Source organism: Ovis aries, chromosome 18 (genome assembly GCF_016772045.2).
Source record: "Ovis aries strain OAR_USU_Benz2616 breed Rambouillet chromosome 18, ARS-UI_Ramb_v3.0, whole genome shotgun sequence".
In the NCBI taxonomy this organism is placed as follows: Eukaryota; Metazoa; Chordata; class Mammalia; order Artiodactyla; family Bovidae; genus Ovis; species Ovis aries.
Window position 1 is genome coordinate 54,608,200 of NC_056071.1, and position 72,089 is coordinate 54,680,288.

General features: G+C 40.0%; 2 protein-coding genes across 7 annotated transcripts; one reads left to right on the forward strand and one right to left on the reverse strand.

Moving 5' to 3' along the window:
* Positions 1-4,048: 4,048 nt before the first annotated feature.
* Positions 4,049-15,213, reverse strand: NDUFB1 (NADH:ubiquinone oxidoreductase subunit B1). 2 transcript variants are annotated; one of them, XM_004017953.5, is made up of 3 exons: positions 15,124-15,213; positions 5,064-5,208; positions 4,049-4,156 (listed from the first exon to the last, which is right to left on the reverse strand). In XM_004017953.5, the coding sequence occupies exons 2-3, from the start codon at positions 5,201-5,203 to the stop codon at positions 4,120-4,122; spliced, it is 177 nt and encodes a 58-aa protein (XP_004018002.1). In that variant the 5' UTR covers positions 5,204-5,208; positions 15,124-15,213; the 3' UTR covers positions 4,049-4,119. The 2 variants fall into 2 exon arrangements, with proteins under 2 accessions (XP_004018002.1, XP_042091321.1); XM_042235387.2 differs by having other exon boundaries at positions 14,930-15,213.
* Positions 15,214-15,449: 236 nt separating this feature from the next.
* Positions 15,450-49,777, forward strand: CPSF2 (cleavage and polyadenylation specific factor 2). Of its 5 annotated transcripts, none has more exons than XM_042235386.2 (17): positions 15,450-16,194; positions 16,280-16,504; positions 18,938-18,999; positions 23,988-24,169; positions 25,250-25,409; positions 25,501-25,606; positions 26,750-26,879; positions 29,068-29,183; positions 30,317-30,504; positions 31,168-31,458; positions 39,985-40,085; positions 40,432-40,632; positions 42,952-43,104; positions 43,799-44,024; positions 44,436-44,735; positions 45,918-46,052; positions 46,443-49,777. In XM_042235386.2, exons 4-17 carry the CDS (start codon positions 24,021-24,023, stop codon positions 46,533-46,535), a joined length of 2,349 nt encoding a protein of 782 aa, XP_042091320.1. In that variant the 5' UTR covers positions 15,450-16,194; positions 16,280-16,504; positions 18,938-18,999; positions 23,988-24,020; the 3' UTR covers positions 46,536-49,777. The 5 variants fall into 5 exon arrangements, with proteins under 5 accessions (XP_042091320.1, XP_042091318.1, XP_042091319.1 ...); XM_042235384.2 differs by having other exon boundaries at positions 15,450-15,612; XM_042235385.2 differs by having other exon boundaries at positions 15,450-15,612; positions 16,417-16,504.
* Positions 49,778-72,089: the final 22,312 nt, after the last annotated feature.

Consider the following 72,089-nt stretch of genomic DNA (forward strand, 5'->3'; position numbering starts at 1 on the left):
ATGCCTTCCTGTTGCTGGTTTAAAAAGTTCTTTGTGATCCAGACCAAATACGTATCTGGTTTTATCTCCCAGAATTCCCTCTGCTCCAGTCACACCAGCTTCCCTTGACTTCTGGAAATCCTCTGAGGAAAAGTCCTTTGTGCCATCACTATACCTGGCACCTGCCTGTGGGGCCCTAAATGGGAAACCTTAAGAGATGGGTTAGCTTTGCGGTGGGAAACAAAGATGGCGCCTGGTGGAAGAGATAGGGGCGTGGTCTATGTTAGTTTTTGATTGGCTCTCTTGATTTCTGTGCACGTGGACAGCACGTGATCACCATAGACTCCTGTTATAATGAAGGCACATGACGATCTGACCTTTACCGAGATTGGTGCAACTATGGCATATTGAGATTTGACCTTTAACGTGATTGGTGCAACTATGGCACATGACGATTTGACCTTTAAAGTGATTGGTGCAACTATAGAAAGTGCCTCCCAAAACCCCCCTGCTTGCCTATATAAACCAAGAGTTTGTGGCAATAAAGCGCAACTGCTTAGATGGAACCCCCGTGGTATCTGATTGTCTCTCACTCGCCGAGGAGCTGGGTTGGCGGACGGCAGGCTCACCTCTCCTCGGGACCCCTAGGCTTTGCTGAGGGAAGTTCCACTGCCTCTCTCTTTCTATGGAGCACCCCCTGCACCTGCCTACTTTAAACTCTCATTACAACATACTGGACTAGTTTATATGCTACTGAACTATCATCTTTTGAAGGTCAGAGTCTTACTCTTTATATCAGGGTTGGTGCAAGTAGTGAATAAATGCAAGGATTTTGGGGGGGCACAAAGTATTACAAGAGTTCAGTAGGAAGATGAGAGGTTACTGAGTTAAATCGAGAAAGAGTTCCTGGAGACAGAGGAGATGGAACAGACGTACTTCCAGGAAATATCTGTCACCTTGGATAGCTCAACTTTTCTCTAAATCTACTTCATTGAAATCAAGTAAACAAGTGAGATTGCACAAGGATAAGTCTTCTTGAGCACAGACTCTTTTAAACTGGCCTATATTTTGTTCCCCCAACCAAATAGTTTAACAGAATTTTTAATGTGTGGCATTTTAATATGTATGTATCAGCATAAATGTCCTGAGTTCTGAAAAGAATGTGACAAGACTATCATTTCATTGTTATTTCACTTCCCCTGAATCCAATCTTACCAAAAACAAAATTTGCTTTCCAAAAAGAGGTAGTTGGATATAACAGATGACGTGTGTGTATACAGAGAAGCCATAAGCACAATCATGACTACAAACATACTGTACCTATTTCCTCATGTCCATACATAATCCTTTTCTCCAGCTCCTTCCTGGAGCCCACTCACTCCCTGGCAGCCACTGACCTGCTTTGTTATTCTAGATTAGTCTGCAGTTTCTAACATTATGTATAAATGTGTATATCAATAGACCATTGCTTTTTATTGCAGAGTAGTATTCCATTAATACAATTTACTCCTTTGTTGATGGGCATTTGGGTTCTCTGTAATTTTTGGCTTTTACAAATAGAGCTGCTATGAACATTTGTGTAGACATCTCTGTGTGGATATATGCTTTCTTTTGGCATGTATGCATTTCTTCTGGGTAAATACCTCAGAGAAGAATCGCTGGATCAGATGGTAGGTGTGTTTATCTTGAAACTGCTCCACTGTTTTCTAAAGTGGTACAACTCCTAGCGGTTTTACATTTTCCATTCCTGCCAGCAGTGTGAGTTCCAGTTGCTCCACACCCTTGCAAACCCTTGATAAGATCAGTCTCATTAATTTTAACCATTCTTGGAGAAGGAAATGGCAATCCACTCCAGTACTGTTGCCTGGAAAATCCCATGGACAGAGGAGCCTGGTACGCTACAGTCTCTGGGGTCGCAAAGAGTCGGACACGACTGAGTGACTTCACTTCACTTTAGCAGATGTGCAGTGATTTCTTGCTGTGGTTTTCATTTGCATTTCCCTAATGACTACTGATTTTGAGCATCTTTTCACATGCATATCTGCCATTTTCATATCCCTTTTTCAGTGAAGTACCTGTTTAAAATCTTTTGCTTTTTAAAAATTTGGTTATCTTATTATCGAGTTCTTTACATACTCTTGGAGAATGGCACCCTACTGCAGTACTCTTGCCTGGAAAATCCCATGGATGGAGGAGCCTGGTGGGCTGCAGTCCATGGGGTTGCTAAGAGTTGGACACGACTGAGCGACTTCACTTTCACTTTTCACTTTCATGCACTGGAGAAGGAAATGGCAACCCACTCCAGTGTTCTTGCCTGGAGAATCCCAGGGACAGTGGAGCCTAGTGGGCTGCCATCTATGGGGTCGCACAGAGTCCGACATGACTGAAGTGACTTAGCAGCTTACATGTTCTAGATATAACTTCTTGTGTGTTTTGCAAATAGTTTCTCATCTGTGGCTGCATTTCCACTATCTTGTGTTTTCTTTTAAATTGAAGGGTAATTACTTTGCAGTATTGCATTGGTTTCTACTAAACATCATGAATCAGCCATAGGTTTACCCATGTCCCCTCCCACCTGAACATCACTTTCACCTCTCTAGGTTGTTATTGAGCCCCGGTTTGAGTTCCCTGAGTCATACAGCAAATTCCATTGGCTATTTTACATAAGGTAATGTATGTTTCCATGTTACTACCTCCATACCTCCCACCCTTTCCTTCTCCCTTTAAGTGCCTTTAAAAATTTTTTTTTGCCACACTGCATGGCATGTGGGGGTCCTAGTTCACTGACTAGGGTCTGAACCCATGTCTCCTGCATTGGAATCACAGAATCTTGTCAGGCAAGTGTATGCTCCTCCGTTCTGTCTGGTCACAACAAAGATTTGGAGTGATGGACATTTAAGCCCTTGGTTTGTCACAGCTCTCAGGTCTTGCACAGACCATGTTATAGCTCTTAGACAAATCAGTGTTACATACAGCTCCATGCTACAGCTCTATTTTATTCAGAAGATAGCAAGAGAATCCATCCTAAGGCGCAAGGGCATGCCGACCCAAAGACATGAAGAGAAGAGTGGGGGAGTGCGGCAACGCGTGGGGCGGGGGGTGGGGGAGAGAGAGAGCAGGCTTTGGCTCCTCTTTCATGTTTTTTCCCTCCCCCTGGGCCTGCCTTATGTAAACTGGGCTAGCCAGGAGTGCTGTTTGTTCTACCTGAGGTCCTCACTCAGGTCCTCGGACCTTCCTTTGTTCTATTTTTGCAGGCTTTTCTCTTCCTTGTCTTTTCAGTTCAGTCGCTCAGTCATGTCCGACTCTTTGCGACCCCATGAATCGCAGCACACCAGGCCTCCCTGTCCATCACCAACTCCCGGACTTCACTCAGACTTATGTCCATCGAGTCCGTGATGCCATCCAGCCATCTCATCCTCGGTCATCCCCTTCTTCTCCTGCCCCCAGTCCCTCCCAGCATCAGAGTCTTTTCCAATGAGTCCAGCTCTTCTCATGAGGTGGCCAAAGTACTGGAGTTTCAGCCTCAGCATCATTCCTTCCTTCCAAAGAAATCCCAGGGTCGATCTCCTTGTAGTCCAAGGAACTCTCAAGAGTCTTCTCCAACACCAGAGTTCAAAAGCACCAATTCTTTGGCGCTCAGCCTTCTTCACAGTCCAACTCTCACATCCTTGTCTTTTAGCCACCGCCATTTTGGACTCATGTTTCCTATTCTAACTACCTAACAAACTTAACTACTAAACCCCCAGCAAAGTCCCTGAATAGTGTCTTTTCAAGAGCAAGTTTTAAATTTTGATAAAGTATGTCTTGGTTTTAAAAACTGGCGCATGCTTTATACGTTATATTTAAGAATCTTTGCTAACCCCAAGGTCACTAAAATTTTTGGTTATTGATTTTTAGCAAATAAAATCCTACCATATTCTTTTTAGAGATCCTATGAAGCACAAGGTTTGAAAAAAATTTCTGAGTAGTTGGGCTATGATTCAGTGACTATTTTTTAATCACTACGTCTGTTATCGAAATGGGAGAGATTATTTCAGCCCAAAAAGGATCACACTTGAAATTCTTCATATTAAATAATGAGTGTTTTTATTTCTCTTATAATTTAAAAAACGTGAACATTCTGTAATTTAGCTGTAGCCATTACTTCCAGGTGACTTCTTCATTAGGTTTCAATTCCCTGCATAGAAAGACAAAAAAAAGGAGAAGCAAAAGTGTAAAGAAAACTTTTATGAAAGGAATAAAAGGGAAAGTCATGAGAATATGAATTTGGTGTTTTATATTGTATTAAACCGACCCATTCAAAAATTATTAGATTGAGAATATTCATTCTATTCTATTGTAATTTTAAACGTTTTACCACCTCTTCAATTTCATTTTTCCAGATTAAACAACTGTAATTTCTTTTCTAACAACTGTAATTTCTCATTAGTCTATAGGAAAGCAATTATCCTCTCAGTGACTTCATTTAATGTTTTAGACCCTTTGTAGCTCATTTCATCTGTCTCGAAATCCCTAACTATGAATCTCCTCTATACACCTCCTGTGGCTGCTGCTCGATTCTCTTGTCCTGTGAGCTTCCTCCTTCCCAGCATCACAGCCAGTGGCACATACCCTGTCTTGCTAACTCTAACTCTGCTGCCAAGTAAGCCATCACCAGAGACACAATGGGACAAGGCGGCTGCCAGTTGCCATTTGATCACCCAACCATCCTGCCTAAAGCTCTTGAGGAGTGTTGCTTAGGCCAGTGCCTCAAGCCATTAGTGCTGTTGATTTCAGCTACATCATGGACTAAGTAAGATAGTATATGATAATGTATGTTAAAGCTGCATACAGAATAGGCTTTGATGAGATGGTATAAAACTGTTTCTACATTAAAATGTACCTTGAAATAAAAGACTTTCAAAGATCTGAAACAGCCTGTTCAGAAACTAAAGACTTGTTTACACTGCAAAAGTAATCATACTGTTTTATGTAAGGGCTTTGGAGGAGCAGGAATTACCCCTTCTGTTTATTTTTGGCACAAATGACATTAAGAAGATACTTCCAAAAGCTGACTGTTGGTTTAAAAAAATACAAAAACTAACCTTTTATATAACAGACTCTTGTTCCGGAAGGCAGCTAGTTTTTCATCATTCTTCCTGTCTAGATAATATCCAAAGACAAATCCCACAGGGACAAGTACATGTATCCAGTGGTCACGCACAACCTGAAGTAAGTTCATCATGAATGCTATAAAAAACAAAAAACCCTGAAATATAGCCACTTTTAAAATATCTTTCAAATCACACCTGAAACAGGAAAATAGCTCTAAATATAGGAGATAGATCTTAAAAGCATAATAAGCCTCTTCAGAATGTAGTATATTACTTAAAAATCTACTTAATGAAGATTACATAGGTGACAATGAGTATGAAAATTACCCTGCACTAAAGTCAGTTTATTAATTTTCAAGTCCCACCAGTGATCTGATATATCACAGGAATCAAGAGAGTATTAAAAAATTCAACCTGCAAAAGCTGAGTATTTTCACCCTTCTAGAGAATTCCAGAGCGAGAAGAAGAGAAGGCAGTGGCACCCCACTCTAGTACTCTTGCCTGAGGAATCCCATGGACGGAGGAGCCCGGTGGGCTTCAGTTCATGGAGTCGCTAAGAGTCAGACACGACTGAGCGACTTCACTTTGACTTTTCACTTTCATGCATTGGAGAAGGAAATGGCACCCCACTCCAGTCCTCTTGCCTGAGGAATCCCATGGACGGGGGAGCCTGGTAGGCTTCAGTTCATGGAGTCGCTAAGAGTCAGACACGACTGAGCGACTTCACTTTGGTTTTTCACTTTCATGCATTGGAGAAGGAAATGGCAACCCACTCCGGTGTTCTTGCTTGGAGAATCCCAGGGATGGGGGAGCCTGGTGGGCTGCCGTCTATGGGGTCGCACAGAGTTGGACACGACAGAAGTGACTTAGAAGCAGCAGCAGAGAATCCCAGGGATGGGGGAGCCTGGTGGGCTGCCGTCTATGAGGTTGCACGGAGTCGGACACAACTGAAGCGACTTAGCAGCAGCAGCAGCTGATTTAAAACTTTTACACATGTAAAAATTTTTAGATTTTAGCATAGCTCACAATGTTAAAACTGATATAACAATAATATTGTCAGAAGCAGAATTTTTTAAAGCTATGATTATTGAAAACTATTTTTTAAAACTGATTTTAGAAAGGAAATGAAAACATGAGAAATTTTTTTAAGAACCATCCTGAATAATGTCACAGTAGATCTAAATATTGAATAACTCTACAAAAGATGCGGAGAGAAGGGACCTTACACTTGTAGAATGACTACTAGGCATCAGAGCCATGACAATGTATAACATGAAAAATTATTACTCTTATTTTACAGATAACAAAACAGTTTAACCCAAATAGGTATTACATATAAAGCTGGAATTCAAACACAGGTTCATCCCAAAGGCCTGCTGCCGCCGCCAAGTCACTTCAGTCGTGTCCGACTCTGTGCAACCCCATAGACAGCAGCCCACCAGGCTCCCCCGTCCCTGGTATTCTCCAGGCAAGAACACTGAAGTGGGTTGCTATTTCCTTCTCCAATGCATGAAAGTGAAAAGTCAAAGTGAAGCCGCTTAGCCGTTTAGCAATCCCATGGACTGCAGCCCACCAGGCTCCTCTATCCATGGGATTTTCTAGGCAAGAGTACTGGAGTGGGGTGCCATCTCCTTCTTCGTCCCAAAGGCCTAGATCCTCCTATTATATTGAAATGCCTCTCATAGAGACCCGTCCCCAAATTGACATTGATATTTATGGTACTTAAGACTTATTAAGTTTTTAAGAGTTTCCAGGGCTCCCTGGTGGTCTAGTGGTTAAGAATCTGCTTGCCAATGCAGGGTACACGGGTTCGATCTCTGGTTTGGGAAAACCCCACATGCTGCAGAGAGACTAAGCCTGTGCGCTGTAACTGAGCCCATGTGTTGCAACTACTGAAGCCTGTGAGCCAAGGGCCTGTGCTCTGCGACGAGAAGCCACCACAAGGAGCAGCCTGTATACCGCAATGGAGTAGCCTCTGCTTGCCACAACCAGAGAAAGCCCACATGCACAACAAAGGCCCAGTTTAAAAAATAGTGTTTAAAGAGTTTCCAAAAGGCAGAAGAGGATGACACCTTTATAGAAAAACTAGAAGTCATCACATGGAAAATGAATCTGCACTAATTCAACGGAAACATAGCTGAATCATCAATTTTCTGTAAAAATTTGGATCTAAAGATGAAATACATATGTATGCACATGAATCTATAATGAATAAATGCTATATAATGTCTGAGAAGACATGGCAACATCCCAGAAAGAGAATACATTACTGCTAATAAAAGGGCTTAGCTATGTTTGGGAAGAAGCTGTGCTTTCTTATCTTAGCACTCAACTGTGCTAGGATTATGTAGACTGGATTCCTGCCTCTCCTAAGAAACTGGTTCTCACACACATTCTAATTATTTCTCAAAGTCTACTCACTAGAGGCACTGAGTTAGGAAACAGACATGAAGTTAAAAGTCACACAACTATTATACACTGCTTTCATAGAGTATAGTATTACACACAGCAGATTCCAGTCTGAGTATCAGAGATCTAAGCCAACACTACCTTGTTCCTAGAAGGCGGTGGTTTTCTTAGCATTGTACCTCCCCTAAGTAACATTATTTGCATTCAGATCTTTAAGACCTATTTAATAAAACACTCAGGAACTTTTTGTGATTCTGATCAAGTTAGCCACTTGTTTTTTATAAACTTGAGCCAGTCAAGTATGGGAATAACAATGTGTGCCTTAATCAAATTACGTAACCTGGAAAGCACTAACCTACAAAATACTAGACAATATAGATCTCTAGAGAAGTCCTATATTGTGGAGAAGTGGAGAAGGAAATGGCAACCCACTCCAGTGTTCTTGCCTGGAGAATCCCAGGGACGGCAGAGCCTGGTGGGCTGCCACCTATGGGGCTGCAGAGTCGGACACGACCGAAGTGACTTAGCAGCAGAGAAGTCCAGGGATCATCTGTTCTTCCACCTGTCGTAAGTTTCTTAAGAGGTGTCAATTTTAACCCTCAGCACAGCTGACTGTTAGATAACCGTACCAACACTGACTGGACAGACAGGAATTTGAGCAAACTCCAGGAGATAGTGGCTTCCCTTGTGGCTCAGATGGTAAAGAATCTGCCTACAGTGTGAGAGACCTGGGTTTGATCCCTGGGTTAGGAAGATCTCCTGGAGAAGGGAGAGTGAAGAGGAGCTAAAGAGTCTCTTAATGAAAGTGAAAGAGCAGAGTGAAAAAGTTGGCTTAAAATTCAGCATTCAGAAAACTTAGATCACGGCACCTGTTCCCATCACTTCATGGCAAATAGATGGGGAAACAATGGAAACAGTGACAGACTTTATTTTCTTGGGCTCCAAAATCAGTCACCGCAGATGGTGACTGCAGCCATGAAATTAAAAGATGCTTACTCCCTGGAAGACAAGCTATGACCAACCTAGACAGCATATTAAAAGGCAGAGACATTACTTTGCTGACAAAGGTCCATCTAGTCAAAGCTATGGTTTTCCAGCAGTCATGTATGGCTGTGAGAGCTGGACCATAAAGGCGGCCGAGCACCTAAGAATTGATACTTTTGAACTGTGGTGTTGGAGAAGAATCTTGAGTCCCTTGGACTGCAAGGAAATACAACCAGTCAATCCTAAAGGAAATCAATCCTGAATACTAACTGGAAGGACTGATGCTGAAGCTGAAACTTTGGCCACCTGATGTGAAGAACTAACTCACTGGAAAAGACCCTGATGCTGGGAAAGACTGAAGGTGGGAGAAGGGGACGACAGAGGATGAGATGGTTGGATGGCATCACCGACTCAATGGACGTGGGTTTGAGCAAGCTCTGGAAGTTGGTGAGGACAGGGAAGCCTGGTGGGTTGCAGGCCATGGCGTCACAAAGAGTCAGACACGACTCAACGACTCAACAACCAGGAGATAGCCAAGGACAGGGAACCCTCGTATGCTGCAGCCCAGGGCGTTGGAAAGAGTCGGATACAACTTAGCGACTGAACAAGAACACAACACTGAACCAAAAAAAAAATTAATTGCTGACTCTTGGTCCAAGACTTTAGCCCACGGCCACCTGTGGGCTAATAAGCCATTACTGTTTGCACTCTTCTAACAGGGCCAGCAATGGCACCCCACTCCAGTACTCTTGCCTGGAGAATCCCATGGACGGAGGAGCCTGGTGGGCTGCAGTCCATGGGGTCACTAAGAGTCGGACACGACTGAGCGACTTCACTTTGACTTTTCACTTTCATGCATTGGAGAAGGAAATGGCAACCCACTCCAGTGTTCTTGCCTGGAGAATCCCAGGGACGGGGGAGCCTGGTGGGCTGCTGTCTATGGGGTTGCACAGAGTTGGACACGACTGAAGTGACTTAGCAGCAGTAGCAGCAACAGGGCCAGCAGGTATTTCTGTCTGCCGTTTGACAGAATGTGGTCCACTGGAGAAGGGAATGGCAAGCCACTTCAGTATTCTTGCCTTGAGAACCCCATGAACAGTATGAAAAGGCAAAATGATAGGATACCAAAAGAAGAACTCCCCAGGTCATTAGGTGCCCAATATGCTACTGGAGATCAGTGGAGAAATAACTCCAGAAAGAATGAAGGGATGGAGCCAAAGCAAAAACAATACCCAGTTGTGGATGTGACTGGTGATAGAAGCAAGATCCGATGCTGTAAAGAGCAATATTGCATAGGAACCTGGAATGTCAGGTCCATGAATCAAGGCAAATTTGAAGTGGTCAAACAAGAGATGGCAAGGGTGAACGTCGACATTCTAGGAATCAGCGAACTAAAATGGACTGGAATGAGTGAATTTAACTCAGATGACCATTATATCTACTACTGCGGGCAGGAATCCCTCAGAAGAAATGGAGTAGCCATCATGGTCAACAAAAGAGTCCGAAATGCAGTACTTGGATGCAATCTCAAAAATGACGGAATGATCTCTGTTCATTTCCAAGGCAAACCATTCAATATCACAGTAATCCAAGCCTATGCCCCAACCAGTAATGCTGAAGAAGCTGAAGTTGAACGGTTTTATGAAGACCTACAAGACCTTTTAGAACTAACACCCAAAAAAGATATCCTTTTCATTATAGGGGACTGGAATGCAAAAGTAGGAAGTCAAGAAACACCTGGAGTAACAGGCAAATTTGGCCTTGGAATGCGGAATGAAGCAGGGCAAAGACTAATAGAGTTTTGCCAAGAAAATGCACTGGTCATAGCAAACACCCTCTTCCAACAACACAAGAGAAGACTCTACACATGGACATCACCAGATGGTCAACACCAAAATCAGATTGACTATATTCTTTGCAGCCAAAGATGGAGAAGCTCTATATAGTCAACAAAAACAAGACCAGGAGCTGACTGTGGCTCAGATCATGAACTCCTTATTACCAAATTCAGACTTACATTGAAGAAAGTAGGGAAAATCGCTAGACCATTCAGGTATGACCTAACTCAAATCCCCTATGATTACACAGTGGAAGTGAGAAATAGACTTAAGGGACTAGATCTGATAGATAGAGTGCCTGATGAACTATGGAATGAGGTTCGTGACATTGTACAGGAGACAGGGATCAAGACCATCCCCATGGAAAAGAAATGCAAAAAAGCAAAATGGCTGTCTGGGAGGCCTTACAAATAGCTGTGAAAAGAAGAGAGGCGAAAAGCAAAGGAGAAAAGGAAAGATATAAGCATCTGAATGCAGAGTTCCAAAGAATAGCAAGAAGAGCTAAGAAAGCCTTCTTCAGCTATCAATGCAAAGAAATAGAGGAAAACAACAGAATGGGAAAGACTAGGGATCTCTTCAAGAAAATTAGAGATACCAAGGGAACATTTCATGCAAAGATGGGCACAATAAAGGACAGAAATGGTATGGACCTAACAGAACCAGAAGATATTAAGAAGTGGTGGCAAGAATACACGGGAAGAACTGAACAAAAAAGATCCTCACGACCCAGATAATCATGATGATGTGATCACTAATCTAGAGCCAGACATCTTAGAATGTGAAGTCAAGTGGGCCTTAGAAAGCATCACTACGAACAAAGCTAGTGGAGGTGATGGAATTCCAGTTGAGCTGTTTTAAATCCTGAAAGATGATGCTGTGAAAGTGCTGCACTCAATATGTCAGCAAATTTGGAAAACTCAGCAGTGGGCACAGGACTGGAAAAGGTCAGTTTTCATTCAACCCCAAAGAAAGGCAATGACAAAGAATGCTCAAACTACTGCACAACTGCACTCATCTCACATGTTAGTAAAGTAATGCTCAAAATTCTCCAAGCCAGGCTTCAGCAATACGTGAACTGTTAACTCCCTGATGTTCAAGCTGGTTTTAGAAAAGGCAGAGGAACCAAAGATCAAATTGCCAACATCCGCTGGATCATGGAAAAAGCAAGAGAGTTCCAGAAAAACTTCTATTTCTGCTTTATTGACTATGCCAAAGCCTTTGACTGTGTGGATCACAATAAACTGTGGAAAATTCTGAAAGAAAGGAGAATACCAGACCACCTGGCCTGCCTCTTGAGAAATCTGTATGCAGGTCAGGAAGCAACAGTTAGAACTGGACATGGAACAACAGACTGGTTCCAAATAGGAAAAGGAGTACATCAAAGCTGTATATTGTCACCCTGCTTATTTAACTGATATGCAGAGTACATCATGAGAAACGCTGGACTGGAAGAAACACAAGCTGGAATCGAGATTGCCGGGAGAAATATCAATAACCTCAGATATGCAGATGACACCACCCTTATGGCAGAAAGTGAAGAGGAACTAAAAAGCCTCTTGATGAAAGTGAAAGAGGAGAGTGAAAAAGTTGGCTTAAAGCTCAACATTCAGAAAACGAAGATCATGGCATCCGGTCCCATTACTTCATGGCAAATAGATGGGGAAACAGTAGAAACAGTGTCAGACTTTATTTTTGGGGGTTCCAGAATCACTGCAGATGGTGATTGCAGCCATGAAATTAAAAGACGCTTACTCCTTGGAAGAAAAGTTATGACCAACCTAGATAGTATATTCAAAAGCAGAGACATTACTTTGCTGACTAAGGTCCGTCTAGTCAAGGCTATGGTTTTTCTGTGGTCGTGTATGGATGTGAGAGTTGGACTGTGAAGAAGGCTGAGCACCAAAGAATTGATGCTTTTGAACTGTGGTGTTGGAGAAGACTCTTGAGAGTCCTTTGGACTGCAAGGAGATCCAACCAGTCCATTCTAGAGGAGATCAACCCTGGGATTTCTTTGGAAGGAATGATGCTAAAGCTGAAACTCCAGTACTTTGGCCACCTCATGAGAAGAGTTGACTCACTGGAAAAGACTCTGATGCTGGGAGGGATTGGGGGCAGGAGGAAAAGGCAACGACTGAGGATGAGATGGCTGGATGGCATCACAGACTCGATGGACGTGAGTCTGAGTGAAGTCCAGGAGTTGGTGATGGACAGCGAGGCCTGGTGTGCTACGATTCATGGGGTCGCAGAGTCGGACACGACTGAGGGACTGAACTGAACTTACTCTGATAAGAAAAGATAACCACGCCCCACGGGCTCTTGCTTAATACAGATTCTCAAAGAGACTCTACAGATAAGGCAGTAGGAATGACAGATAAAAGGATTCTTTACACTTAGAACCCAGAGTCGGAGTCAATCACCATGATGGATTTCCCTGATTGCTCAGTTGGTAAAGAATCCACCTGCAATGCAGGAGACCCTGGTTCCATTCCTGGGTTGGAAAGATCCCCTGGAGAAGGGAAAGGCTACCCACTCCAGTATTCTGGACAATTTCATGGACTGTAAAATCCATGGGGTTGAAGAGTTGGACATGACTGAGAAACTTTCACTTTCACTATGATGGAAGCTATTTCCATCCCTGAGAGAAGAATGGCAAATCCTTCTCCCAGAGGCATTTCATATTACAACTGAAGAATCTACTACTACATAATGGGCTTTGGGACCAGTGAAATGGAACGTAAAATTTGTCCTGCATATGTCACTGCAAGTGGATGACCTGGAAAGACAAAGACTGATGAACATAAAAAGTGAGCTAGATGTCTGGAAGAAACCAACATCATTTTGTAAAGCAATTATCCTTCCGTTAAAAAATAAACAATTTTTTTAAAGAAAGTGAGCTAGAATGATCCCCTTGAGAAGGGATAGGAGGAGTGTAGACAGGTTCATGGTCACAGGCCCAAGACCATAAGATGGCTCTATTTGATGGACGGAGGGCAGGAAGCATCTGGGACAGTCTCTAATGAGACAAGTCTACTGCTGCTGCTAAGTCGTTTCAGTTGTGTCCGATTCTGTGTGACCCCACAGACAGCAGCCCACCAGGCTCCCCCCGTTCCTGGGATTCTCCAGGCAAGAACACTGGACTGGGTTGCCATTTCCCTCTCCAATGCGTTAAAGTGAAGTCGCTCAGTCGAGTCCGATTGTTAGTGACCCCATGGACTGCAGCCTACTGGGTGCCTCCGTCCATGGGATTTTCCAGGCAAGAGTACTGGAGTGGGTCCATTGCCATTGCCTTTTCCGAATGAGACAAGTCTAGGTATGGATAAAGAGTGACATCCACACGGGTGCCCTCAAGGGCACTGTACATATTACTAGTGTCTTCTTTATATGAAGACTCAAGAAAAATTTTGCTTCTACTTCAGAACTGAGAGTAGCTATGGTATTCCTGAAAGAAAGGAAAAAAAAAAAACCTAAATGGTTTTTAATCTTCTGAACTCAGGTTATTTTGGTATCCTCTGATACCAAAATTATCCAAAATTTTCTCCCTACTTTTAGAAATAAAAGCTGACTTTTAGAGCATTCTCTGTCAAGCATGGTTCTTAACTGCTTTTCATAATGCCCAATCCATGTAATCCTTACGTTACTATATATGCATTAACTAATGCCATGTCCCCAGTGAAGCAGGAATACTTTTTTCAGATGAGGAAGTCCAGGGACAATCAAGTTGTCTAAGGTCACAGAAGCAGTAAGTGCCAGAACTGGGATTAATACCCAGACAGTCTGGTTCCTTGGTCCATGCTCTTTATTCATGCTTTTCTGTCTTTTGCAGTAAGTATAAAGGTCAATGTGTATATTAATCTTACTCTTGGCTTATCTTATTTTTCCTACTGAAAGCATAACTTGAGATATGACAAGTTTCATTCCAAACCACTGCAATAAAGCGAATATAAAGTAAGTCAGAATTTTTTGGTTTCCCAGTGCATATAAAGGTTGCCATATACCTTCAGTTTGTAAAAAGTGCATTATCTGTGAAGCACGATAAAATATTTGCATTATTACCTTTTCTTCAACCCAATTTTTCCCGCTTAACATCTATAAAGAAAATTGTATATGGTATGATTTTGTTGAGTCCTCCTAAATCCACACCGGAAAAACATGGATGGTTAGACATTAGTCCTTACAGCAATTTATGTGTATTGATCCCAAGTGTCGACTTAACCTATAAAAAAATCAGTTCTGGATGCAAGGAGAAACTGAACTCTTTGAGGTCCGGAACCTCGATTGAATGACATGTACACTCTAAAAATCAAGAACAAGTATTACTTTCTTAAAAACTACATTTAAAAAAAGGGTGTATTTGGGGGCTTGGCGGCTCAGGAGGGTTTGAGACTTAAAAGAGAGTAAGGTTAGTTTCCAATCCTGAATAACGAGGAAGACAGAACTCTGAAACTTGGACGAATCGGAAATGCTCGCGGAGAAGCTGCCCCTTCCAGGCTGTATAGCCCGGGAGCTGTGATCCCGGCCGGTTTCCCCTCCGGTCCCATAACATCTAAAGATGTTTTCCATTTAGGACAACCTCAGAATACCCTTCCTCAAAAGCGCCAGGCGGGAAGCATGAGCGCAGCCTCCCACCTTAAAGTCCGCTCCTTTCCTTTCTCGGTCTCCTTCGCCCAGAAGTCTCAGGAAGCCGTCCCAGTCCCGAGGAGGCCCAGACCAGCCCAACCCCGGTGCACACGCCGCCGCCGAGCCCTTTCCTAGAGGTGCACCCTCCCCGCCTGCACAACGGCGAGAGTCCCCGCTTCGACTGCCCTGGACCCGAGACCCACCTGCGGCCTCTGAGCCAACAACGACCCCGCGACCAAGGACAGCGGCGAGCGCAGCCACTCGCGCCGGCGGAAGCGGCGGCCTCGGGACCCACCATTAGCCGCGTCCGGTCCGTGAGAGGGGTGGCTCCGGGACATCATATTTCTTCTTCCTTTGACTGCTCGACTCTTCTCATATTTATTTTAGCTTCAACACGTTATAAATCCTTGAGAAATGAAACTTCGGCCCCAGGTGATGAGACTCGGTGAAGCGCCACCCCCTTCCTCCAGTTTTGTCTCCCCCCGCCGACCGCCGAAGATGGTATCACCCCGTGTCTCCCCGCCTTCGCGGGGTCGCCATCAGTTTCAAAATGGCGGCGGCCATTGCGGGGCTTCTCCTGGCTGATCGTCACCGGCGCTGCTGAACCAACGTCAGCTTTTCTCGCTCTTGAACGTGGATTCGATTAGGGGGTTGGGAAGGGCAGTGGACCGCGTTGGGGGAGGACTGCTGAGGCAAGTGGGGGCGGAAGGAAGCTGTGCGCCTTTGGATGGGGGAGGGGGGTCTCGGCCCTCGGGGAGAGCCCGGCTCCGACTCCGCCCGGGTCTCCGCGCGGGGACGTGCCCCCCAGGGCTTCGGGTGCGACCGTCCGGGTCGTCCCTGGCTGAAGTACTCAGCGAGGGAAAGACAGTGACTTCTCCGTGGATCCAAAGCTCCCAGTCTTTCGTGGCAGTTCCTACGATTCACTCCCAAGCTCTCCTTCCCTCCTTTCTGCCGTTTTCCGCCTCCCTTTCAGTCTCTCGATGCTGGAGGAGTTAATCCGACGCCAGCTTCGGTTCCTTAGCCTTTTGGCTGACTTGCTCTCAGCCCCCTTCCTCTGGGTCTTCCCGTCGTCTCGTACTGAGAGACGACGAGGCTACTGGGCACAAAAATAGGCGTTCTTTTTAGTTAATCGACTCCATAGACCTTGAAGACGTTACCATGCTTTTGAAAACAGTCTCCGCAACCCCACTCCCGGACCCTCCCCCGATCCCCGCATCGCCTTTGCGCGCTTCCAGCGTCATCACTATATAATCATGCTCAACGGTAAACAGGAGGTCAGAATAATTTTAACTTCGGCAGGTCTGGCTTCCTGTGACCTGGCGAACGTGCGTTATCAATTTTTTTTTTTTTAAATTTTAGAGCCTCCTGGAGCCTTTTATGAAACTAATGCTCTCCCGGAACTGACGAAGAGGAGACTTTTCTCACTCGAGCTCCAGAGCTAACCCAGACTCTTTCGTTTTCCCTTATTTTGCATGGTTCCCCTTTGTTGTCATCAGCGTATGCAGCCCTTATTGAGAACGAGTGGCTGTGACAGATAATTGAGGTGAAATGGTCAGCAATCCCCGCCTAGAAGGAATTTATATGGTGAGGATTCATTCCGTTCAGTACACATTTGTGTTGCTTTGAGCCTTGTGCTTGGCATTGGCGATAAAAAAAAAGATTCATTTTACTCTTTCCCCATTCATTTAACATCCATTCAACATATACGCTTTGCACATACATTCTTTGTGCTCACTTGTGTTAACTAAAAATGAAAAACATCGCCTGGAGACACCAAAATAGCTTTCAGGTGAACTGGATCATTAAGGGTCAAAAGGAAAGTACTAATATCAGTAAAAGGTCGTCCCTGGATACAGTACAGAGATGCAGAGACTGGAGAAGTTTTGGCTTACTTAGGGAGAGCAGGAGAAAGCAGCCTTGAGCATGCAGTGCAAGGGTGGGTGGTGAAGCAAGAGGGAGAGTAAGGTAAACTTGGGAAGGACCTTGCTTTCCAAGGAAGGTGTTCAGACCTAGTAGTTAGCTGGAAATCACAAGAAAGAGGCGCGAAGATGTTTGTTTTTTAGGATGGTCTGTGATTGCTTTGTGGAGAATCAACTTGGAACAAAAACTAGATGAGAGGAAATTGCAGTCATTCAGGTAAGGTAATGGGTGCCTCCGCTGAGGCAGGAGAATAAAGGATGTCAGAGAGACTTCTGAAATGTCAAATAGGGTTTAACTGACGGGAGCCAATTTGGTGGTCAGAGGGTGAGGTAATTTTTAGCCTGGGAGATTAAGTGGTTGGTGATACCATTAAAATCAAGTCTAAGACATGAATGTAAAAATAGTATGATGCGAGCTTACGCTTTAGGAGTGGCAAAGCACAGTCCAAAGCATTGATTTTAGAGTCTAGACTTGGGCTATTACAGTAGCCACTAGCTACCTGTAACTGTTGTGCACTTGAAATTGTGGTTGGTTTGAATTGAGAGGTGTTGTAATCATAAAATACAATGAGTTAGTACCAAAATTCATTAATGTCTTAATGACTGCATGTTGAAATGATATTTTGGAAATATTGGGTTAAATAAAATGAACTTCACAAACTTCAGTGTGACTGTGAAAAAATTTTAATTACGCTTGTGGCTTGCATGATATTTTTGTTGGACAGAGCTGTTCTAGTCTAGACTAATGATACAGGGATTAGTGATGATGTTAGATTTGAGCTGGGCCTTAAGATGGTGATAGTGGTGATCTCAGGGCAGCTTGCTGGCGCCCTCTGTTGCCTGTTAAGGCATTCAGGTTTTGTTTTTTTTTTTAAACAGAAGCCTTCAGAGATTTTTCAGCAAGGGATCATATTTCAGGGGTGTTTTGGAAGGTTAATCAGCAGTTAGGTTTATGTTGAGATAAAGGAAGGAAAGGCTGCAGGCCAAGAGAAACTCTAAGGTAGTGAGACCCTGTGTAAGGGTGCTTGCAATATGAATGGAAAGAGAAGAATAAATGTACAAAAGCATTCTAAGGGGGAAATAATCAGGAGTTGCTAACAGTCTAATAGTCCAAGGAGTAAAGGAAGCAGTCGAACATGTAGAGTTTCAAGTCTTGGTTACTTAAATAACAACCAGTGGATTCTGTGTCATAGAGTTATAAGGTACATGGGGCTAAAGAAAAGTGAAAGTGAAGTCACTCAGTCGTGTCCGACTCTTTGCGACCCCATGGACAGTGGCCTGCACCAAGCTCCTCTGTCCATGGGATTTTCAAGGCAAGAGTACTGAAGAGGGTTGCCATTTCCTTCTCCAGGAAATCTTCCCAACCCAGGGATTGAACCCAGGTCTCTCGCATTGTAGACAAACACTTTACCTTCTCAGCCACCAGGGAAGTCCGGGGCTAAAGAAAGTTAGTCTCAAAATAGAACCAGTAACTTTGAAAGGAGGAAGTGGGCTGCTAAATACTCTCCTTTTTTTTTTTTTTTTTTTTAATCTCCCTGCATTTTCTTTCTTCTTTATCTAATAAGTCATGTATACCAGCTAGTTTTTTTTTTTTAATACAGAACTATGTGTATCATGTCATCTTACTTGATAATTGACCTTAAAATGCCTCTGTTGCCTCTTCTCTGTTTAGCAATTATCATTAGGTCCATAGTTTCCAAGGTCTTCCATTAGCTGACCTTTTTCTATTCATTTAGACTTTTTCATTTTTTTGATTCCATGAAATTGTGCCAGGCAAGTTTTTGTTTTGTGCTTTTGATCATGTTTTCCCCTTGTTTAGAATACCTTTTCTCTTTATCTCTTTTTACCCATGGCCTACCAGTCCATAATGAATAATTTAAGATCCCACCTCTTTTATGATTCTCAATAATATAAATTAATGTCAGTTTTAAAAATCTTATTTCCAAGATCTTTTTTTTTAAAGGACCATATATTATTGTATTTGCTGCTGTTCACTGTCTTTACCTTAGGAGAAGACATAGAAGTTAAACACCAAAATTAAAAACAGAAGTAAATCATTATACCACATTCATGAGACTCTTATTTCTTTATTTTTTAGATATATAAAGAAGTCTTCCTTTGAATTCATGGTGTTTCATCCCAAATACAACTGAGATACCAGTAAGTAAAGATTGTCTAATAAAGATACAGCTTTATTATAAGCAATTATAATAAAAATATCTTTTCATCTGTTGCAATCTGGGTTTGGCTGCAAAAGTTATAAATGAGCTCATTCGGTTCTATCTGTAAGACGCTTTGTATTTTCATGTCATAATCTAAAGAAAGTGGGAGAGTAAAGTAGATTTAAGGTGGAAAAGGGTTTCTCTTAGGCCATTATTATAATTGGTACATGGAGATTTTTGACAGGGAGGTTGAAGTCCTATTTAAAACTGTATTTATAAACACGTTTCTTCAAATAGAGAATTAGTATCTGTATATTTCTCATCCCTTAAAAATAGGAACACACTAAGTCAATGTATTTTTTATTTCAGTTTGTTTGTTTTTGCAACAGTGATTGTTAAACATGCACTGTGTAAGACATGCGTATATAGTAAGGGTACAAACATAGAACAAACCTAGTCCTGCGTTCAGAGACCTCTCCCAAACCAAAGGAAGTGCATATAAATAGGTAGCTGTTCAGTTCAGTTCAGTTGCTCAGTCGTGTCCGACTCTTGGCGACCTCACGGACTGCAGTACGCCAGGCTTCCCTGTCCATCACCAACTCCCAGAGCTTACTCAAACTCTTGTCCATTGAGTCAGTGATGCCATCCAACCATCTCATCCTCTGTTTCCCCCAGTTTCCCCCTCAGTCTCTCCCATCAGGAGGGTTCCATAAGCCTCTTTTCCTTCTCCATCAGAGGGCAGACTGAATGAAAACCACAATCGCAGACAACTAACCAATCTGATCACATGGACCACAGCTTTATCTAACTCAGTGAAACTATGAGCCATGCTGTGTAGGGCCACCCAAGACGGACAGGTCATGATGGAGAGTTCTGACAAAATGTGGTCCTCTGGAGGAGGGAATGGCAAACCACTTCAGTGTTCTTGCCTTGAGAACCCCATGAAGAGTATGAAAACGCAGCTGTTAATGGTGTGGAAAAGCTCAGTATTAAAGCTCATTTAATACTAGCCATCTTCATTTATTCATTTAAGAACCACTTATTGTCCACCACTATGTGTTTAGGCACTGTAGGGGTGCTGGAATATAATTATAATCAAAATAGACAAAAGTCTCTACTTTCATGGAGTCCTTATTTCTGGTGTAGGGGTTAAAAGGAGATAAGGGGCTGGACAAAGTGAGCAAATAAGCAGCAAATAGAGGTGGATACTGTGTATTTTGAAGAAAACAGAAGGAAAACACACATTATAGGATGTAACTGAGGTGGGGGTGGACTTTAGGTTTGTCAGAAATTGTCTCTGAAAGAATGAATTTGAGGTAGGGAAAACAATAACTCAGACTAGTTAGCAATCTTGGTGACAGCGGAGATAGAAGGAAATATATGAGAAATTATTATACTTGAGAAATATAATAGAGGTAAAATGGCAGGATTTACTGATGGATTAGATGTGAAAAACAAGTAAAAGATCAAGGATGATGCCATCAGAGACCAGATGATCTTAAAGCTGTAAGACTGGAAGATTACTTAGAGAGAAAAGAGAAAGTCCTGCAGAAAAGAGAAAAGAAAAGAGAAAGCACTGCCTCATGTAGAGGTTGGGGGAGAAGGAGGAATTAATTAAGGAGCGTGAGGAATGGCCAGTTAGATAAAAGGAAAATCAGGAGAGGGTTGACCCAGAGGAGCAGAGGAAGGTGTTTCTGGGAGGATGGAGCTGTTCTGTTGAATGCTGCTACAATTTCCAGTAAGTTGGGACCACAGAAATGTCCATTGGCTTCAGTTGTATAGAGGTTTGTCAGTGACCTTCATGAAAGCTCTTCTCATGATATGGTGGAGAAAGATATCAGATTCAGTGGTTTGAATGGAAGATAAGAAAGTAGAGACAGGTCTGTGGACAAATATTCTGAGAAATTTTGCTGTGAATGGAGAGCGTAGAAGTGATGAAGCAGTTGCAGGGGACTGTAGGATTGAGAGAGGGATCTTTTAAGTTGAGAAATTCTAGAGTATCTTTGTATGCTAATGGGAATGGTACATCAGTGATCCATTGATAATGTAGAAGGAGGGGATGACTGAAGAAGTTATGGAGAAGATAAACAGGAGTGGGATTCTGAGCACACACACAGGATTGGCCTTGAATGAGAGCTGGGCTCTTTGTTCTGAATGATGGGAGACACAACAGCGTACGTGCAGATAGCTTAATGTAGTAGCTATGGTATTTGGAAAATGTGGAGTTACTGTCGGATTACTTTTGTCTTCTAATTGAGGAATGAGGTGATATTATCAACAGAGTAGGGTGGAGGGAAGGGTGCGTGATGCTTGAGCAGAGAAGAGATGTGAAATGATGGTCTCAGATGGAATGTCAACTTACTAAGAAAAATCAGATTGGTAGGTAGGACATAGTGCCTGTTTGAGATTTGGCCATGAATTTAAAGAGCAAATAGCATAGTTGTGTGATTGGCTTTTTCCCCCTCTGGCAGCATTGAGCTGCTAGAAAAGACAAGGTGCATGATTGGAGTGAGTGAGGGTTAGGATTTTGCCAGACTTGTACAAAGAAGGACTAGAGCTGCAAAACACTTGAGTATTTGCAAAATAATCATGATGGCTCGTGGATCCATATAACATGAGTGAAGACAGGAGATGGTCATGGACAGTGAAAAAGTAGTCAGTAAATTAGAGATACAGTGAGGCCAAAGGGTTTTTGCAGTGGGAATTCTAGAGTAGGGAAGGTGGGAGTGAGATGGGGAGATCGTTGAAAGTGAAGTTTGGAAAGTGCTGCAGTCATGATAAGGTCGTGATAAGGTCATGGTTTTGACTGTGGTGCCGGGTGGCTGAAGTGAAAAGACTATTGGAGTTGAGAAAGTCAAGAAGAGAAGAGGTCAGTAATGAAGCTACTCAGAGGAAGACTGAGTCAGGAACTAAAGTCCTCCATTAACGAGGAAGGACAGGAAAGGCTACGGCGAGCTGGCTGGGCAGCATGAGTTCAGCGGGACTCGAGTGTTTCCAGGAGGAAGGAGAAGACATGCACTGGAGGCTGCGGTGATGAACAGGGAGCACATGCTTCCTGCCTTTGAGGTCAGGGAATCCAGGAGATATAAGGCCTCTTGAGAAGGCTGGAGGAGACACAGAATCATTTGAGGAGAGCTAGGTTTCTGTGAAGATTTGCGGATGAGGAAAACCTTCAGAGAAGAGGGTGAAGTTCTCGGTGAGTGTAATGGTTCCAGAGGGAATACTGAAAGGATTTGGAAGGCAGAAGAGGTAATGAATTGGTCCCGCTAGGTGGACTTCGGTGATGATGGACAACCTCAGAGTCTTGGGTCTTTGGCTGTGACCGAAGTAAACAAGGATGGAAGATGTGGTGACAGTCTGTTAAGAAAGCTGGGCAATTTACCTTAATTTGTTGATATGACCTTGGGCAGATGTTGAAGGATCATCAGCTGTGCAATGACCTCTCTGTTTTTTTCACATAATAATAATTTTAATAATAGATGCTATAGAGCAACATTAACAGTAATGAAAAGGCACATTAATTAGAGGGAGGTCTAATAACTTAGAAAACTTTTGAATCTTTCAACATCCCCTTTTCTTCTAAGCACTCTAAGGATACATAACTGTGAATGAATAATTCTCTAACTTGCATAGTTAACCAGAAAAGGCAAATTTATTTTAAGAACCTAAGATCTGAAATCTTGCTGTGGAGTTGTGCTTTGCTAATGAATGTTTTTAATAACGTCTATATCAGTTCAGTTCAGTCCCTCAGTCGTGTCCGACTCTTTGTGACCCCGTGAATCGCAGCACGCCAGGCCTCCCTGTCCATCACCAACTCCCGGAGTTCACTCAGACTCACGTCCATCGAGTCCGTGATGCCATCCAGCCATCTCATCCTCTGTCGTCCCCTTCTCCTCCTGCCCCCAATCCCTCCCAACATCAGAGTCTTTTCCAATGAGTCAACTCTTCTCATGAGGTGGCCAAAGTACTGGAGCTTCAGCTTTAGCATCATTCCTTCCAAAGAAATCCCAGGGCTGATCTCCTTTAGAATGGACTGGTTGGATCTCCTTGCAGTCCAAGGGACTCTTAAGAGTCTTCTCCAACACCACAGTTCAAAAGCATCAATTCTACGGCACTCAGCCTTCTTCACAGTCCAACTCTCACATCCATACATGACCACAGGAAACATCTATATAGTAGCACACAATTCTAGGTCCTAAATCCCAATAGATGTTTTCATGTTGTATCTTCTTGAAATACATAGTAAGTATCCCAACTGTATGCCATCAGATATGTCTTGAACACCTGCTATATGTCAGAATCTCTTCAGGAAGTACAAACTATAAGGTACTACAATTGTTTATCAGTTGCTCATGTTCCAGTGCAAGGCTTCTTAACAAAATTCCCTGAAAAATATGTGAATTGCTACATGTATATGGACCTTTTTGTTTTTTTAAGGACTGAGGGGAGCAGGAAAGATCCATAGCTTTTATCACATTGTCAAGCGGTCCTTTATTTAAGGACGACTGGTTTAGTAATAGAGAAAGACACATAAACTAATAACAGTGTAATGCAGTGTAATCACTGCCATCTCAGAGCAAAATAAACGAGGAGCAAATTCACCTTGAAGAATAAGTTTGCTAGTTTAGTATACTACATTTATTTATTGAGAAACTTGCTGGTCTCCCTTCTAGGTAATTTATACATCATTTGAAATCTTCTAACATCCTTTTAATGTATATATTAATATTCATATTTTATAGGATACATAAGTGAGGGAAAATTTAACTAACCTGCTCAGAACCATATAAGTATAGATTCAAATACAGGTCAGTCTGATTCCAAAACCTACTACTTTTCATCAACCACAATGGGGGGCCACTGAAGGACTCTATATACAGGAGGGTGTAAGATTATGTTTGTACCTTCACACTTAACAATGATGGAAATAGGTCTTTAAAATGACTCTGCTTTTATGTTTAACTATGTTTTTATTTCTGTTGAAAGAACCTTTTGGATTGTTGTTGTTGGACCGAAAAAATGACATCTATTATCAAATTAACTACCCTTTCTGGGGTCCAAGAAGAATCTGCTCTTTGCTATCTTCTCCAAGTCGACGAGTTTAGATTTTTATTGGACTGTGGCTGGGATGAGCACTTTTCTATGGATATTATAGATTCCCTGAGGAAGTAAGTTACTGTTAATATTTCTACACTTTTAATAAATCAACTTCTCTTTTCTATGCTGTAATACTATTTTGATGTTACACAGTCTTTGCTGTTTTGCTCTAATTTAGTTGAGAGTAAAACAGTTTCATTTAAACTGAAGAACCAAAAAATGACTTTTTATTTGCGTAGTTTTGATTGACTTGTAAGCTGTGTTTATTGAATGTCACCAAAATCTTAAGTTAATTGTTACTTGATCAATGGATCTCAATAGAAATTTTTGCACCCTAATTTTAGAAAAGAGCAAAATTAAATTTATAAGAATTTGAAGAGAGGAAAACTGTACTTGTAAAAGTTCTGGAGTCAGATCAGATTAGCTTATTTTCTTTTAATCTTTTGATGCTTAGACATTTGAGAATTGGTGCTTAGAATAAAGCCCATGGGATTCAAAAGGATCTAATCCATCAAAGAAAAACTTAGTTGTGTTAGCAGTATTGTACTAATTATGGAATGCATGAGAACTTAAATATTGAAAAAACTGAATAAGAACTTATAGCAAAAAATTTTTTTGTTTCTTTTGTTAATGAGAATATATTATTCATTGACTAAAGTTACACTATCATGAATATACTGTCAGTCATTATGCTAAAAAGCTGAGACAAAAATCCATAATAAATATGTGGCCTTTTAAATGTCCTTTTCTTAACAATTTCTTAAATGCTGAGTTCTTGAACTTTAATAGTATATGAGATAGCCTCTTGAAATCAGTTTATAGGTGGTGTCTACTGTTTTCCTTCCTTTTTTGAAAAAACATGTCTAGACACTATATATTTACGTGCAACTCATACCAGTTTTGATCTCTGTGTAGGACAGGGGTAGTACTAATTGAAATTCATAGGTGACGTAATTTTAGCTCTCAGTTGAGCATGGGTTCTCAGAGTCGGACATGACTGAGTGATTTCACTTTCGCTTTCACTCTTTTACCCCATCATAGTCTTCAGCTCAGAATACTGAGAGGAATCAGAACCGGCAAATTAATTTTGAGTATCCTGCCTGTTCCTTTAGGAACAAGACTCAGTAATAGTCGTCTTGCTTGTGTCCTAGGCACGTTCACCAGATCGATGCGGTCTTGTTGTCTCATCCCGACCCCCTCCATCTTGGCGCCCTCCCCTATGCTGTTGGAAAGTTGGGTCTGAACTGTGCCATCTATGCAACCATTCCCGTTTATAAAATGGGACAGATGTTCATGTATGACCTTTATCAGGTAATTTAAGCAATTTAAAAAAAAAAACCTGTTTTAACACCCCTGCAGTGATCATTTTTAACCTTTTATTTGTATTATTTTTTTTTTTTAGTCCCGACACAATACAGAAGATTTTACACTCTTTACCCTAGATGATGTGGATGCAGCCTTTGATAAGATACAACAGTTAAAATTCTCTCAGATTGTGAATTTGAAAGGTAAAACATGTTTCCAGTGGCAAATAATTGGGCAAATGGTGTTTGAACTACTGAAAAGTACAAGGGAAATTTGTAGTAAAAAATTATAGGCACTGTTGTCTGAAGAATAAAAAAATAGCATTTTTTTTCAGAGGGAACTGTGAACTTCCCCCAAATCATCTGAATTTTAAAATATTCCAGGCTAAATTTTAATAAAATGTAACAGCTCAGGCCTCCTTTTCACATTTAATTTAGGAAGACTTACTTTGTGATTACTGTATATAATGCGCAAAGGTAACATGGTCAGGTTCTCGTTCAAAGAGCTCACAGTGAGGTTGAGGAGAAAAAGTAGCTCAGATGACTAAACGGAGTGATGGAAGTAAATGAAGTGCTGTGGCAGCACAGAGTAGAACATGACTGAATTCTAGAACATGAAAAGAATTTGTCATTTAATTAGGACAGGAAGTCATATATATATATATATGTCCCTAAATATATATTTATCATCTGTAGAGAAGGACATGGCAACCCACTCCAGTGTTCTTGCCTGGAGAATCCCAGGGACAGGGGAGCCTGGTGGGCTACTGTCTATGGGGTCACACAGAGTCGGACACGACTGAAGTGACTTAGCAGCAGCAGCAGCAACAGAGAGAACTATTTAAATATTTTCTTAAATTTGGTACCATAAATATGAAAAAATGGTGTACAAGTGGACTCTGAAGTTTAGCCAGAAGTAACAATGGTCTCAGCAGTTTGGCTGGTACTTAGTTTTCTATAGGATACATTCTTTACCATAATGAGATTTGAATTGTCAATTTAGAGGTTAGTGAAGATGGAAACACTTCATAATTTATGTGCACAATATGAATAGTAAAGTTTATTAGTTCATACTAAGTTATTGAATAGTAGTGGCAATCTCTAGCCTTTTATTTTTCAAGCACAAATATTATGTACTGAGGCATGATGAAATTATTAGCGTGCCTCCATGAAGGTATGAGGTAGCTGGGGGACTGGAGGGTGAGACTTGCATTTCACTGATGCCTTTTTACTTTTGAATTTTGTATCATTGCACATGTTACTTATTAAAGAATAGCTAATAATAAATAACCTTTGTTTAGACTTGTAATAAGAAATCTGAGTATTGTCATTATCTTGTTGACCTAGGCAAAGGACATGGCTTATCTATCACACCTCTGCCAGCTGGTCATATGATAGGTGGAACAATATGGAAAATAGTCAAAGATGGAGAAGAAGAAATTGTTTATGCAGTTGACTTCAACCACAAGAGGGAGATGTAGGTATATCAAGATAAAAGCTAATGGAAATGCTGGTCTTGTTTCATTGTTTGGAGGGAAATTTAAAAACAGTTTTCTTTAAACTAGAAATCTAGGGCAATTTAAAAGTACCAAGTAGTGAATATTTTCAAAGTTACTTGAATTATTTGCATTGTAAGGAAAAAAGTTTGATATGAGATATAAGATACTGTTTTGAAATTTACATGCAGATATCTACTCTATAAAAGAAGTATCTCTCCGGAGATGTTGCATAGGAGATTAATTTTTATGCATCAAATTATATTTTATATATTCTTGACTTGTTATTTAGAGGAACTTTGTGGGTGGGTTTTTAAAAAATTTTTGATAAAATTCATTAATACCATCTAATATAATGATTTAAAGTCAGACTCCCTTTAGAAGAGTAGGTAGCCTACCCCTTCTCCAGCGGATCTTCCCGACCCAGGAATTGAACTGGAGTCTCCTGCATTGCAGGTGGATTCTTTACCAACTGAGCTATCAGGGAAGTCAACTTAAAAGGGGACACAATAGTTTCATTTGAAAACTTCATTTTGTACTTACAGCGTTTCTATAAGATTGTTTTGGTTTCTTTTGTAATTTTTGTACATTAAGTACATAACTTTTATATTAGTATATAGTATCCTGAAGATCTTTTGTATCATATTAAGAAACATTTAAGGCTAATATGTTGAATTTTAGGCTCTTGTAATTACAGGTTAATGAGAAAAGACGGATATTTGAGTGAATGATACTCAAACATTTTGGGAAAAACCTCATTTTATGTCCTTTTTATCACTTAATAAGATAAATTTCAGGTGGATTAGAATTAATTCGAAAAGGAAACAATACTGGTGAGTCTGATCTCTTGATTTGGAAGACTTCAGTAAGCAGAAAGGAAATGGACCAAGTTATAAAGAAAGACTCTGCTACATTTGATTACATACACGTTCAAAATGCCTGAAACAATAAACTAAGTCAGGGCCTCCCTGGTGGCTCAGTGTAAAGAATCCACCTGCCAATTAGGAGACACAGGTTCAATCCCTGATTCGGGAAGATCCCACAGGCCATGGAGCAACTAAGCCCGTGCACCACAACTATTGAGCCTGTGCTCTAGAGCCCAGGAGCTGCAACTACTGGGCCCACTTCTCGCAACTACTGAAGCTCATGTGCCCTAGAGCCCGTGCTCCGCAGCAAAGAGAAGCCATAGCAGTGAGAACCTGTGCACCGCAATCAGAGAGGAGCCCCACTGCCGCATCTAGAGGAAGAAAGCCCGTGCAACAGTGCAGACCCAGCAGAGCCAAGAATAAACAACTAAATCAATTTTAAAAGACCTACATTAAAAGACCTATAAACTAGGGAAAATGTTTCCATAAAGTTGATCAAAGACTTATTTATAAGACCAGGTATTAATCAGAAAGCTACCAGTTGCAAAATGGACAAAAGTTATAAAGTCAAAAAGAGAAAACTTAAATGATAATGACTTTTTAAAATTAAATACCATTAAAATTGCTTTTAAATGGTAATGTTCTTCTGGGAATTATTTCATGAGTTGGTCATCGTTTCTGTTTGAACCTTTCTGGAAAAGGGAGAGCTTTCTCAAAAGGGTCAAACCTTTCTGGAAAGCCATTTAGCAATATTGTATATTTTAGTAAAAACATTTCTAGGATTGTGTCCTAAAGAAACAATCAGAAATGCAACAGAAGCTTTTTGCAAAAGTTTTCTTTAAGAGTATTTATAATGACAAAGAAAAGTAACCTAAATATCAATAAAGGGAAATGACCAAATATTTATTGTACAAACACACAGAAAGCTTTTATACTTATTAAAAATTAGATTTAGAAAATGGTTTTAATGTCATGGGAGAAAACTAGGGTATAAACTGGATATATAAGCATCTACATGAGATGCCACTTTAGTGAAATACATACACAGATACATGCATAGAGAATATGTACTTAGAAGGATATGCACCAAGATACTATGGCGATTATCTTTGGGTGATGGTACTCTGGAAGAGCTTAGTTTTTAGTTTCTGAATTTACTAGATTTTCTTATCACTGAGCATGTAAACTGTTATAGTTAGAAGAGGGAAAAAACCTTATAAAAAGGGTTTTTTTTTTTTGGTAAGAAAAGCTGTTGTTTATTTGAAGTGATACAAAGTATTCCTGTTCTTCAACTTCCTTATAGCCACTTAAATGGATGTTCCCTGGAAATGCTAAGCAGACCCTCCTTACTTATCACAGACTCATTTAATGCTACTTATGTGCAGCCCAGGAGAAAACAAAGAGACGAGCAGCTTCTGAGTATGTATTGCTTATGATCCTTTCTACAGAGCTGTGGAGGTGCATGGTAATATAATGACTGTTGGACATTTTTCTTGTCATAAGAGATTAGCTAACTCTAGTATTTTTGAAAGAATATTTTGTAACCATATCAATATTTTTACAAAAAGATGCTTTTGTTGGTTTGAATTTAACTTTCCTGGGATAGGTATAAAGGTTGGTTTCTTCCTGTTATTCAGCACATAGCTAGCTTTCCTTGGCCTCATTGAATGTCAGACAACATATTTTGATGTCTAGCGAACATCACAACATATAAAGATCTCACATAAATACTAGAAAAACGCTTATACTCAGAAAAATGAATGAAGGAGATAAATGAGGGTATACATAGTCTGTGACTTTGGTGTTTGGGTGTTTTATACTCCAATACAGTAGTCTTGGTTCTAAAGAGATGCATCCAGGCCCTCCCTGGTTGCTTCTGCTCTGGCTTGAGCCCTTTTATCTTTTATTCTGTTTTTGTAAGCTGCATTGGAATTCAACAGGGTAAATCGGACTACAATTTCAACATGTTTGAAACCACCACCTTCATTTATCTACTTAAAAAGTATGACATATACTATGTTACTCTTAAGATGATTTTCAATTCTTGGATTTTTGTTGTTATTTATTTTTGCTAGAGTTGGATTTGACTAAATAATTCCAAGCAGATTTTCATCTAGAAAGTCTTTTATTGTAAGAAAGAATGTTAATTTGTCTTTTATTCTATAGGCATACATACATATAAAGCATGTATGTATTAAAGTATAAGTGTGTGTGTGTATAAATTTGGGAATTATGTTTCATAATGAAATTCATGGAGGTGAGAGGTGAGGTGAAGCAGGTGAGACCAGAGTGACCTGGAAACACAAAGCTGATTGTATTTGGCTTGTTAGCCCAATTTTCCCGATACATTATACAAATGTCATTATCTGTGTGTACTATGGGTGGAAAGGGTTAGACACCATGATTTATAATTTTTCAATTAAAAAAATAGAGTTAATGGCATTGTTATAAACCATAGTCTTAATAGTGAAAACATGAAGATAAAAGTCATCTTTATTCTTATAGCAAGACACTGATATGTCCTGTTGGGATTTTGCATTCTTGTTTTCTAGCAAATGTCCTGGAAACACTCCGAGGTGATGGAAATGTGTTAATAGCAGTGGACACTGCAGGCAGAGTTCTGGAACTTGCTCAACTCCTTGATCAGATTTGGAGAACTAAAGATGCTGGATTGGGTGTTTACTCACTGGCGCTCCTCAATAATGTCAGTTATAATGTGGTGGAGTTTTCTAAGTCCCAGGTTTGTTTTCATGTGATGTGTAATAAAGACGTTTGCTACAGAAATTGGACTTACGGAAAACAGTATCTTAAATGATCTTTGAATTTTCTTTTTCTGTTGAGGTTGATGATGATGATGATATAAACTAAAAATCAACCACTTACTGTTATGTATTCTTTACATGTATTATTTCACTTAATCCTTAAATATCCTATGAAGTAGGTTCTGTTTTTGTTCCCCTTTTACAGATTGGGTAGGTTGCTTCTCTAATGCGTAGTATCACAATCTGTAAAATAGGGACAGAAATAGAACCCACCTCATAGGATATAAATGTTAGAATTCATTTTTCTCTTCCTTTTGAATAAGCGCTTTTTCTTGAAATAGCAATATCTTGGGTAAGATATTCATTTAGAACTTATATACTACCTTCTGAATAAGATTTAAGGCGACATAACTGAAACATGGTGTAAAATTACAGATTTTTAAGGATGAACATTTGGCTGAGGAGATTTGTTGGGGAATAGAAACAGACAATAAGCTACTTGTCAGCATGGTACAAATTTAAGCAACCATTGGTGGAAAAAAAGACTTAAGATGGACCTTGAACTCCTGAACTATTGTAGAACACATTCAAGTTATAATGCAGTATTTTCTAATTATTGCCGTCTTTCCCCCCATTATTAGGTAGAATGGATGAGTGATAAGTTGATGAGGTGTTTTGAAGACAAAAGAAATAATCCGTTTCAGTTTCGTCATCTCTCTCTGTGTCATGGTCTTTCTGACTTGGCTCGAGTACCTAGCCCTAAAGTTGTACTTGCCAGCCAACCTGACCTGGAATGTGGATTTTCAAGGGATCTCTTTATTCAGTGGTGCCAGGACCCTAAGAACTCGATCATTCTGACTTATAGAACTACTCCTGGGACTTTAGCACGTTTCCTAATTGATAATCCTTCTGAAAAAGTTACAGAAATAGAGGTAAGTGCTTGTGTGTGAACCTCATCTTGAAATTGTTTGGGGGATACGTTATGCATGATGTTTATAACAGTCAGTGACCAAAAATAAAACTTGAAGTCGTTCCAGGATTTTTATCAGGCTGACAGTAGAGGGGCTTTAACAGCATGCCTTTCAGAGCTTCTAAACTGGAAGTTCTCAGTATCGAACCCTTAGAGTATCGAACCCAGAGAGTATGCATATATACTGTATTCTCACTCAGTCTGAAAAATTCCTTTCACATTCTTCCCATAATTGAAATCTGGCTATCTCCTAAGATTTCTTTTTCCAGTAGCCTTCTCTTTGCTGCGTCATGTATTTGAGTGGCATAGGTGTCCTTGTTCTGCGTTGTAGCTTTCAAGCTATTTCTCTTCCCTCTGTAGCTCATGCCGTCAGACTTGAAAATAAGCTGGCCTCCTCTTGTTCCAGACACTTACTGTTCTCTTGGTCAGTGTCTGTCATCCATTGGTGCCTTGAGACCCTGGTTCACAGCCTTCCTGGCCACTCATGCTGAGGACTCCATTCGTGATGACTTGAGCATCCATATGTATTGCCCTCTCAGTTCTTTGACACTTTATTTCTTTTCTTTTAAAAATTAATAACACTTTATTATTTATATCTTTGTGACCGTATGGACTGTCACCCCCCCAGGCTCCTCTGTCCATGGGATTTCCCAGGCAAGAATACTAGAGTGGATGGCCATTTCCTCCTCCAGGGGATCTTCCTGACCCAGGGATCGAACCCCCGTCTCCTCTGTCTCCTACACCTTGGTGGACGGATTCTTTACCAGTGAGCCACCTGGGAAGCCCTGACACTTTATTTCTTAATTTTTTCTTCCATTCCACCTCAGCCATCCCTTCCCGTGATCTTGCAGTCCACTCCCACGGTCCTACCTTTAGCCTTGTTATGATCTGCAGAGCTCTCCTTCAGGCAGACCATTCTGGTCTCAGAGCTGACTTTCTCTGGCACTCCCATGCCAACAGTGTTTTAGTCCCACTGGGACTTTTGAGTTCATGAACCTCATCACTTCTACTTAATCATCATTGCTGTATCTTCTGGTCAATGGTCCAGCATTATTTTGCAGACACCTTTCTTTTTATTTATTTATTTGAAGTATAGTGTGATTTACAAGGATTCAAAATGATTCAGTTTTACATATGTATATATATATTTTTTTTCTCAGGTTCTTTTCCATTATAGATTGTTAGAAGATGTTCAGACAGATAATGTTACAAGATATTTAACTCTTTTACCCTTCTTTCTGTTTATTGTACTTGCGTAGCAGGCTCTAGTTAAACCATTTGCTTAATTCATGCCTATACGCAAGCAATCTGATGTTATTGGAGTTAAATACACTGTGTGGAGAGGTTTTCCTTCACATTATTATTATTTTTTTTTTAATTTTTTTTTTTAATTTTAAAATCTTTAATTCTTACATGCATTCCCAAACATGAACCCCCCTCCCACCTCCCTCCCCATAACATCTTTCTGGGTCATCCCCATGCACCAGCCCCAAGCATGCTGCATCCTGCGTCAGACATAGACTGCATGTCAAACAGGCACCCAACACCAGCACTCCACACTCTGTGGAATAATGCGTCTCCCATTCTCTAGGAAGACAGTACTTTCTTTCTCCACAAATATTTTTCAGCCCATCTCAGCGCTCACCTATAGCACATGACCTTGTTTCAAACTTAACTGAGAAGTAGAAGCAGTCAGGGAGGAATTCTCTTACCTTCTCATCACTAAATAGCCTAATCTGTCCTGCATCCACATTGCAGCCTTGTCTCCTGTTGCGGGAGCAACACTTAGCCAAACGACCCAAAAGCCAAGAGATCATTTTGCTTAGTAACCAACACATCGAATCTGCCAATTTTTCAAAACTAATATGATTTGTAAGGCTTCCCAGGTAGCGCTAGTGGTAAAGAATCTGCTTACCAATGCAGGAGATGCAAGAGACGCTGATTTGATTCCTGGAGAAGGAAATGGCAACACGCTCCAGTATTCTTGCCTAGAAAATTCCATGGACAGAGGACTACAGTCCATAGGGCTACAGTCCATAGGGCCGCAAAGAGTTCAACATGACTGAAGCGACTGATACTGAATGGTTAAGAGCTGGCATTCTTGTGCACACTTTTAGATGATTACTGTTTATTTTGTCTTCCTAGCAGTGATTTTAAGGACTGTTTAGTTTGTGAAAAGCTAAATGGTAAGGGTATTTAGTCTTTAACTCTGCTTAGTGCATGCATGCTAAGTCGCTTCAGTTGTATCCCTAACTCTGCTTAAGAAAGGCATAAATAGTAACTAAAATCTGATATACATTCACTCTAAAAGCAGAATTGTTGAGGAAAGATTCAGAGCGGGCATATCAAAGTAAAATACATACTATCTTTTGGGCTATTTAATAGCTTAGAAATATAAAGTTAAAAGAAAATATGAAGTTCAGAACTTGAAATAGTTTCATCAGATATGAAATGCTAAATTTGAAAATATTAATTACTGGAAATACAATGATGGCTGGTATGCCATTTGAGGAATTAGTAAAAGACTATGAAAAGTGATTTAAGTTTGAAAAAGAAAATGACATTCTGAGCTGAAACTTGAAAATGTTTTAGGTTTTTAATATTTTGGTAAGTAATACTTGTGTCTAGGGTCTTTGCCCTCTCACCTTGTTAGGGATATTTCTTCTGTGGTTATCCTTTTTCTCTCCATTCTCTATCACCTCTTTCCTTTATCATGTCCAAAGTAGTTTTTACTGTTCCTTGTCCCCCGTTCCCAAGCTTGTTCTTTTCTGAGTCTTCCTCAGCTCATGGAATAGCAGCACTTTGCGCGTACTTACTCAAGCTCTAAGTATAGATAATTTTAAAACATTCATTGACATACATACATATAATATAAAGTTTGTGTATTGTAAGCAAACAGCATGATAAATTTTCACAGATTGAACACATATGTTCTAGCTTATACCCAGATCAGAAATAAATTATTACCAATTCTCCCAGATGCCCCCTTCTTCATCCTCCCTATGTTTCCAAGGGTAACCACTTTCCAGACTTCCAGTACATAGACTATTAAAATTTATTTTCGATTCCTTTTCTCTCACTGTGTGTGTTAGTCACTGTGTGTGTGTATTAGTCCCTTAGTCGTGTCTGACTCTGTGCGACCCCTTAGACTATAGCCTGCCAGGCTCCTCTGTCTGTGAAATTTCCCAGGTGAGAATACAGGAGGGGGTTGTCCTTTCCTCCTCCAGTGGATCTCTGCGACTCAAGGGTGGAACCTGTGTCTCTTGAGTCTCCTGCATTGGCAGGCAGTTTCTTTACCACTGGTGCCACTGGGGAACTTTCTCTCATTACCCATGTCCAATCCAGGAGCAATTCCTATTGACTTGACTTCCAGATATATCCTAAATCTGTCTGCTTTTCTCCAGCTCCACTCCCGTCATCCTAGCCCATGGTAAGGGTCTTGCCTGGGCTGTGCAGTAGTTTCCTAATTGACTTCACTGTTTTTACTTTTATGCTCCCTTAATGCTTTATTCTCGTAGCAGCCAAAGGCATGTCTTTTCCTTTCTCTCTGTTTCTGTCTCTCTCTTGTTTTATTGTTTTAAAACCACATAACATGAAATTTACCATCTGAGCCATATTTACGAGTCCAGCACAGCAGTGTTAACTGTGTGAACACTGGTGTGCAACAGACCTCTAAAACTTCTCAACTTGTGAAACCCAAGCCCTGTAACCATCGAACAACCTCCAAAGGCATCTTTTAAAAATTTATCGTTTCGTGTCACTCCCTTGCTTGAACCCTCTGGTGACTTCCTTCTCTTTGGAAAAAATCCAGACTCCTTTCCCAGGGTTTCAAGGTCCCACTGACCTGATCTCCGTCCACTTTTCTGACCATGTCTCATTCTGCTTTCTTTGCGCTCCACACGGCTTCCCTGCATCAGGGGCTCCTCTGCCTCTCCTGTTCCTTCCCAGCTTTGCGCCTGTTTACTCCTTTACTCAGGTCTCAGTTGAACGGTCGCCTCCTCAGGTAGGCCTTCTCTGACTGCCAGTCTCCTACTCAGTTGCCAACCCATCACGTTATTTTCCCTAGCTGTCATTACTGTCGGATATTTTTTCATGAGAAAGGGATCTTGTTTTTTTATATCCACTAGTACGTGGAAGGTCCTCAATAATGTGTAGGTTAACTTCATGAAACACCAGATGAGTGAATATGTAATAAACCAGACTTCTGATCATGTTAGATAAGAGTTTACTATGTATGGTTTTTTTCCATCTACATTTATCCTTCTCTAGAGTCAAATCTTATGCATTTAAAAAGAGCCAAAATGGTAAATGACTAAGGATTAACAGATTGGAGTAGATTTGATTAAGAAAAAGGAATAACTTGGAGACAATGCAGTGAAGAACTAGGAAGAAAAAATCTTAGGGTTGATTATCCTAGAAATCTGCTTTTGAATTTAGCCCTTAATTTTAGCTATCTTATGTGAAAATAAGATGGAAAGTAAAATTTATTATAGCAACGGGCATAAGCTAAATCATGGGGTAAATGTTTTTTTCAAGTTTATTTGTGGTTAAAACAGACAACTGTGTAAATTGCCAAGCGTGTACTACAGGAAAATAATGATACTTTTCTAAATTGAACTTACATTCAAGTATACTGCTAGGTAAATGTGAAATGCCAGAGGTAACATGTAAATCACTCTTTCATCCTACATAGTAGAATCACTTGATTTTGGTTTTATTTTTTATTACTTTTTATTGTAAAATAATTTAAAGGTTAACAGAAAAGCTGTAAAAAATAGTATACCCAGATTTCCCAGTTGTCAGCATTTTATTGGCTTTGCCTTATGACTTCTTCATACACATACAGACACAGTATGAGATACTGTTTTGAAAGTAAGCTGCAGATACTCCATCATTACCTCTAGTCACAGCAGTATGCAATACCTAGAAATGAGGACATGCTCCTGTAAGACTGTATCTTTATGATACATCACTTAAATAAGGAAATAAACACTGATATCATACTGTTGATATTAATACTGTTTCATCCATTGACCCCACTTGACTCTTGGTGATTGCTCCAACAATGGCCTTTCCTTTTTGTTTGGAATGCCATCCAGGATGACACATTGCATTTGTTGTCAAGACGTGATATTTTTGAAGCATATATGTTCTAGATTTTTTTTTTCTATTCACATACAAATATCTATATGATCTTTTTTTTAAAAAGAAATAGGACCAAACTTTCCATATATTTTTGAATAATGAAGGTTGCTACAGATTTACCTTATTCAATACTTGGTATAATAAATTTTAAAATGTTCTTGAATAAGTGATTGAATTATTTGTAGTGATTCTTTAATAATACATTATGTATACATACTTTGATTATTTAACCCAGTGGTTCCCAAAAGGATGGTGCAAGGACCCCTGGGGGCTACCTGAGGCCCTTTTATGGAGTCCACCAGTTGTTTTTCATGGTGATATTAAAGATGTTATTTGTCTTTTACTGTGCCTACAATATTGACAGGTGAAAGCAGTGGTGGGTAAAGTGCTGATGCCTTAGCATAAATCAAGTCTGTTGCACAGGCTAGGTTAATCACTGCATTTTTCATCACCGTACACTTGTCGTTCAAATAAAGTTGCAGTTAAGAATATCCTTGATGAAGTAGTAAAAGTTATTTTATTAAACTTACAAACTTTTATTAAACTTTAATAAAGTTATAACTTTATTAAATCCTTTTATAAAGAACCTCTTAAAATAATCTTGGTGTCAAGATGGGAAGTATACAGAAGCACTTGTGTTACATACTAGGTTGGCCAAGAGTTTGAGTTTTTCCCTAACATCTTACAGAAAACCCAAATGACTTTTTTTGGCCAACCCAATATGATGTTTGTCTTGAAGAAATCACTTGGGTAATTGCTTGAGTTGTTGAGTTAAACTAGCTACTTGATTTCCTGGAACACCAGTTTTACTTGAAATGACATGGTTATTCAGACTTGTGTATTTGGGAAATATTTTCCCGAAAAAGAATAATTGAGCTTGTGACTCTAAGGAAGACAATTGACAGCATTTCTTGCCTCAGTCTGATAAAGCTGAAACTTTCAAGTGAAAAGTAGCATTTTGGAAAATTTAGCCTGTCACTGTCAGATTGACAACATGACTTTTCTGGTGAGATGGTGGTGGTATTTGCAAATGTTGATTTTTAAAAATATTGTCAAATTTGTGTAATATTGTGTAATTTATGAACTAGTATTCATAAGTTAATGAACTTAACTGTGTGACTTAATGAACTAATATTTTCCAAATAATGCATGAAGTTGCAAAGTAATGTACAAGTGAAAAATCCAAGTAAAAAAAGATCAATCAGTAAATTTTAATGTAACAGAGTACAGAAGTTATGGGTATGATTAAAGATTCCGCATTACAGCTAGCCTTTAAGAAACCACCACTTTTTGAGTTTTAATGTAATATCAAAGAAGAATATTCATGAAAAGGCTATTTAAAAATTTTTCCAGCTATTCATCTGTGTGAGGCTGGATTTTCTAAATATACTTAAACCAAAACGATATATGGCAAGAAGCAGAATGTGAGAATCCAACTGTCTTCTATTGAGCTAGATATTAAAGAGACTTGCAAAAATGTAAAATAATGCCATACTTTTTACTATTTTTTTCTTGCTTTGGAAACTGTCATCTTTTGTGAAAAATGATGTTAACATTAACATGATATGAGTGATTTTGTTTTTAATGAACAAATTTTTAAAAATCTCTCAGTTTTAATTTATGATATGATAAAATATAAATAAATATAACCTACAAAAAACAAAAGTTCTTCAGGGTTCTCAGTAATTTTTAGGAGTTTGAAAAGAGATGAGTGGAGAAGGAAATGGCAACCCCTTCCAGTATTCTTGCCTGGGAAATCTCACAGTCAGAGAAGCCTGATGGGCTACAGTCCAGGGGGTTGCAAAGAGTCAGACACAACTTAGCAACAACACCACACAATCAGGTAGATCGTGATTTGGGGAAGTACTTCTTGATGGAAACGTGGCATAAAACAGAGAGTGATACGACATAGCAATATGGAATATGGAGTTTTGCAAGAAATAAAAATATGTGTATGGAATGTGCTGTGCTGTGCTTAGTCGTTCAGTTGTGTCTGACTCTTCGCGGCCCCAGGGACTGTAGCCCAGCAGGCTCCTCTGTCCATGGGGATTCTCCAGGCAAGAGTACTGGAGTGGGTTGCCATGCCCCGCTCCAGGAGATCTCCCCTACCCAGGGATTGAACCCTGGTCTCCCACATTGCAGGCAGATTCTTTACCCTCTGAGCCACCAGGGAAGGCCATGTATAGAATGATTGTTCCAAATATTCAAATAATAAGGTCTGGGGCTAAAGAGAAAAAAAAAACAGAGATCAGCAAATTTGAGAACTACTGATTAGATCATTCCATGCGGATGGATTTTAAAGTTGTGTCCGGTTTTTCAGTCTTGTAAACATTGCTGCCATGTACTTTTTTTCCCCTCACGTGTGTGTGATCATTTCAGTAGATAACTTCCTAGAAGTAAAAGTGCTGAGTTAAAAGGATAGGTACATCTTTAGTTTTAGATGTTGACAAATTGCTTTCGAACATAGTCGTCGTATTTTCCCATAGTGGATGAAAGTAACCTTTCCCTATTAGTGATTACTATAGCCAGTTTCATAAATTAAAGATGGTTTTATATTAAAAATTTTTGTATTTTTCAAATATCATTTGGGTCAAGTGGTAGAGAATCACCTGCCAGTGCTGGAGGTGCGTGTTCGATCCCTGGGTCAGGAAGATCCCCCGCAGAAGTAAATGGAAACCCACTGCAGTATTCTTGCCTGCAGCATCCCATGGCCAGAGGAGCCTGGTGGGCCACAGTCCATGGGTTGCAAAAAGTCGGGCATGACTTAGTGACTAAACAACAACAAAAATTATTAGTAAAATTGGATATGTTTTCATGGCTATTAATCATTTTTATAAAGTGCTTGTATATAATTTTGTCCTGTTTTATTGTGTTGACCATCTTTTTCTTAACATATTTGGAAGAGCTCTTAGGAAAAAGTAGCTTCTGATAGTCAATAGTGCTGCAGATAATTTTCTCAGTTTCTTTTCATTACATGAGATTAGAATATCAGAGTTTTTTTTCCCCTCGTTACCATATTTATTCACCTTTTCTTTTCGGTTTTGTGTCATTTGTAGCTCTCACCTACACCAAGTTATAAAAATACTTTTCTGTATTTTCTTTGCCTGATTGGTGATTTTTAACCAGTTTGATTTAAATTAAACCCATCCTGGAAATGTGACAGCTCAATTTTAGTACTAATCTAAATAGGACCTGTGATTGCACGTAATAGAAACTTGAATATTTCAGAGGAAAATTTAGTTTAAAGATGATGAATCAATTTAGAGATGTAATGTATTTCTCACACCTCACTGCCTTAACCTCCTAGTATTAATGCCTCTTTTCATCTGCTGTTTTTCTGTAGTTGAGGAAACGTGTGAAACTTGAAGGGAAAGAACTTGAAGAATACTTGGAAAAAGAGAAACTAAAGAAAGAAGCTGCTAAAAAGCTTGAGCAGTCAAAAGAGTAAGTTGTTTTCAGGCAGATTAGAAGTTTTTATAATTTGAGAACTTGTTTCTACACAAAGATGTTTAATTGAAAATACTTAAATTTTCTTTTGACTTTATTGCTTTCCATACATCTTTCCAGTGGTGCTAGAATTCTAAATTCTTCTCAGTGCTAATGTTAGCATATATTGACTAGTTGGCCTGTTACTAATTGGCAGTTTACACTATATTTCACAAAATAGCAGTCCAATAATACTGTATTATCATTGGATTAATATTGACTTAATTTAAGAATAATTTTATAAATATTAATTAAAAATCATTTGGGGACTTGCTGATCTGTACCTTTTCACAAACTCCCTTAGGGCGGACATAGATTCCAGTGATGAGAGTGACGCTGAGGAGGACATTGACCAGCCATCAGCGCACAAGACCAAGCATGACCTGATGATGAAAGGTGAAGGCAGTCGTAAAGGAAGTTTCTTCAAACAGGCTAAAAAGTCTTATCCTATGTTTCCTGCCCCAGAAGAAAGAATTAAATGGGATGAATATGGAGAAATTATCAAGTACGTGAGCGAAACAAGCTTTTCTTGCTTCTAGATTGGAGGTAGTAACTGTGTTATCATTTGAGTTCAATGAATTTGGTCCTTCTGGTCATCATGTAGTTTCTGAGTATCTCAGCTTGAAAGATACAGAAAACTTTTAATTTAAAATGGAAAAATAGGTTGAGGAACATCTAGAAAGTTACTATTAAAGGAGAACTGATAATTTTATTACTTAGGTATGTGAAATGTGTTAAAAGATGATTACCACTCTTTCCCCTCTCCCCACTCAAAAAGAGAGGTAAGGGCCATGCAGGGGTTCCCAGGTGGCGCTAGTGGCAAAGAGCACCAGTGCAGGAGACGTGAGAGACGTGGGTCCGACCCCTGGGTGGAAGGATCCCCTGGAGGAGGGCATGGCAACTCACTGCAGTGTTCTTGCCTGGAGAATCCTATGGACAGAGGAGGCTGGCAGGCTGTGATCCATAGGGTTGCAAAGAGTTGCACACCACTGAAGTGATTTAGCACGTGTACAAGGGACATGCATTGGAAAAAGATGTATGATAGGAAGAACTTTTGACAGCTAGAGTTAAGTTGGGGACATGGGTTATGTTTCAAGTATTGCTATACCTGTTTTAGTTATAAGAGGAATAGGAGATATCATTAGTGGAACCATGGAAAATCTATCTACACCTTTAGAAAAACAACTGAAATCACATGTTCGAATCACAGATTTGAAAACACTAGTGTCCTGAATAAAGATCAGTAAATGTCAGATGCCTTAGCATAGTGCCCGACGTCTTTCACAGTTGGGTCTCTCCCCACTTTCCTATTACATTTTTCTATATTTCTGTTACATTAGTGTGTGTTCTCCATTCTGGTGGTACCAGCCTTCTCTCAGTTTCTGCCTGCTCAGCCTTTTCTTTTTTTCTTAATTGGAGTACAATTGCTTTACAGTGTTCTGTAAGTTTCTGCAGTATAATGAAGCGAGTCTGCTACATGTAAACATATATCCCCTCCCTCTTGGCCTCCCTCCGACCGCCCCTCAACCCCACCCATCTTGGTCTTCATGGCTGCTCAGCTTTTTCATGTCATGCGTTTACACATTTCTTTCCTTCAGCCTTGTTCCACCTTCCCACCCCAGGCTTTCAGGCTGCTGAGTCTGGCCTCACAAACTCCTGGAAAGCTTCCCTCTTCTCCCCCACCACCCCAACACAGTTAGCTCCCTCTCTTGTACCTTCTTTGTTCTCCTTTAATGGTATCTTGAGCATATGGTCTTAGGTCATCCTTGGGTTTAATTAGGAAAATTCTACTGTTTACTTGGCCCGCTAAAGTAGTAGGGAAAAAAGCTAACGATCTAAACAGTGCTGGAGAGTTTACTTACCGCTTCACTTAATTAGCGCCAGTCTGTTTAGCATATGGACAGGGCTCTTTAGCTTCAATTTTCTTATCTTAAAAATGGAGGTAAAATAAAATAGGTTGTGCTTTTAAGGCACTCAGCATAGCACCTGACTCGCAGTAAATGCATGTTGAGTGGTTGCTGCTTGCCATTGTTATGTGGATTACAGTTGGCAGTGGGCTACAGTTGCTCTGTGGATTACAGTTGGCAGTGGGCTACAGTTGCTCTGTGGATTACAATCAAAGATACTGGGCTCCTGCAGCAGTCTAGGTGCTGGTGGTAGAGGCCTGGATTGTCAGAGAGTGTGAGGGAATTTGGGGCTAGGGCATGATAAATACTGAGATTAGAGAGAATGTTTAAAAAAAAAAGTTTGCCTTTTAATTTTAACATAGAACTCTCTCTGATACTCAAAAATAAATGTGCTAGTTAGTAGTTTGTTGAAATAAAAGTGAAGGCTTTTGAGGGAGCTAATGATTTGTATCTTGGTCTTCTCTGTAATAAGCACAAATGGAGAGTCCTCTGCTTTCATCAGGCAGGGAAGGAATAATGGGTGGAGGCCCGTCTTAGGGAAACTAAAGGAGATCTGAGATTTGTAAGATTGGAAACTGACAAGAGAAGCCACAGAAACTGAGAAAATGAATAACTGGAACAAAAGAAGGGCCAGGTTGCAGTAGTGCTTGTAGCAGCCTCTGAGGTCTTTGAAAGCCTGTCTAGATAGGGCCTTTTCACTCCTCACATGGTGTGTTTTAAAGTGTACTTAAAGAACCTAATATATGCTGTCATTTGATTACTGAAATTGTGAAGTTGCATTGACTTTGCATCAAATGTGTATTTGAATCCTGAGATATGTGAGGAGTCTAAAAATTGTGCCATCTACTAATTAGTTGTATATATTAAATAACATTAGCTTGCTTGTTACTACTTCTAATTAGAGGCTTATTATTTAGACCAGAGGATTTCTTAGTGCCAGAACTTCAAGCTACTGAAGAAGAAAAAAGCAAATTAGAGTCTGGCCTGACAAATGGAGATGAACCCATGGATCAGGATTTATCTGATGTTCCTACTAAGTGTATTTCTACAACAGAATCTATTGAAATAAAGTAAGTGCGTTTGTTGCATTTTGCAAATAGATTACAAAGTAAAATTTTAAGTACTTGAATTATATAATTGACATTGTTTCAGAGGTTATATTTCTGAATATTCACTAGCAAGTTTGTGCTTAGTTAATTTTTTTTCTTCTTGTGATATATGGGAGTTGTTCCCTTTATTAATGACATTGGAATGCCAAAGTGAATTGGTGGTGAGGAAGGGGTTAAACTTCACATTGTACATTTATATGAAGAAGCATTCTTTCTGGTGTTTTTAGTAAGTTGAGTAGCAGGTGAACTTGTGTAATTCACAAGTTTAATTTTTCTAAGAACTTGTTTAGTAAAATAAACACCTTGACTCAATTACCTCTAGGGCACTAATATCTTAAAAACACCACTGTGTCTTAAAAATATCAATTGTGAACCTTTTTCCCCTTTCTGTTTAGTACAGTTAACAGCAGCAAATGATCATTTTGGAATATATACATTTTTAAGGTTATCAGAGAGCAGAGTGGCTTATTTGTCTAGTATCATTTAGTATACATTCTTGAGTATAGCTAAGCACTTAATAATACATGTTAACAATATAACACAGGTATATTCCTTAAATCCTCATGCTACATGTTGATACATTTCTTTCCTGATGATCAAAGCTATTAAAAACCTAATTTTAGAAAAGGAAACTTGAATAATCATCTAATTACAGAGCCAGGGTTACTTACATAGACTATGAAGGACGCTCTGATGGGGATTCCATTAAAAAAATCATCAATCAGATGAAACCACGCCAGCTAATCATTGTCCATGGACCACCAGAAGCCAGTCAGGATCTTGCAGAGTGCTGTCGTGCATTTGGTGGGAAAGATATTAAAGTATACATGCCGAAGCTGCACGAGACAGTCGACGCCACTAGTGAAACTCACATCTACCAGGTAAGCGTGCTGGCCTTCAAGCAGCAAGTCCTAAGGGGTGAGATTATTGGTGGTTTCCAACCTCAGCTCCACATCAGGAGAGCTCTGGGGGAGTCAGGGGGGTGCAGTGTTTTCGTTACATTAGAATCACTGCAGGTGGGACCCTGGCATCAGTAGAAACGAAAATTTGCCATGTGGTCCCAGTGTGCAGTCGAAGTTAAGAACCTTTACTTCGGGAAGTATACAGGGGCCCTAATGATCTTACGGGTCATTGGGTCATTACCAGTTACAGTGAAGATCAGATGAGTGAAAGATTTTTAAACTTTAATACACAGTACTAAAGTTAGAAAATTATAATAATAGGTCATATTTAATTGTCAAGTTATACTCTGTGGGCTTTATTTCTCTTTTTCCCCTTTGCATCATATCTAGGTGAGATTAAAAGATTCACTTGTCAGCTCCCTTCAGTTTTGTAAGGCAAAAGATGCTGAACTAGCTTGGATAGATGGTGTCTTAGACATGAGAGTTTCCAAAGTGGACACAGGAGTTATTTTAGAAGAAGGAGAACTAAAGGATGATGGAGAAGACTCTGAAATGCAGGTGGATGCGCCTTCAGATTCCAGTGTCATAGCGCAGCAGAAGGCCATGAAAAGTCTTTTTGGAGACGATGAGAAAGAAACAGGTGAAGAAAGCGAGATCATTCCTACTCTGGAACCTTTACCACCTCATGAGGTAAAAAAGCACGTGGTGCTTCTCCTCTCTCCCTTAATTTACCCTTTGAATTTTCCTTCTATGTTTTGAACCATTTAAAATGTGTTATATGTAGACTTATTTTGAAGTTTTTAAAAAAAATTACTAAAGATAATGTCCCTGTGCTTGTGCGTGTGTGTCCTCTATGGCAAGAGAATAACGATAGTTGAGAACCCTTCAGCCAATCTTCCTTCTAAGACATGTAATTGTTCTGTGATTTGTTTTTTCCAGAATAGATTTTTAAATGTTAAGTTTGATGATTGGGAGGGTCCCCTATCTACTTCTATTATAGTTAGGAGATTTATAATTCCATTTTTCTATGTTGCCTATTCAGTTGAACCACTTTTGTTTTTGATATAGTTAGAAATGTTTTATTTAGTAGAGATATAGTTTTAGCTTGGTATTTTGTTTACGTGTTCTCAAGAGATATCTAGTTAACTGACAGAGCTGTAAGATAGTTTAACATACGATAATGTTCAAAGCACATCAAGAGAGTCTTACACGACTCTCTTGGACAGTCTTGTCCAGTTGTCTTTAGCCCTTCTATGCAATAAGGAATGAAGAGATGGCCTCTTTCATCAGATCCCCTTTGAGCACAACTCTTGAAATTACAGGAAGGAATTAGGAACTTTTCTCTCTGCGCCAAAGCTGGCACTCTCCAAAACAACTTCAAAGTAACGGCATTACATTGAACCATTTGCCTTTCTGATTCTAAAACCCACGGTGTCCACCGCATTCACAGTGAGGCGGGAAGGACAGTGGAAGCGGGATCAGGGACAATTATCCTCTGAACCATATACAAAGGACTGGGATCTGGAAAATGAAATTTCAGTTCAGTTCTGCCTACTGGCACTCTCGTTGACCCCCTTCGGCAAGTGGGTGAGTGAAGAGCATAACATTATCAAACGTCTTTCTGTTATTATGAGGCATGACTAATAAACTTAATTGTGAAACATTCAGAAAATGTGAAGGGCTTTGTAATGTTAAATAAGGAGGTAAAACTCAGAATAACAACTGGGAATGTGATTTACAGACTAGAAATGATCTGTCAAAGGAATTCAGGGGATAATAGAAATTATCTTTGAGATCATGTGTTACTTCCCTTTATTCAGTACAACTCGGTGTCTGTTTGAAATTCTTCTTTCCCCTCTAACCTTACCTCAGGTTCCTGGACATCAGTCAGTTTTTATGAATGAACCAAGACTGTCAGACTTCAAACAAGTTCTTTTACGGGAGGGGATCCAAGCTGAATTCGTAGGAGGTGTGCTCGTTTGCAACAATCAAGTGGCAGTCCGCAGAGTAAGTGTGTTTTCAGTAAGGAAGGACCGAGTGGACAAATGCTTCCGGTATTTTGTCATTTTGAATTCTGTAATTCTTGATTGAGTTACTTTTACAAACTGGAGATCAGTAAATTAAATTTCTAGTGATGACCTTGAAGGCTTTTAAAAGGGACTGTCAAAGATGTGATATATAATTTTGTTGTAGATTTTTATTATTTGAATCCTCTGACATTTATATGTCTATGTAAAATTCATGACTGGAATATTATGTTCATGTTCTGTGAATCAGAACAATCACTTCCTAATCAATCATAAAGTAACCTAGTTAATATGTTTTGGTTATCATGTCTGCATATTAATGGATAGAAAATGTACTAAAGAACTTTTTTTTTTTCTACTTGGTTTCTAGACGGAAACTGGACGCATTGGATTAGAAGGCTGCCTTTGTCAAGATTTTTATAGGATAAGAGACCTTTTATATGAACAGTATGCCATTGTGTAAAGGACATGATGTCAAAAAGTATCTGTTTGACCTTTCTAAGAAAAAAGGATTTTTATTCTAAGCTTTTGCTTTTTTGTTTTGTAACATATAAAAAGAATCTGCCAGAAAAACTTAACATGCATTTGATTTTTAAAAATGTAAATAGAAACCATATTGCTGATGCTCAAATGAGCATGCTGCCTTTTGGCTTTCAGAGTATCAGAGATCCTTACAAGTGCACAGGCCTTGGAGTTGAAGGTAACTGGCTTCCTTTACAGACCTCTTATTTTAGAAGGGCTTTTACTTGAATTAAAACAATGCAGCTTCGCAAACCTGTTCATGGCCTTAGAGAAGCATGTTTGCATGAATTCTTGCAAACTGTTTCTTATATTTTCTGGAATGAAAAATTGCTATAAAAAAAACCAAACTGAGAGCACAGTTTTTTGAGGCCTATGTATTTAAAAAAACAGAAAAGCCAAGAGTATGTGCTGTAACTCTTGAATTCCTGTATGCAGTTTCCTTCACATGGAGCCTCTCTTCTCCGTGGCATCTTTCCCAGTGATTCACTCTTCCCTGAGATGGGATACATTTTGTTCAGAAGTCAGTTTTTATTTCCTCCATTTCTTATTTTATCAAGATTTTGTTCCTGTTATTGTTGTTCAATTTGAATTATAACACTGTCATTTGGTTATATATAATTGAAAAAAACTCCTAGTCTTAAAGTTTAAACACATAACTCACAGCTTGGTTACTTTATTGGAGACTGTTCAGTGCTTTGCTTTCAGAGGAACAAATGTTGAACTTTACATTTTTATAAGGTAACAGTATAATTAAGAGTTGTAAATGTGTTCATCTCTTAGGTTTGCTTTCTCCTAAGGTTGCCCAAACAGTGGTTGAATTTTATACATATTGCTACAGAAATAATACTGAAGTTGTACAAGACCATCCTTCCTATGTTCATGTCTTTCTTGGGGCCAGCAGCCTCGATACAGTGTAAACCACTTGTGTTTAAGAGTAAAAACAGTACATGCAATTTGCATTGAACTTACAAATGAAAATCATGTCACCCTGTTGTAATTTGTTGGTGCTTTTTTTAGAATGTAGCTTAATCATGACAGACCCTTCTTAATTATTTAACCCCTCCTTTCTCTACACTTTAGCATTTTTAGAAGAATCAGTCTTCTTGTTTAACTTATATGGAACTATGCATAGTACAACCTAGTGATATCATACAAGAACTCTTTTCAAATGCTTACAGAGCTCTTACTGTGAGTTAGATTGCTGATGCAAAGTTTACAGCCTTCTGGTACTGAAAACCAGATATACAAAACAATATTGCAGGTAATGAAGATAAAGGGTATGTCTTTTTTGTAGAGCTTTGAAAAAAAATCACTTCAGCTCTTACTGCTGAATAGAGTAAGCCTAGAATTCTATTTATATTCCAGGGAAAAGAAAGTCTGCACTTGTTTGATGGCTTAAAGCATCAGGTTATACATATTACATTGCAGTACTGATATTGAAAAATCATTTCTTGCTTTGTCTTCCTATTGTCCTATGAAGAGGAATTGAAGATTGCTGTGCTAACTAATGTCAGTGTAGGAGCAATGGTTTTCATCTGTTTCTAGATGACAATATTACTGAAATATCTAAAGTGAAGATATTTGTTTAGTCTCAGTTGCATAAGAAAAATGTACATTTTAAAAAGGACTCTGAGATAAATCATGAGCTCAGAGGAACTTTAGATTATTATTTTTCAGAAGCAAACTAAATACAGTGGACCATCAGTTGATATCTATAAATAATTTGGTTAAAAAGAAATTTTATTCTGTGATTTGTGTCAGTGGGATTATAAATGTCAAATATTACAGATTTTTTAAAAAAATTCTCATGAACCAGTAGGTGGCCTGAAGCAGAAGTGAGGAAATCAGTTTTCTAAGGAGGGCCTTTGCCTTTAAAAAATTTTTTTAGATACAATTCACATATCTTTAAAATTCACTCTTTTAAGTTACATTCATTGGGGGTTTTTTTAGTATATTTACAAAATTGTGCAACCATTACCACTGTCTAATTCCAGAGCACTTCATCACCCCAAAAAGAAACGTCATATTCATTAGCAGGCACTCCCCATTCTCACTTCTCAACTCTGGGTAACCATTAATCTGTTTTCTGTCTTTATGAGTTTACTTATTCTTGATAGTTCAAAAAAATGGACTCATACCGTGTGTGGCCTTTTGGGTCTGACTCTTCACTTGGCGTAACTTTGAGGATTCATCAGTGGTGTAGCATGTATCAGTATTCTTTTTGTGGCTGAGTAATACTCCATGTGGACGCACCACATTTTGTTTTAGTCCATTCATCCGTTGAGAGGCATTTGGTTTGTTTCCACTTTTTGGCTATAATGAATAATGCTGCTCTGAATGAATATTTGTGTACAAGTTCTTGTATGGGCATGTGTTTTCAATCTAGAGAGGCATATACCTAAAAGTAGAATGGCTAGATCTTACGGTAGCTCTGTGTAACCTTTCGAAAAATTGCCAGACCGTTTTCCAAAGTGGCTGCACCATTTTCCATTCCTGCCAGCAATGTATTTGGATTCCAGTTTCTCCATGACCTTGGCAGCACTGATGAACCATTATCTTACTTTAGCTATTTTAGTGTGTATGAAGAGGTATCTCATTATGGTTTTGATTTCCATTTCTCTAATGACTGATGGTTTTGAGCTTCTTTCTTGTACTTATTGGCCATTTGTATATCTTCTACAGGTAAGTATCTGTTCAGATCCTTTGCCTATTTTTAAATTGGGTTATTTATCTTTTTATTGTTAAAGAGTTTTTTTTTATTTTTCTTAATGTTTTCTGGATACTAAATCCTTAACATATGTGACTTGCAAATATTTTTTCCCATTTGTAGACATTTTTTCCCCTCTCTTGATGGTGTCCTTCAAGACACAAAACTTTTAAATTTTGGTGAAGTCTAATTTATCTTTTACTTTTTAGTTCCTTGTACTATTAGTGTCGTATCTTAGAAAGCCATTGCGTCATCCATTGTCACAAAAATGTATGCCTATTTCTTTCCTAAGAGTTTTGTGGTTAAATATATTTCTTATATTTAAGTCTTTGATTCATTTTGAGTTAATTTTTATATGTGATGTGAGGTAAGGGTCTGATTTCATTCTTTTGCACTTGAATATCCAGTAGTGCTGGCATCATTTGTTGAAAGACTATTTCCTCATTAAATTTTATTGCCACTTTTGTTGGAAATCAGTTGCTCGCGAATGTATGACTTTCTTCCTAGAGTCTTAGTTCTGTTTCACTGATCTGTTCATCTACCCACATCTATCTGTATGCCTATACCACATTGTTTGGAATACTGTAACTGTATCAAGTTTTTAAGTCAGCAAGTGTACATCCTCCAACCTTTTTCAAGATTATTTAGACTATTCTGGTTCCCTAGCATTTTCATATGGATTTTAGAATCAGCTTATCAATCTCTGTAAAAAAAAGCCCTCTCACTTTTAATAGGGAAAAAAGGTAGTTAGAATTTGTAACTTAAAATCTTAGAACATTAAGGCTGAGCGGGACTATAGAATTCATCTAGTTTGACACACTTATTTCAGTGTTGAATGAATGGGCCTGTGGAAGGGAAGGGATTTGCTTAAGATAGGTAGCTAGTCAGAGACAGAGGTGGAATTGGAACCTAGCCTTCATAGAGTTCATTCATTTGATACTAAATTAATCTAGAATCCTTATAGAATCCACGAATTCAATACTAAAATAAATATGTTGAACTAGATGAATTCTGCAGTCTGAGATTTTAAGCTGTAAATTTCAACTACGATTTTTCCTGCACTGCTGTACTACTCTGGTTCCTTAGTTATAGTCACTTTGTTTAGGGTGAATATATTCACTTTATCTGCTGTAAGAACAGCATGAACAGTACCTGCTCAGAGAGGACTGCTTCCATCCTGTGTGATGGCCAGTAAAGGTGGGGCGGGGAGGTGGGGGGGTGCAGACAGGGTGGGGACAGAAAGGGTAAATGTCACATCCTGTACTTTCCTTTGATTTTAAGGTTCTAGAGGTTTACATAAAATAAGGTTTATTGTCCTTTAAATATTGATGAACACATTACCACTTAAGTCAAAGGGTGTAAATAGTGGTTGGTGATTGAGAGATCGATTGTGTTTGCTTGTTTATTTGGGTGGTGGTTGCTCCCCACCACCCCAACCCCTTGTTTATCCAGCCATGTGGCATCTACAGAGTGGATGGGATATGTGACGATACATGGAACTAGAGAAGGAACATTCAGATCTGCTGCCTGGGTGAGCATCAAGGGGAGGTTTTTCTCTTTCTTGTGCTTTTTCTCTCTCTCTAACCACCTTAATTGTGTTTATGAGAAAATACCCCAGATTGTCAAAATAAAAATGGAGGACTTTGCTGAAAGTGAGGGTATCTTTGTTTCTCTCTCCCATCCATCTCTCTGCCCACCTCCCCTACCCCACACACATACCCACACAGCTCTAGTGTTTTGGTGCTTTTTCCTTCATTACTCAAGTCCATTTCATTTCAGTTCGTGAAGTTAAAATGTGATTTCGAGGAGCAAAACAGTAGAAGTTTGGAGAGTTTTGCATCTTTCCTCACTGTTGAAGAGAACCGCAAGTGTGTGTGCTTCTTTTGTGAAATTGTTACTGATTCCGTGGATCCTACTCAAACTTGATACTGACTGATAATTTCAAGTGGAGAATACACAAAGGATTCATAAGGATGTACTATATCACTTTCTGAATTTATTTTTAATGTTCAGTATCCAATTTATCATATGTATTTCCTTTTTTCCTCCCTTGACACAATTGTAATTTTTTTTGAAAGTGAAAGTCCCTCAGTCTTGTCCAACTCTTTGGGACCCTATGGATTGTAGCCTGCCAGGCTCCTCTGTCCATGAGACTCTCCAGGCAAGAGTACTAGAGTGGGTTGCCATGCTCTCCTCCAGGGGAATCTTCCCGACCCAGGGATCGAACCTGCCGTCTCTTACATCTCTCCTGCTTTGGCAGGCAGGTTCTTTACCCCTAGCAAAAGGCAGTATTAATTGTTCATTGGAAACTAGTGAAGGCTTGAAACAAATCTCTCTGGGAAGCTGTTTTTATTCTAAGGGTGCTGCTGCTGTCCTTATTTATTTTGGGACCTCTCATTTCTCTTCAGATTCGTGTACCAAGCTTATGAGAAATGTAATTTATTTCAGAAACACACTGTGGCCTTGGCCCAACATGCCATTACCATTTGACTCTAAATGATTCCCCCCACCCCCGCAAATATTTAAAAACTTTTCTTTTATAGACAGACATTTGCTATCATAGAAGATTTTTTATATTAAAGAGTTATCTGTTAAATACCAAATTATAATTGAAATAAAAGTGAAATATACCACAAATCATAAAGATACTTATGGTTTGGGTTAAATTTCATACTTAAGTATCAAAGGATATATGTCTCTGATGAGATTATGGAAATCCTGTTATAAGAAAAATATTACTTGAACCTAGATGTACAGGATTTAAATTCTCAAGGTTTCTCAATATCTCCCATATGTAGTTTTTCTTAAGGAGACAGACATATTGTAGGAAGAAAGAAGTATGTCTAATGAGAAAGATTCAGTTCAGTTCAGTTCCGTCGCTCAGTTGTGTCCGACTCTTTGCGACCCCATGGACTGCAGCACATCCGGCCTCCCTGTCTATCACCAACTCCCGGAGTTGACTCAAACTCATGCCCATCGAGTCGGTGATGCCATCCAACCATCTCATCCTCTGTGGTCCCCTTCTCCTCCTGCCCTCAATCTTTCCCAGCATCAGGGTCTTTTCAAATGAGACAGCTCTTCACATCACATGGCCAAAATATTGGAGTTTCAGCTTCAACATCAGTCCTTCCGATGAACATTCAGGACTGATTACCTTTAGGATGGACTGGTTGGATCTCCTTGCAGTCCAAGGGACTCTCAAGAGTCTTCTCCAACACCACAGTTCAAAAGCATCAATTCTTCGGCTCTCAGCTTTCTTTATAGTCCAACTCTCACATCCATACATGACCACTGGAAAAACCATAGCTTTGACTAGACAGACGGACCTTTGTTGGCAAAGGAATGTCTTTGCTTTTTAATATGCTGTCTAGGTTGATCATAACATTCCTTCCAAGGAGTAAGAGTCTTTTAATTTCATGGCTATAATCACCATCTGCAGTGATTTTGGAGCCCCCAAAGATAGTCTGACACTGTTTCCCCATCTATTCACCATGAAGTGATGGGACCAGATGCCATGATCTTTGTTTTCTGAATGTTGAGCTTTAAGCCAAATTTTTCACTCTCCACTTTCATTTTCATCAAGAGTCTCTTTAGTTCTTCACTTTCTGCCATAAGGGTGGTGTCATCTGCATATCTGAGGTTATTGATATTTCTCCCAGCAATCTTGATTCCAGCTTGTGCTTCATCCAGCCCAGCGTTTCTCATGATGTACTCTGCATATAAGTTAAATAAGCAGAGTGACAATATACAGCCTTGATGTACTCCTTTTCCTATTTGGAACCAGTCTGTTGTTCCATGTCCAGTTCTAACTGTTGCTTCCTGACCTGCATACAGGTTTCTCAAGAGGCAGGTCAGGTGGTCTGGTATTCCCATCTCTTTCAGAATTTTCCACAGTTTATTGTGATCCACACAGTCGAAGACTTTGGCATAGTCAATAAAGCAGAAATAGATGTTTTTCTGGAACTCTCTTGCTTTTTTAGTGATCCAGAGGATGTTGGCAATTTGAAAGATTCGGAACATTGTGCATTTTTAACTGTTAAGCAGAATCTTATATCTACATTATTGCCCATTAAGAAAAGCTTCCTTCACATTTATTTCAACTATTCTTTTGAATAGTTTTACTCCTTAAGCAGAGATTTTTGTAGTATAAAAACCAGAGTAATAAATTCCCAATAGGTCAAAGACCACTTGTGTGTGTCTTATTTTTTCACTTATTATTTTGAAATAATTTTAAGCTGACAGAAAAATTACAGATAGTTAAAAAGATCCTTTATAGCCTTCTGCTAGTATCCCCTGTTAACATTTTTGCCATATTTATTTATCTTTCTATGTGCACACACACACATATGTAGAGTTGTTCAGTTGTGTCTGACTCTGCAACCCCATGGACTGCAGCACACCAGGCTTCCCTGTCCATCACTATCTCCCAGCAATTGCTCAAACTCATGTCCATCGAGTCGGTGATGCCATCTCATCCGCTATTGCCCCCTTCTGCCTTCTGTTTCCCAGCATCAGTCTTTTTCTAATGAGTCAGCTGTTTGCACCTGGTGGCCAAAGTATTGGAGTTTTGACGTCAGCATCAGTCGTTCCAGTGAGTATTCTGGATTGATTTCCTTTAGGATTGACTGGTTTGATTTCCTTGCGGTCCAAGGGACAGACTCTCAAGAGTCTTCTCCAATGCCACAGTTCAAAAACATCAATTTTTTGATGCTCAGCCTTCTTTATGGTCCAACTGTCACATCCCTACATGACTAGTGGAAAACCCCACACATATATACTATTTTTTGAACTGCTTGATAGTAAGTCTTTTTCCTTTAAAGCAAGGACTCTTCTACCTAACTACAGTACTTCAAATCAAAGTCAGGAAAATAATATTGATAAAATCCTACCATTTAATCCGCAAACCCCATTCACATGTCACGAATTGGTCCATAGTGTCTTTGTAATAATCCTTTCCTTTATGGTCTAGGGAGAAGGAAATGGCAATCCACTCCAGTGTTCTTGCCTGGAGAATCCCAGGGACGGGGGAGCCTGGTGGGCTGCCATCTATGGGGTCGCACAGAGTCGAACACGACTGAAGCGACTTAGCTTAGATTAGCTGATGATCTAGGGCCCCGTCCAGGATGATGCATGTGTTTAGCTATGTTTTCCCTTCAGTCTTCCTCAAATCTGGAGGACTTCCTCAGTTTTTCCTTTCCATAAATTTGTTTTGTTTTATGACCTTGACATATCTGAGGAGTGCTGGTCAGTTGCTTTGTAAATAGCCCTTCCTTTGAATTTGATGTTTCCTCATGACTAGATTCAGGTTACAGGTTTTTGACAGGAATACCAGAGAAGTAAATGAGGCCGTGTTCTCTGTACAACATAAGAAAGCTCATAAGAGTCCATTTTTCCCATTACTGGTGATGTTAATTTTTCACAGTTGGTTATGTTTCCAAGGTTTCTCCACAGTCAGTATTTTGTGGGGAGCTACTTTGAGACTATGTCAATATCATGTTCTTTATAAATATTTATCCTCTAGCTTTAGCATCTATGGATGATTCTTATCTGAATAAGTTCTTGCCAAAATGGTGATTTTCTAATTAAACTGTGGCTTCTGTATTTACTTGGCATTCTAGTGTAAGCACTTTCTCTTCACCTCCATTTGTTTATTCTTTGTTTATGTCATTGTGGAACATGGATTCTGTTTTGTAATCTATAAATGATCGTGATTCATTTTGATTCTACACAGTGCTGTCACTAATTTTCAAGCTTGCTTTTGTGCTCTTTTGACATAGTCTCGGGTTCTTTTTTGTTGTTGTTGTTAATTGTGGTTAAAAACCATTAAATTCACCATGTTAACCTTTTTTAAGTGTTCAGGTCCAGTAGTGTTGAGTGCATTCACGTGATTGTGCAGCAGACAGTGACCATCTTCATCCTGCAGCGCTGAAACTCTGTACCCACTGAACACTAATTTCGTTTCCTGCCTCCCCCTGCCGATCCCCCAGCCTTTGGTCATCACTTCCCTACTTTCAGTTTCTATGATTTTGATTGCTCTAGGTACTTAATGAGTGGAACCATACGGTATTTATCCTTTTGTCCTTATTAAACTTAGCATACTATCCTCAAGTTTCATCCATGTAGCATGTGGCAGGATTTCCATCCTTTTCAAGGCTGCATAATATTTCATTGTATGGCTTCACTGCGTGTTCTTCTTTCATTCGTGTATCTTTGAACACTGGGTTGCTTCCACCACTGGGTTCTTGTGAATCATGCTGGCGTGAACGTGAGTATACAGATACCTCTTTTGAGATCCAGCTTTCAAGTCTTGGATATATACCCAGGGAGGTTGCTGGGTCACATGGTAATCGTGTTTCTATACTTACTTCCTTAATGGCTGCACATCCCCCTTGTTCTTTGAGCACTTTATTACTTTGAGTCACCACAAGATGTTTCAGGCTCCATCTTGAATTTTCATTACTCCAGTCCTGGCATCAGCCGTTCTTCCGGAGTCCTGGTTCACTCTCGGGGAGAACGTCATTTAAAGCCAAGATTTGGGCGCTGTGTTGTATGCATTATCACGGTGCCATCACTCCTGCCAAATCCTCTCAGTGGACAGTTAGGAAATACCTCCGTCTCTGCTTGTTTCCTCATCATCCATCTCGCTGTGTTAAAAACCGCAAGTTCACACTGATCTACGTCCAGGTCCACTTCTACTCCGCAAGATTCAGTCTAGCTTTCCCTCTCTCTCCACCTCCTTTGTGCTCAGTCGCTTCAGGTGTGTTTGACTCTTTGTGACCCCAGGGACTGTAGCCTGCCAGGCTCCTCTGTCCATGGAGTTCTCCAGGCAAGAAGATTGGACTGGGTTGCCATTCCCTTCTCCAGAGGATCTTCCTGACTGAGGGATCGAACCCAGGTCTCCCGTGTTGCAGGAGGATTCTTTATCATCTGAGCCACCAGGGAAGCCCAAGAATACTGGAGTGGGTAGCCCATCCCTTCTCTAGGGGATCTTCCTGACCCGGCAATCGAACCAGGGTCTCCGGCATTGCAGGTGGATTCTTTACCAGCTAAGCTGTCAGGGAAGCCCTAATCTTCAGTACAGTCACTTACTTGTTCACGTCCCTGTGATTAATCAGTTTTTGACCACACAGCTGGCTGCTTTGCTCGAAGCCCCCTGCACACGGCTGTCACAGCGAGGGGGATTCTTTCCATTCCTCGATCCGTGGCAGCCCCTGCCAGCTGAACCCCGTTGGCAGTGCCTCAACTGGTGTTCTGTCCCGGTTCACGTGATGGTCCAGCAATGGTGAAACGGCTGTTTCCAAAGGTTTCTACTTTGCACGGAACTTGGATAGTCTTTGGGTATTTGTCTTGGTTATTTTGCTGTCCTCATTATTTTCTAGGGTTAAGTCAAGTCAAAGTAATGATCACTGTGGAGTGGGGTTAGTGGAGAATATGAAAACAAAGAAGGCGGAAACCCAGTCTCAAGGGAGTAACAGGTATGGCAGGAGGATACACACAGTGGTGATCACCATCCAAAGTGCCGTCTGATCTAAACACAGCAGTGAAAGATCTTAAGTTCTGCGTTAATATTATTTTATAACTGTCCTTGCAAAAATCTTTGCCTGTCAGTTCATCATTCAGATCATCCACCCCCTTAACTCTTAAGCTTTAGGAGTGTCAGGACCAAGTTCACCCTATTGAGTGCTGAGATGTTCTTTTATTAAACAGTCAGTTATCCTTCCTTAATAGTTTGGAGTGGGAGGAATTATATCATGCCCCTGGACGAGTGATTTCTTAGTAAGTTCAAGATGAAGTCCAACAGTTATATAACAAATGTGGGAACCTGTATAATACTTATGAGAACTTAATCCTACCCATGGAAAATGGAGATTATGGCCATAATTATTTCCATATTAGAGATTTGGTTCACCTAATGGGAATCATTGCTCAAGTGCTATTTCACTAAAAATAATAACAACTGAGCCCCCACCTAGTAGCTGACACTCAATATTTTCTTTGTACCAAGTACTGTACCAAGTATTGGGTTGGCCAAAAAGTTCGTTTGGGTTTTGCTGTAAGATGTTATGGGAGAGAGAGGGAAAGATGGCGGAGGAATAGGACGGGAAGATCACGTTCTCCCTCACAAATTCCTCAAAAGAACATTTCAACGCCGAGCAAACTCCGCAAAACAACTTCTGTAGGCTGGCAGAGGACATCAGGCAACCAGAAAAGCAGACCATTGTCTTCAAAATCAGGTAGGAAAAAATATAAAAGACGAAAAAGGAGACAAAGGAGGTGGGGAGGGAGCTCCGTCCCGGGAAGGGAAGCCTGTCCCGGGAAGGGAATTTTAAGAAGAGAGGTTTCCAAACACCAGGAAACACTCTCCCTGCCGAGTCTGTGGCGAGCCTTGGAAACACAGAGGGCAACATAACAGGAAGGAAAAATAGATAAATAATTAAAACCAAGAGATTACAAGCCCACCAGTAACTCCCCCAGCGGAAAAGCAGCACAGACGCCTGCATCCGCCATTGGGAAGTGGGGGCAGGGCAGGGACGCGCGGGAGGCGCGGGCTGCAGAGCTTTGTAAGAATCGGGCACGAACGCCCCACGCTCCACCAGAACGATCTAACTTGGGCTAGCAACCCAGACTGTGGGATAGCTACCACGCGAAAAGCTCGAACATAAAACACCGCCAGGACCCAGCACAGAACAAAGGACGGAACGGAAAAAGCCGGCTGCAGACCATTCCCCGCCGGGGACAGGCAGCCAGAGCCGAAAGGACTGGAAAGGGGCAATTGCAGACCCGGAGAGACTTTACTTACCTAACTGCAAGCAGGCTCCTTTGCTAAGACTTCTGGGGGTGCTGGACAGTCACAGTCTGCCTCACGGGGTGCGCCAGCGGTCCACCCAGAGAGCTGAGCAGCAGCGGCGGAAAAGGTGACAAGCCGCGGCAATTGCGCTCGCCAAACTCCTGCGCTACTCGGACCTGGGAAGGGCACAAAGCGCAGTCCCAGCTGCATTTGTGCCTCTGAGGGCTGCCTGAGGGCCGAACCTGAGCGGCTTGGACCGGGGAAGTGCACGCAGCCTAGGGCCGGCCCCAGACGGTTCCCGGCTGAGCATCGTAGAGCCGGAGCGGTTTGTGCGCCGCGAGAAAGGACAGGTCAAGCGGGGCAGAGATACTGTGTACACACGACAGTGCTATTTGTTTGCAGCATCCCCCCTCCCCACAGCGCGACTGAACTAGTGAGCCTAAAAACCAGCAAACAGAAGAAGTTAAACAGAGGGAACCACCTTGGAAGTGAGCCCACACGGCCCATAACATCAGAGAAGAGCCAGATATATTTTTAATTTTTAATATTTTTAAAATCATTCTTTTTTTTTTGCCTTTTGCATTTTTTTCTTTTTTTCCGAGCTTTTTTTTAATTGTTAAATCTTCTATTTCTCCTCTAATTTTTATTTCTATAACCTAGTATTACTATTTAAAAAAAAAAGACTTTTTTTTTTTTTAAGGCAAACACCATATATACTCTTTGGATGGTTGTTGGTGTTTAGTTTTGTTTTGTTTTTTTGTTTGTTTGTTCTTTAATAATTCTTTTTTTTCTTTCTTCCTTTTTCCTTCTGCTTTTCTTTAATATTGTATCTTTGAAAATCCAACCTCTACTCCAGATTTTTAATCTTTGTTGTCAATTTTGTACATTTAAAAACCCAAACTTCACTACCCAAGTTTACCTGAGAGCAAGATTACTGGCTTGTCCACTCTCTCCTCCTCTGGCCTCTCCTTTTTCTCCACCAGGTGGCCTCTGTCTCTTTTCTCCCCCATCTCTTCTCTATCCAACTCTGTGAATCTCTGTGTGTTCCAGACGGTAGAGAACACCTAAGGAACTGGTTACTGGCAGGATTTGTCTCTCTCCTACTCATTCCTCTCTCTTATCCTCCTGGTCACCTCTGTCTACTTCCTCCCTCTCCTCTTCCCCGTATAACTCTGTAAATACCTCTGAGCGGTCCAGACTATAGAGCGCACATAAGGAAGTGACTACTGGCTAGCTTGCTCTCTCCTCTCTTGATCTCACCACATCTCATTCCAGTTACCTCTAACTACCCCTCCATCTTCTCTTCTCCTTGTAACTCAGTGAACCTCTCTGAGTGTCCCTCAAGGTGGAGAAACTTTTCATCTTTAACCTAGATGTTTTATCATCGGTGCTGTATAGATGGAGAAGTCTAGAGGCTACTGTGAAAATAAAACTGAAAACCAGAAGCAGGAAGCTTAAACCCAAAGCCTGAAAACATTAGAGAACTCTTGAATTCAGGGAACATTAAGCAATAGGAGCTCATCAAAAGCCTTCATACCTACACTGAAACCAAGCTCCACCCAAGGGCCAACAAGTTCCAAAACAAGACATACCACGCAAATTCTCCAGCAACACAGGAACACTCCCTGAGCCTCAATATACAGGCAGCTCAAAATTATCCCAATACCTTTGATGTCTCATAACCCATTACGGGTCACTCCACTGCACTCCAGAGAGAAGAAACCCAGCTCCACCCACCAAAACTCCAACACAAGCCTCCCTAACCAGGAAACCTTGACAAGCCACTGATAGAACCCCACCCAAAGTGAGGAAGCTCCATAATAAAGAGAACTCCACAAATTATCAGTATATAAAAAGGCCACCCCAAACGCAGCAATATAACCAAGATGAAGAGACAGAGGAATACTCAGCAGGTAAAGGAACAGGAGAGTTGCCCACCAAATCAAACAAAAGAGGAAGAAGTAGGGAATCTACCGGAGAAGGAATTCCGAATATTGATAGTGAAAATGATCCAAAATCTTGAAATCAAAATGGAAACACAGATAAATAGCCTAGAGACAAGGATTGAGAAGATGCAAGAAAGGTTTAACAAGGACCTAGAAGAAATAAAAAGAGTCAAAATATAATGAATAACACAATAAATGAGATCAGAAACACTCTGGAGGCAACAAATAGCAGAATAACAGAGGCAGAAGATAGGATTAGTGAAATAGAAGATAGAATGGTAGAAATAAATGAATCAGAGAGGAAACAAGAAAAACGAATTAAAAGAAACGAGGACAATCTCAGAGACCTCCAGGATAATATGAAACGCTCCAACATTCGAATTATAGGAGTCCCAGAAGAAGAAGACAGAAAGAAAGATCATGAGAAAATCCTTGAGGAGATAATAGTTGAAAACTTCCCTAAAATGGGGAAGGAAATAATCACCCAAGTCCAAGAAACACAGAGAGTCCCAAATAGGATAAACCCAAGGCGAAACACCCCAAGACACATATTAATCAAATTAACAAAGATCAAACACAAAGAACAAATATTAAAAGCAGCAAGGGAAAAACAACAAATAACACACAAGGGGATTCCCATAAGGATAACAGCTGATCTGTCAATAGAAACTCTTCAGGCCAGGAGGGAATGGCAAGACATACTTAAAGTGATGAAAACAATAACCTACAGCCCAGATTACTGTACCCAGCAAGGATCTCATTCAAATACGAAGGAGAAATCAAAAGCTTTACAGACAAGCAAAAGCTGAGAGAATTCAGCACCACCAAACCAGCTCTCCAACAAATTCTAAAGGATATCCTCTAGACAGGAAACACGAAAGGGTGTATAAACCCGAACCCAAAACAATAAAGTAAATGGCAACGGGATCATACTTATCAATAATTACCTTAAACGTAAATGGGTTGAACGCCCCAACCAAAAGACAAAGACTGGCCGAATGGATACAAAAACAAGACCCCTCTATATGCTGCTTACAAGAGACCCACCTCAAAACAAGGGACACATACAGACTGAAAGTGAAGGGCTGGAAAAAGATATACCACGCGAATAGAGACCAAAAGAAAGCAGGAGTGGCAATACTCATATCCGATAAAATAGACTTTAAAACAAAGGCTGTGAAAAGAGACAAAGAAGGCCACCACATAATGATCAAAGGAACAATCCAAGAAGAAGATATAACAATTATAAATATATATGCACCCAATATAGGAGCACCGCAATATGTAAGACAAATGCTAACAAGTATGAAAGGGGAAATCAACAATAACACAATAATAGTGGGAGACTTTAATACCCCACTCACACCTATGGACAGATCAACTAAACAGAAAATTAACAAAGAAACGCAAACTTTAAATGATACATTAGATCAGTTAGACCTAATTGATATCTATAGGACATTTCACCCCAAAACAACGAATTTCACCTTTTTTCAAGTGCTCATGGAACCTTCTCCAGGATAGATCACATCCTGGGCCATAAATCTAAACTTGATAAATTCAAAAAATCGAAATCATTCCAAGCATCTTTTCTGACCATAATGCATTAAGATTAGATCTCAATTACAGGAGAAAAACTATTAAAAATTCCAACATATGGAGGTTGAACAACACACTTCTGAATAACCAACAAATCACAGAAGAAATCAAAAAGAAATCAAAATATGCATAGAAACTAATGAAAATGAAAACACAACAACCCAAAACCTGTGGGACACTATAAAAGCAGTGCTAAGAGGAAAGTTCATAGCAATACAGGCATACCTCAAGAAACAAGAAAAAGTCAAATAAATAACCTAACTCTACAACTAAAGCAACTAGAAAAGGAAGAGTTGGAGAACCCCAGAGTGAGTAGAAGGAAAGAAATCTTAAAAATTAGGGCAGAAATAAATGCAAAAGAAACAAAAGAGACCATAGCAAAAATCAACAAAGCCAAAAGCTGGTTCTTTGAAAGGATAAATAAAATTGACAAACCATTAGCCAGACTCATCAAGAAGCAAAGAGAGAAAAATCAAATCAATAAAATTAGAAATGAAAATGGAGAGATCACAACAGACAACACAGAAATACAAAGGATCATAAGAGACTACTATCAGCAGTTGTATGCCAATAAAATGGACAACGTGGAAGAAATGGACAAATTCTTAGAAAGTACAATTTTCCAAAACTGAACCAGGAAGAAATCGAAAATCTTAACAGACCCATCACAAGCACGGAAATTGATACTGTAATCAGAAATCTTCCAGCAAACAAAAGCCCAGGTCCAGATGGCTTCACAGCTGAATTCTACCAAAAATTTCGAGAAGAGCTAACACCTATCCTCCTCAAACTCTTCCAGAAAATTGCAGAGGAAGGTAAACTTCCAAACTCATTCTATGAGGCCACCATCACCCTAATACCAAAACCTGACAAAGATGTCACAAAAAAAGAAAACTACAGGCCAATATCTCTGATGAACATAGATGCAAAACTCCTCAACAAAATTCTAGCAATCAGAATCCAACAACACATTAAAAAGATCATACACCATGACCAAGTGGGCTTTATCCCAGGGATGCAAGGATTCTTCAATATCCGCAAATCAATCAATGTAATTCACCACATTAACAAATTGAAAAATAAAAACCATATGATTATCTCAATAGATGCAGAGAAGGCCTTTGACAAAATTCAACATCCATTTATGATAAAAACTCTCCAGAAAGCAGGAATAGAAGGAACATACCTCAACATAATAAAAGCTATCTATGACAAACCCACAGCAAACATTATCCTCAATGGTGAAAAATTGAAAGCATTTCCCCTAAAGTCAGGAACAAGACAAGGGTGTCCACTTTCACCGCTACTATTCAACATAGTTCTGGAAGTTTTGGCCACAGCAATCAGAGCAGAAAAAGAAATAAAAGGAATCCAAATTGGAAAAGAAGAAGTAAAACTCTCACTGTTTGCAGATGACATGATCCTCTACATGGAAAACCCTAAAGACTCCACCAGAAAATTACTAGAGATCATCAATGAATATAGTAAAGTTGCAGGATATAAAATCAACACACAGAAATCCCTTGCATTCCTATACACGAATAATGAGAAAGTAGAAAAAGAAATTAAGGAAACAATTCCATTCACCATTGCAACGAAAAGAATAAAATACTTAGGAATGTATCTACCTAAAGAAACTAAAGACCTATATATAGAAAACTATAAAACACTGATGAAAGAAATCAAAGAGGACACTAATAGATGGAGAAATATACCATGTTCATGGATTGGAAGAATCAATATAGTGAAAATGAGTATACTACCCAAAGCAATTTACAAATTCAATGCAATCCCTATCAAGCTACCAGCCACATTTTCACAGAACTAGAACAAATAATTTCAAGATTTGTATGGAAATACAAAAACCTCGAATAGCCAAAGCAATCTTGAGAAAGAAGAATGGAACTGGAGGAATCAACTTGCCTGACTTCAGGCTCTACTACAAAGCCACAGTCATCAAGACAGTATGGTACTGGCACAAAGACAGACATATAGATCAATGGAACAAAATAGAAAGCCCAGAGATAAATCCACACACATATGGACACCTTATCTTTGACAAAGGAGGCAAGAATATACAATGGAGTAAAGACAATCTCTTTAACAAGTGGTGCTGGGAAAACTGGTCAACCACTTGTAAAAGAATGAAACTAGATCACTTTCTAACACCGCACACAAAAATAAACTCAAAATGGATTAAAGATCTAAATGTAAGATCAGAAACTATAAAACTCCTAGAGGAGAACATAGGCAAAACACTCTCAGACATAAATCACAGCAGGATCCTCTATGATCCACCTCCCAGAATTCTGGAAATAAAAGCAAAAATAAACAAATGGGATCTAATTAAAATTAAAAGCTTCTGCACAACAAAGGAAAATATAAGCAAGGTGAAAAGACAGCCTTCGGAATGGGAGAAAATAATAGCAAATGAAGCAACTGACAAACAACTAATCTCAAAAATATACAAGCAACTTCTGCAGCTCAACTCCAGAAAAATAAACGACCCAATCAAAAAATGGGCCAAAGAACTAAATAGACATTTCTCCAAAGAAGACATACGGATGGCTAACAAACACATGAAAAGATGCTCAACATCACTCATTATTAGAGAAATGCAAATCAAAACCACAATGAGGTACCACTTCACACCAGTCAGAATGGCTGCGATCCAAAAATCTGCAAGCAATAAATGCTGGCGAGGGTGTGGAGAAAGGGAACCCTCCTACACTGTTGGTGGGAATGCAAACTAGTACAGCCACTATGGAAAACAGTGTGGAGATTCCTTAAAAATTGCAAATAGAACTACCTTATGACCCAGCAATCCCACTGCTGGGCATACACACTGAGGAAACCAGAATTGAAAGAGACACATGTACCCCAATGTTCATCGCAGCACTGTTTATAATAGCCAGGACATGGAAACAACCTAGATGCCCATCAGCAGATGAATGGATAAGAAAGCTGTGGTACATATACACAATGGAGTATTACTCAGCCGTTAAAAAGAATTCATTTGAATCAGTTCTGATGAGATGGATGAAACTGGAGCCGATTATACAGAGTGAAGTAAGCCAGAAAGAAAAACACCAATACAGTATACTAACACATATATATGGAATTTAGGAAGATGGCAATGACGACCCTGTATGCAAGACAGGGAAAGAGACACAGATGTGTATAACGGACTTTTGGACTCAGAGGGAGAGGGAGAGGGTGGGATGATTTGGGAGAATGACATTCTAACATGTATACTATCATGTGAATTGAATCGCCAGTCTATGTCTGACGCAGGATGCAGCATGCTTGGGGCTGGTGCATGGGGATGACCCAGAAAGATGTTATGGGGAGGGAGGTGGGAGGGAGGTTCATGTTTGGGAATGCATGTAAGATTTAAAGATTTTAAATTTTAAAAAATAAAAAACTAAAAAAAAAAAATAAAAAATAAAAAGGCAGAAAAAGAAAAAAAAAAAGATGTTATGGGAAAAGCCAAATGAACATTTTGGCCAACCTGCTGCTTTGCATGCATTGCCTCATTCAATCCTAATTATCATGGGCAGAACAGATACTGTGATTAGCCCCATTTTGCAGATGTGGAAACTGAAGCTTACGGCCTGTTGTCAGCCTCCCAATTTTCACATATAATAGGTGTTACAGTGTATACTAGTTTTGACACATCATTAGAGTTCTTTAGTTTTGGGGTACCTCTTTGTGTGGATTGGGCCTGCTCCTTTAAATCTTGTTCAGTTGCTAAGTCATCTCTGACTCTTTGAAACCCCATGGACTGGAACACCAGGCCTCCCTGTCCTTCACTATCTCCTGGAATTTGCTCAAACTCATGTTCACTGAGTTGGTGATGTCATCCAACCATCTAATCCTTTGTCGCCCCCTTTTCCTTCCCTCAATCTCTTCTAGCATCAGGGTGTTTTCCAATGAATCGGCTCTTCTCATCAGGTCGCCAAAGTATTGGAGCTTCAGCTTCAGCATCAGTTCTTCTAATGAATATTCAGAGTTGATTCCCTTTAGGATTGGCTGGTTTGATCTCCTTGCTGTCCTTTAAATCTTAGCACTTCAAATATATGGGGATATATATGATGGTAGAAGTAGCATCACCTAGGGCTGCATGAGGGTTAAATGATGTGAGCCTTGAAAGCGCATGGAGTGTCTGGCACATGGTAAGCAGCTCACTACGTAATTATTTAGTGCCACTTCTACATCCATCACCTCATTCAATCTTTATTACAACCCTAAAGGCTGGGTATCACCTCATTTTCACAAAAAAGGAAACTGACTCTCGGGGATCTAAGTGGTTTATTCAAAGCCACATGGCTGATCAGTAGTGAACTGGGTGCTTCTACCACTTGATCTGTAAAAGTGCTCTAATATTTATCCTTTCAGCTTCTAGATAAGGGTCCTTTAAAGTAACTTCTAATGTATTACAGTTTACTTTAAATAACGGTGGAATTTTCACCATATGACCTAATGTAGATCAAAGACGTTTTTATCTTCAGACTTTTCTAAGACAGTTTAAATGCAGCAGATATTCTGATTTGATCAAAGTGATAATGCATTAATCTAAATACTGAATCTTTTGTCTTTACTGCTGACTTTATGCTATTCCCCATAGAATTACAGAAAAGTCTTCTCTTGGTCAAAATGAGAAAATCCACAGGCTGCTTGAGAATCTTGGAACATATTTTTCTAGAAATGCTTATATACTGATTTCAAAAAGCCATCTAACACTTTTGCATAAGATCTTTATGGATAAGACAGAGAGATGGGGGTTGGGTTAGGGTTTAGTCAAGTGGGTTTGTCCAAGGTCATTTCTAAAGGCTGGCCATTGATGGATTCATGGAGGGCTGAATTGGCAGGCTCTGTCCTTGTCTTCCCAGGTGGCCTTCCCAGGTGGCCTTCCCAGGTGGCACAGTGGTAAAGAATCCACCTGTCAGTGTAGGAGATGCCAGAAGCACCGGTTCAATCCCTGGGTGGGGAAGATCCCCTGAAGCAGGAAATGGCAACCCACTCCAGTATTCTTGCCTGAAAAATTCCGTGAACAGAGGAGTCTGGGGTGGCAAAACAGTCCATGGGGTCAAAAAGAGTCAGGTGTGACTAATCGACTAAGCACACTTGCATATCCCCATCTTACCTTACATGACATTTTCATAAATTTTCTGGTTGAGGATATTGGTATGTTAAGACAATTGCAAATGACCTGCCACTCAACAAAATAGCTCTTGAATGAAAAGACAACATTGATACCCAAAAGCATCCTGGTAAGCTTGGACTATGATAGAATCTGAGAAAATGAAATTTCATCTGTCTTTCCAAAGCAATGGCACAAATATATAACGGAGAGAAAAAGCCTAGCCTAGAATGCTAGGTTTATAAGAAAGCATTTCACTGGACAGTAAGCTGAGTATAAAGATAGCTGCCAGAAAAAGTAATGACTAAGAGCCATACTACTAATAGACTCATGGGCTTTTTAATTACTGAGACACTCTTTGAAGGAAGTGAAAGTGGAAGTGGCTCAGTTGTGTCTGACTCTCTGTGACCCCATGGACTATACAGTCCATGGGATTCTCCAGGCCAGAATACTGGAGTGGGTAGCCTTTCCCTTCTCCAGGGGATCTTCCCAACCCAGGGATCAAACCCAGGTCTCCTGCATTGCAGGCAGATTCTTTACCAGCTGAGCCACAAGGGAAGCCCAAGAATGCTGGAATAGGTGGCCCATCCCTTCTCCAGGGGATCTTCCTGACCCAGGAATTGAACCAGGGGCTCCTGCCTTGCAGGTGGATTCTTTACCAGCTGAGCTATAAAGATTCTCATAGGCCTGGTATGTCATTCTACTGCTGAAATCACACCTAGTTCAGTAAATATTTTCCCCCTTCCCCCTTTTAAACTTTCCCCTCTAATAAGTAATAAATGCACGTTATAGGAAATTTAGAGAGTTAGAGAAAAGCATAAAAAAACAAGGCCCATACTAAATGCAGTACTTTTATCATCTTGGCCCCTTTCCATCTTTCTCAACAAAATGTTTATGTAATTATGTGTACAATTTTGCATTTGTCTTCAGAGAAAAATTTCCTATGTTTGTAAACACATTTTCATGGCTGCAAATATTCCATCATATGGCTGTATCATCATTTACTTAGCTCTTCCCAGTTTTTGGATGGTTTCCAATTTTTCTCTATAATCTGAAATGCAAACAGATTTATTCATAAAGTCATGTTTCATGGTGATATTCGTACTAGCACATAATTACAAACAGCCTAAGTATCACATTTAAAGACATTGATATCTGAATGAGGCCCAGAGGAGGGTAGCTTTATATCCAGCTCTCTTTCTTTGGAGAAGCAAAATAAGTCTTTAACATTTAACAACTAAGTGAGAGTGTCAGTAATATACCCACCACCAACCCTCAAACGTAACTGTTCCAAGAATTCGCTTCCAGTGCCAGCCTCTTCTCTGTAAGTATCTATGTCAATCTTTCCTTCTCTTGCTGCCTTTTTCACCCTCAAGGTTTCTCTCTCAAAACTTATAGATCACATTTGACCTTGATCATTCTGGGGTAGACAGAATGAAATTTTTAAAAGATTTGTTAGAACTTGTATTCTCTTCATTACCTTATTATAAACTAATAATGATTAAAAATGTGTTTCACAGTGGGAAAAAGAGCACACGAGCAATTGTACAGAACTGGCCCACAGACATTAGCCTCTAGCAGCCATTCGTAGAAGCAGCAATGCTTTAGTCTTGGGTGAGTTCTTCATTTCATGACCTTGGTTTCCTGAAAAATGGCGTTGATATAAGTATTTAGCTCCCAAGTGCTCAGAAAGGATTAACTCCTTTTGGCAATCCTGCAAAATTGGTGGACAACAGAAATAAATTATAAGCTATAACAATAAAGTATGTAGTACACTGTTTAATACACTAGGGAAAGAAACGATCTGTGTTTCCATTGAGCTGCTGACCCAGAATGAAGAGGACTATAATTAACTCTTACTGGGTATCACACATTTGCTCATCATTACTTTTACTTAACTCTTGCAGTTATCCCCACTTTACAAATGACAAAGTGAAGACTCAGGCTAAGAATTTCCCAGGTGTCAATCACTAGTAAACAACTGCAGACAGGATATGGATCTATATTTTCTAAGTGTTCCAAAGTCTACACTTAGGATTAGAGCTTCTAACGGTTGACTTACAATTGTAGACCTGTCCCAGCATGGCAAAAGACAGATATTCGTGAAAAAAGAAGGGAAGAGTAGTATGGACTGAAGGGATGTGAAGATACTAATAAAACAAGGCAAGGGTGTTTTCCTATCTTTCAGAGTAGGAAACCTCCATGTGTCTCTGTCCCTTGGGTTGAAACTTCAGGATCCGTTTATTCCCAGGACTTCAACTGTCTTTCCTCATCACTATTTCAGAATAGAAGCAGTGGTCATCTTAAACCTGACATTTAATCTGTGATCATGTGATGTTCACCGTTCTAAATATTTCCACAGCACTTTTGAAGCATTTTTCTGCTGCCGCTAGAGTTGTTCCCAACCCCTTTAACATTTTGAGATGTCCTTTGAAATAAATTAGGGAAAGGACTAGTGTCAAACGCAAATTCAAAAAGTAAGACATACCCACAAACTCAGGAAGCAAAGTTGTACAAAATGATTAGTGGGTTTTTGGAGTTGTTAACTTGGACTCCCATTCTAATTCCATTTCTGGTCACGAAGTCACCAACAGCCAAGGAAGCCAGGGAACCTGACATTCGGTGTGTCTCTACCACAGGCACGGGCCTGGGCCTGAGCGCTTTATCACTGCATTCTTTGTTGTTTGCAACAGCAAATCTGATGAACACTGAACATCCATGAAAAGGGAGAGATTGAGTTGATTACCATGTATCCGCACAGTGAAATTTTTTTAAAAATTTATTTATTTGGCTGCATTGGGTCTTAGTTTCAGTACATGGGGTCTTAGTGGTGTCATGCCGGATCTTTTGTTGTGGCTCACGGACTCTAGTTGTGGCACCGGCTCCAGAACCTACAGGCTCAGCAGTTGCAGCGCAAGAACTCAGCTGCCCTGTGGCCTGTGGGATCTTGGTTCCCAACCAGGAATTGAACCCACGTCCCCTTCTTAACCACTGGACCGCCAGGGAAGTCCCCACACCATGGCATTTTTTTTTTGCCGTTGCTTAGTTGCCAAGTTGTGTCTGACTCTTTTTTTGCAGTCCCATGGACTGTAGCTGGTCAGGTTCCTCTGTCTGGGATTTTCCAGGCAATAATACTGGAGTGGGTTGCCATTTCATTCTCCAGAGGATCTTTCCTGACCCCGGGATCAAACCTGATTCTCCTGCATTAGCAGGCAGGTTCTTACCACTGAACCACCAGGGAAGTTTATGGAATGTTGGACTCAATGGACATGAATTTGAGCAAACTCCAGGAGATAGTGAAGGACAGGGTAGCCTGGCATGCTGCAGTCCATGGGGTCGCAAAGAGTCAGACATGACTTAGCGACTGAACAACAACATTGATATTACCTACTGATCTGGAAAGATGTTCACATTGATTAAAATGACAAAAATAAGTTGCAGAATAATATATGACTGCATTTTTGTGAAACCATATATGCAGATGGCTGAGGGAGGATTTTATCCCCGGTCTACTGAAGATGAAAAACTTCCCAGTTTTCAGCTTATAATTTCACTAATTTGTTTCTTTTGCCTCAGTGAGTACTCAGTCTGAAAGGACAGTTGTGTGGATGTCACAGGAAAATTCCCACCTCCCCTTTTCATCAGCAATCCTCAGGGCACTATACACAGGAGCTGCAGAGAGGCAGCAGGGGAGGGGTGGGGGGAGAGGGGAGGAGGAGGAAAGAGCAGGAAGGAGAGAGGCTGCCTGGAAGCGTCTCTCCTGAAGCATCACTGCCCTTGGCTTTCATTGCCCTCCTTTGCCCACTTTTGCAGTGCACCGACCCCTGTCCATCCATTGAGGCCCACCTCATTTCCACCATATGATTCACTGCCCTTGAACAGTGCTACAGGCTGGACTAGTTCTGATGTCAAGTGGTTTCAGGCGACATGTTTAAGAACAGGTACATTTGGTTTGGTGTGAGTATTTTGGGTCTTGTCCTCAGCTTGGCCACCCAAAATGGATGAGAAAGCATGGTGAGTGAGGACCAATGAGTCTCAGTGCAGGAAGAACACTGACTAGAGGTTTGGAAAGATGGGTCTTGTCACTTTCTCAGGGACCCTGACCATGTCTCTGGTCCTCTGTGATCCTCAGTTTATTTATCTGTAAAATGGACCCAGGTGGAATTAGGATAATTTACAAGACCTTGCCTACATGGTGATTTTACCACTCAAGTAAGCATAGTATGGTGCTTAGGGTGTGAGATTCTGGTTTTTTTTTTTTTTTTAGATCCAGGGCACTGTGGAGAAGAGGTAATAAAAGCAAGACCTGGCAAACGAAGTCTTTCTGATCCCCATAGCTCTCATCTTCCACCAGCAACCTCCCTGCCTCACTCATTCTCATTACCATTAGAACCCAGTGGGTAGAAAACAAATATCACATTAATTCAGCCCATTGCTCTCAGCCAAGGGGAAAACTGCTCACGTAATTTTAGTACTTCCGACCGACATCCCTTTGTTGAAAGGATTTACTGTAGATCTCCTCAAACTTGAATTGCAGAAAATCTTTCTTGTACAAATGGCTGTCCCCTGGAGGTATGTTCATATTGAAACCACATTTTGTTCATAATAAATTGGTTTTATTAGTAGTTTTCAATGGAGAGAAACCTAAAACCTTTTACCTAACATCTAATCTTAAAAAGGATAATTAGTTGGAGTTATTAAAAACTCACCATCCAACAGATTTTTGAAAACTCATGCAGAGCTTCAGAAAATATTAATTCCTTTTTCGTTTGCAAAATAACCTAAGCAAATGAGATATTCCTTAGAAATAAGAGAAGTCCCATAAAGAACGATGGAGGTGATAAATCTTTAATGCTCTGGATATTCTAACTCCCTATTCTCAGCCTGAACTAGGGGATAGAATCTAAAGGAGACACATTAAAATTTGAGGGAAATGAAATATATTTAATTCATCTATATCTATCTGTAGAAAAAAATGAGGGCCTCAAAGAATGGAAAGAAATATGAAAGGGGGGCTTTTATTGGGAGGAATTAGGTTAAGAAAGGACATGATTTGGAGAAATTATTTTCTAAAAAATACACTGTAATGCAACTGAAAGATGCTTTGATTAGAAAAATAACCCTAAGAGCAATTCATACCCCATATAATGCTTATGGAATTGTTCCCATCCACTCTGGAGCAGTCTGTGGCTTCTGGAAAAATCTGTGGTCAGAAAATTTAGAGAAATGAGTAATGCCTATCATTACTTCTCATAGTCTATTGACTGTTCATCTTTAAGATACCCCCAAAGTAGGGATAGTGCAAGTCAGAA

Excerpts from the sequence above, each read along its gene's own strand:
- CPSF2 (XM_042235386.2), top strand. The coding sequence starts at position 24,021 with ATGACATCTATTATCAAATTAACTACCCTTTCTGGGGTCCAAGAAGAA. Across the intron at positions 30,505-31,167 it reads TGGAGTTTTCTAAGTCCCAG|GTAGAATGGATGAGTGATAA; the intron begins GTTTGTTTTCAT and ends CCCCATTATTAG. Across the intron at positions 44,736-45,917 it reads AACCTTTACCACCTCATGAG|GTTCCTGGACATCAGTCAGT; the intron begins GTAAAAAAGCAC and ends ACCTTACCTCAG.
- NDUFB1 (XM_004017953.5), bottom strand. The coding sequence starts at position 5,203 with ATGATGAACTTACTTCAGGTTGTGCGTGACCACTGGATACATGTACTT. Across the intron at positions 4,157-5,063 it reads AAGAGTCTGTTATATAAAAG|GGAATTGAAACCTAATGAAG; the intron begins GTTAGTTTTTGT and ends CTTTCTATGCAG.